Source organism: Triturus cristatus, chromosome 6 (genome assembly GCF_964204655.1).
Source record: "Triturus cristatus chromosome 6, aTriCri1.1, whole genome shotgun sequence".
Classification (NCBI taxonomy): Eukaryota; Metazoa; Chordata; class Amphibia; order Caudata; family Salamandridae; genus Triturus; species Triturus cristatus.
Window position 1 is genome coordinate 1508319163 of NC_140589.1, and position 72089 is coordinate 1508391251.

Consider the following 72089-nt stretch of genomic DNA (forward strand, 5'->3'; position numbering starts at 1 on the left):
CATCCCTTTGTCAATAGGGATGCTCGTGTAAAGTGAACACACATCAAGAGTGACAAGAATATAGTCTTCTGTCCAAACAAAATCCTCCAGTTTATTTAGCAGATCTCTAGTGTCTTCGATAAAAGACGGGAGGTTACGTACAATAGGTTGGAGTGAAATATCTATAAACTCGGAGATATGATCAGTGGGTCCTCCTATACCAGATATGATGGGTCTACCTGGGGGAGCTGTTAAGTTTTTATGAATCTTGGGCAGTACATAGATATAAGCTGCCATGGGACTGGGATTGTACAAGTATTTAACTTCCAAATCAGATAACAGGCCTGCACTGTGCCAGAACTTGAGAATGCTATCAATTTGTGAATTGACCTCAGAGGTGGGATTGTTGGTAATTCTAGTGTATGCGGTAAAATCTGCCAGTTGACGATCGATTTCAGCTACGTAGTTTACACTGTCCATAAGGACAATGTTACCTCCTTTATCTGCTTCCTTTATTGTTACATTGTCGTACTTAGAGAGTTTTAGTAATGCTTGTCTTTCTGCAAAAGTAAGGTTATCCACATATTTGAAAGAGCTGTTTTTTAGTTTATCCTCTAACTTATATAAGTCATCAGTGACAGCTTTGTAAAAACAGTCAATGAGGTTGTCAGATTGAAGAACCGGTAAAAAGGTAGACTTCATACGTAACCCACTATCTGTTGTTAAATCCATTTCCATATCCAGGTCCTGAATAATTTCAACTATACTGGGTGGATGTTCTAAACTGTTATCCAAGGATAATAACATTTGCACATCTTGCAGATCTTTGATTGTCTGGCCTGTTTTTTTTGTAGTGTATAAAGGTACAGTGCATGCTTGTTTGTTTGCATCAAAATATTTTTTTAATTTCAATCTGCGAATAAATTTGTACAAATCAATATGTATTTCAGTAAAGTCTGGTTTTGACATGGGGCAAAAACTTAGGCCTCTCTTCAGAACAGACACCTCAACATCTGTAAGTACATTATGTGACAGATTGACAATGGACACATCCATGGAACAGTTAGCTTTTTTGTACATAGCAATACTATTATCTTCTTCCAATGTATTAACTTGCACAATATTCATTTCCTTTGTTCGCGCGATGCTGATCTTGTGACCCTTTTGTTTAGATCCGAGTCTGTTCTTTCTGCCCCCCCTTCTGGTTCTTTTGCTCCCATATCTCTCCTGTTGAATCCTGATTTCGTGCCCTTTCGGTACCTTTCTAATTCTAATAAAAAAGGCGAACCAGAGACAACATTCTCATTCGTCCTTGATGTAGACTGGATTTCACTGGTTACTTCACTTATATCACTGACTCCACTTGACAAATCTGAGTCACTCACTGCTGATACTGGATCATTTTTTCTGTTCTCCTTCAGACCTACAATACCTGATCTAGGTTTAGCATCATCAAACTTCTTAGCAAAGGTGAAAACTCTGCCGTTCTTATAATCGTTTTCATCTCTTTTAAGTTTCCTAATTTTCTTATCCTTTATGTAGTTCTGGTGTGAACTTAGTACTTCTCTTAGTATTTTGAATTGTTTTTCTGTAGCATCTGCTAGGTTGAGTTGTTTGATTGCATCCTCTATTTCAGCAATTTCACTGAGTAATTTGGCCCTTTTACATTCTGCATGACGTATGAGTATGTCCATCATGCCAAAGGAGGATCCTAGTATCAGGTTCTCCCATTCTACTAAAAGATCAGGGTCAAGATCTTCAAATGTCGGGAAGATGATAACCCTAAGTCCCCTCGGAATTTGCTTGATCTCAATATATTTTTTGAGGGTGGTTAAATCCCACCATCTTGAGAGTTCTAATTTCCGCAATCTTTCTAGTTTTACAAAAAGTTGTTTAAGTCCTTTGGGTTTGTCCTCTATATTTGTAGGTTGTTTGTTATCAGTCCTTTTGTTGGAAAAGATGTCATTAAAAATCTTATCCCTGTCATCTTCAAAGTTAGCCATAATAGTCTCAAAACTGTTTAATATATTTTCTGTTAGGTCTCCCTAATCAGATCGTGCACGCAAAGGAACTGAAGTGCAAGGATTCACCTAATAGGTTAAAGAAAAACAAAGGTGGTGGTGTTCCACAAGGGAAATATCCGCACTTTCAGTTTGACATTAGATTATTATTCCTTTAAAGCGTGAAACAGTATACAACAACGGGTGCCCCACCCTAAAAGAGCCTACCACCAAACTGCTCTAATAGCACAGAAAATATAAATTTTCTGAGCAACAACTTGCAAACAAAATATTAGGGTTACTGTGGCACACCTGCATAAATTACATAAATCTCTGAAAATATAGAGATCTGGTTCCTAAGCAACATAGGGTACAGTATTCCCTTAGCTTCTTTTCTACTCAACAAGTTCAATTGACAAGGATTTCAAAAACATAAATCTGACACCATCCAGTTCAAGTATGGGACTGTAATTCTTTATTCTTTCTTTCGTTTGAGTCCACGAAAAATTATTTCATAAAATATTCTCAGCACTTTTTTGCCAACACGTGTTTCGTCTTTCCAAAGACTTTATCAAGGCTGGAATAATAAACATAAAAACAAAAATTACTCACACAAATATGAACAACATATATATGTACAAAAATACATTAAAAACATGAACAAACCCATGATACATAAAAAGTTCATGTCTGTCCCACCTGGACGCAATATTGACAGTCACACAACAGGTGCATAGGCAAAGGTAGTGGACTCAGCACTCACCTGCTCCCCTGGTCTCCCATAGAGCTTGGTGTACTGTGGGAGGAAGACGTCCAGCAAGGCCTCATTCTCCTCCTGGGTGAATGGCTGGGCCATCTCCACAGTACGTGACATGGTCTAGAGGAAGCAGAGACAGCAGCAGTGTGGTCGACTGGAAAGTTGGGCAGGCAAGTGCACTCTCATGGGTTCTGGCTGCCTTATATCTGTCTTGCTGAGGGGCATTCATTTAGAGGAGTACATAGTGATTGCTCAGACTCATTCGCATCCTACGTTTACTCCAATCCCGTTAAACATACACCAATGACTTTAAACATACACCAATGACAGCATTCACATCGTTCAAATTTTGAGCATCATGTCAAGTCAACAACCACTTTGCAACATTGTATTTTGTGGCCAACTGACTGTTCCAGGACACATGATCGACACTTTTCAACTGAAAACTCTGTCTCCATGACAACCAGCATGCATTTAGGGCCTAATACTTGTCCCTTATGTGTCCCCTATGTAATTTTGAAATCCACACACAGGTACGGTGCTTTTCACATGTACCCCTACGGCACAAGTACAATGGTGAAACGAAGCATACACATGCGATGAAAGCGGGTGTACAGTGCGTTTCACACGTACCCCTATGGCACAAGTACAATGGTGAAACGAACCGTACACACGCGATGATAGCGGGTGTATGGTGCGTTTCACACGTACCCCTACGGCACAAGTACAATGGTGAAACGAAGCATACACACGCGATGATAGCGGTGTACGGTGCGTTTCACACGTACCCCTACGGCACAAGTACAATGGTGAAATGAAGCGTACACACGCGATGATAGCAGGTGTATGGTACGTTTGACACCTACGGGTACGCTCTAGTTCACATGTACGGGTACGCACTAGTAGTACAGTGCGTTTGACACCTACGGGTACGCACTGGTTCACATGTACGGGTACGCACTAGTAGTACAGTGCGTTTGACACCTACGGGTACGCACTGGTTCACACGTATGGGTACGCACTAGTAGTACAGTGTGTTTGACACCTACGGGTACGCATTGGTTCACACGTACGGGTACGCACTAGTAGTACAGTGCGTTTGACACCTACGGTATGCACTGGTTCACACGTACGGGTATGCACTAGTAGTACAGTGCGTTTGGCACCTACGGGTACGCACTAGTTCACTCGTACGGGTACGCATTTCACATGCTTACAATGGTAATACAGGCACACACATGCCAGGAATGGAGGGCTACGAGTCGCACAAGGATGTCCATCAAGTACTTGTCATTGCATACTGTTATGTGCAGGCCCTAGGTGTGGCAGCCAGTGGTATTGCACAGGTCATCTCATCTAGTTTCACAATTGATGTGTGATGACCTGTGGACACATGTCATGTGTGATGGGGCACTATGTGGCACACATCACCTTGCCACTTGCCACGTGTGTCTGTAGTCCAACTGTGTCATGCACAGCAGCAGTGGGATGGCACAGTCATCACCACCCGCACCTGTATCCTGATGCCAGGGACAGGGACACTCTATCAACTGACATGTCACGATCTGCGTGCCCCTTTGCGACTATGTCAGGTGTGTGTCATGTGTTCCCATGAGCCTGATGTCAGTGTTCCGTCAACTGCATCTGCTGTTGGTGCATCCAACATGGGTCTGTGTGGAGATGGGCATGGGACACATCTATGCACACCATGCCACATGTGGATTCCCACTGCTGTAGGGTCTGTGTGCATCGGACATCATATTTTCCCAGTCATACATGTCTGCGTTGTGTCAATGGCTGTGTCTTTCTCTTGTCACGTGTACCCCTTCATCGCAATGTGTTTGATATGTACATTTGACATCCCTTGTGACCTGTGCGTGTGCCTTGCAGTCAGCTGTGTGGATGAGATGACATCCTTCCAATGCAGCTATGTGGTTGTATGTCACTCCGGTGATATCTGTGGCTCTTCACTCAGACTGGCCACCAACTCATTTCAGGGAATGTCATGTAGACTTGACAATCAACAGGTGTATCTGGCTTTTTGTAGGAGTGCCAGCAAGCTGGCATATGTGTCCTGTATGTATTGCACACACCCGACTCCATAGTTACCTGATGTGTATTAGCAGTGTAGCATGTGCTCTGTACATTGACATTGATATTGGCAGACTCTCAATCTTCATTCTTACAAACAATGTCTTGCAGGGCACAGCCTGTCCCAAGAACAATGCCAGACTTGAGTGCCATGAGGGAACGTGCCTGCATCCGACGTTACAGATTCACTCAACAGTTGATTGAGGACTTGACCGACAGGCTGGCACCACACCTCCAACCGCGACACAGGTATCCTACTGCGCTGACCCCAAAGATGAAGGTGATGGCAGCCCTACTTTTTTTTTGCCACAGGTACGTTTCAATTCACCATAGCTGATGTTGGTGGCATGTCACAGACAATGTTCAGCCGTGTCCTGCGTGATGTTTTAGCAGCCATGTTGGAGCACCTTGATGAATTCATCACATTTCCTACTCCTGAGGAGTTGACAGATGTCAAGGGTGATTTCGATGGCCTGGGAGGGATGCCTCATGTCATTGGGTCGATTGATGGTAAACATGTGGCTTTGGTACCACCACAGGCACAGGAGCAAGCCTATCGCAATAGAAAACATTACCACTCGATAAATGCCCTTGTGGTGTGTCTTGCTAACATGCTGATTTGCCATGTCTGTGCACGTTTTCCAGGATCAGCACACGATGCCTACATCATGAGGCATAGCAGGGTGCCACAAATGATGCTGCGGCTGCTCAACGAACAAGCATGTCTTGTTGGTGGGTATACTCTGTTTGTCCTGTGTGTTGCGGAATCTTTGGCTCTTACGGCATCTCCGGACCACTTTTTTACATGATGTTTCCATGTAGGGGACTCTGACTATCCCAACATTCCATGGCTGCTGACACTTCTCCGCAACCCAAGAACAGCTGCAGATCACCGGTACAACAATGCACATGGGGAGACCAGGCAAGTGATTGAGAGGACGTTTGGACTCCTGAAGAGACGATTCCGGTGCCTGGACAAGACAGGCGGGTCCCTCCCTTATGCCCCGGAGAAGGTCTGCCGAATCTTCCTCGTGTGCTGCATGCTGCACAACATGGCAGTTGAGAAGGCAGTGCCATTCATCCTGGATCCGGATGAGCAGGAACATCCACCCGTGGAGGATCAAGGGCTTGCTCACGAGGCTAGTGATGAGGAGGAGGAGGAGGATGATAACCGGAGTCAGCTCATACGCAACTTCTTCTCATAATGGTGAGTCACTGGGTATGAGTGTGCAAGCTTGTAGCATTGAGTGGCATGTGTTGCAATGTGTGTGTCCAGCTGACTGAATGCAAAGTGACTTTGATGTGTGTTCTGATGTGTCACTCGACACAGTTTTGCGGAGAGACTTTCTTTGAAATTTACATGTGTTCAACATTGTTCATGTTTTGTAAATGTCCATGTGTGCGGCGAGAATTGTATTAGGTGACTTCTTGTGTGTCTGTCATTCCCAGGTTTTTGCGCCTGTTGTCTGCTCGTGTCATCTTTGTCCTCCTGCTATTCCTCATGAGGATTGCAACGTGTGCTGAATCAGCTTTCCATGCACGGACATGTGGAAATGTCAGTTTGGGTAAGGATTGCAGCAAGGCTTTTTGGTGGTGGTACGGGTTGGGAATGTGTGGGCCTGCTTCTGTGCATGTTGTGGTACCATGCATACATGTCTTCTCACCATGGAGCATATAACATGTAGCATCACTCCCATGAAATGATAGTCACCCTTCTTGACTGTCATCTGTAGTGGAGTGTGGCGTCTGATGAAGGCATCAATGTGTGTAAACCTTGCCACTGAAACATTGCGGATGCTACGGGTGGACATAGTGTGGGACATCACAACAACAGGCTCTATGGGGAATTGCAGCCTCTCCGTGTGCAGCAGGATGTGTTTGGCTCATCCCCTTACCTTGTGTGCCAGGTCATTGGGATTGACATCATCTGTGTCATGAAGGGGGTCCAGCGTATGTCCCACATGTTCTGTCAACTCACCTGTGAGTCTGTTCACATGGATGCATTTCCCTTTGTGTGTGTATGTGGAATAAAGGTGTTCAGCACAATCCAAAGGGCCTCATCTCTGTCATTGCAGCTCTCTTGCCAGTTTGCATGCGTCATCTATGGCATACTTGTCAAATATTGAGCATATGTGTATGTGTACTTCGGCAACATGCATGCAGTTCTTCATGGCTAATAATATCTATTGTGCATGAAGTCCCTGGTTGTATATGTATTTGTGCAGGTTGCTCCCCACAACGGGACGTGAACACATGCTGATGGTGTTTCTCCTGTGTGCAGCTCCGCATTTTGTTGCCTGACCCTGTGACCGTCATTTTTGGTGATTGGTCATACATTTTCTCGTAGTGACCCATGAGTTACCTGACACTCCTTCCTTTACATACACCTGTTGCACTGTGCCTTTCTGACCTCCTCGTCTTTGTGTGCTACTTTTTGCCTAGTTTCTCACCCCTTCCGCCTGCTGCTGCGTCACCTGCAGCACCGCTCCGCCGAGTGCCCTGATTCTGCAACCCATACGCCTCCAAAATGCAGCCAGCAGCTTGTCTGTGCCACTGTTGCGCCAACGCCGTGCCAAAGGCAGGATTGTCCGCGCCTGCAACGTGCACAGTGCACGAGCCTCTGGTCTTTGCATGACCCATGTCACACAACAGGCTCATGCTGCAGCCAACCTCCAAGCAATGTCCTCCACACAATCATCCGCCTGCCATCAGGCAACCCCTAAGCGCACACACGACACCTTCGCATGCTGAGTGTGCAACTCAAACTGCCTACACAGCGCTGCCCTGCCTACCAGACCCTGTCAGAACAACCAGGTCATGTGCCTCCTACTCCACACCCGCTTCGTCCACCAGCACGCCATTGGACTCTGTTACCTCCTCAACACAACAGGCCCACACATCACCTTCATGACAGTAACCTGGACATAAGCATCCTCAGCACACGGCTTCTTCATTGCCATCTCAGACGGATACAAGATCACCCACAGGGACGGCACCAACAATCCCGGAGGATGAATTGCAATTTATTCACAAGTACACCCTCAGAGTCACAAATCCGGGTTTGCAGCAACTCCCTGGCAACCCTCAGAGTAACACTCATCTACAGATATCCAGGCCTACATCCGCAATTGCGCTAAGCCTTCAACACGTACATCTGCACGCACACCCTCACCTCCACAGGCTACATGTGGCTAGGGGCCAGTAACTTCTGGTTGGAGGAGAACCACACCACCATCCATCATTGGTCCATCAACATTTTAATCGACGTCTCCGACAAGCAACACACTGCCTCACACCCTGCTAACGATCCCCCAAAGATGCTTGATGTAAGTCACCACAGACAAGCTGTGTGGGACACTCAAAACAACACCAACGCAAGACCCTGAAACCTCACGCACTGGATCAGCAACTGATCCAACAATCTTGCCACATTGACGGACTTTCCTGTGAAGCACAACACCAGTTAAGGCACCTGGGACAAGGCAGACCTACTGGACTCCTACAGACCTAGCCGGACTCTTGTGCACACCTTGCAACACAAAGAGCCATCATTTACCTTACAGGCCTGGAAAAGACCACACACACACATCACCATATCATCAGCAAGTGGAGATCCTTCAGATAGTGCAGAGACACCAAAACACACGACATCAAGGAGCTCAACAGCATTGTGAGTGAACTGACAGCAGATCTCCATCCAAGACATCCCACCATTGCAAGGCAGATCACACCCCTTGTAACTTTGTACCACTACTAGCTCATGGCCATACACAACAGCCTTGGCACACAGAGGCAGACAGCACTATTATCCGCAGGACAAACCCCCCTCATATTCTGGCCTCCCGTCAGCAGCAAATACACCACCTGGCTCATGAGCACCATCCACTCTGGCTCTCCATCAGGCCCCCTCCCACACAACATCTCAACCACATCATTCCCCATCCTTGAAGCCCACGTCCAGCGCGTCCTGGATGTCTCCTTTGCGTTAGCCACATTCCATGGGTGCTGGAGGCATGCAGAGACCCAGGCCCTTCTTAAACAACGGACGGCAGTACCGCAGGATCTCCTGGTACATCACCCTGCTTCCCTACCCAGCAAATGTCATCCGGAAGACACTCAACAAGCAATTGACAAATTTCCTCCACGCAACCAGCTCCAGGCAACCGGCACAAGTCCATATTCCACAGTAATCACACCACTGCAACTGTCATCATTGCCACTACCAACGACAACTTTGCCCTGCTCAACAATGGTGAGCCCACCCCCCTTGACCTCTCAACGGCATTGTACACCATGTGCTACCACACTGTCAGCTCACACATCTCCAACACTGGTATCCAGAGGAGGGCCCAGGATTAAATCAGAAAGTAGCTCACCAGCAAGGGCCAGGGAGTCGGCCTCCACCCTGCAGCATGTAGTACACTGGGGTCATGTGGCCCATGCCCCAAGGCTCTTCTCTCAGCGTGACGGTCTTCAATGTCTCCATGACCCCCCTCTCCACCATCACATGCGCACATCTTCTCGTATGCCATTGACACCCAGCTGCTCCTCAACCTCACCAAAGAGCTAGCCATTGCCAGATGCAACCTTCAAGAAGGCATGAGATCCGTTGACGAATGGCTGAACATCAGCCACCTGAGGCTGGACTTGGACAGGACTGAGGTCATCATCTGAGGATTGTCCCCTTACGGCTGGGTCAACACCTTGTGTCCCACTGGTCTGGGCATCGCAACAGCACCCAGTGACCACGCACGCAAGCTGGTGTTCATCATGGACCCATCGCTCACAATTACCATGCAACTCACCACCATCTGTACCTCATGCTGCAACACCCTCCGCATGCTGCAAATGATCCACAGATAGATCTACTACAAGGCAAGACAGACCGTCCCCCAGGTCCACGACACCAGCCGGCTGAACTACAGCACCGGCCTCTATGTAGAACAACAGCAAAACTGCAGGAGAACTTGTCCACATCCAGGGTGCATCCGCACATCTCATCTTCAACATCCCCAGCCCCAGCCACATCACCGTCCACCTGAGATAGCTAGAATGGCTCACTGTCTGCTGCTGGATCACCTTCAGACTCCTCAACCACACTCAGAAGGCAGTCCACAACCCCAGACCCAAAACAAACCTTGGACGTCTGTCATCCAACACCCCGTTGGCCCAACTCCATGCAGCCCACCTTGCCCTGGCCACCATTCATCACATCCACATGAAAACTGCATGCAGGAGATAGTTCTCCCACCTCGCCAAACAGACATGGGACTCCCTCCCCGGGCACATCAACATGACCCATGACCTCTACACCTTCATGATACTCTTCCAAATTGGTCTGTCTGAGCAGTTTTGCAAGCCCCCCCTCGGCAGCTTGAGGCTATCATGGGTGAGTATTGGGCTCCATGTCTGTATTTGGTGATACATTGAGACACATGTGTGTCCTCGACCAGACTCAGATCCAAGTTTATGGATGGCTGGAGTTAGTTCCACACTCAGGCATACTTTGACATATCCCCACACATATGTTGTGGACTCATGCTAAATGACTGCAACATAAAATTTCACGTATTAATTATTTTATTATAGCTGTGTGGCGTGATTTGTGCACTGAAAAAGATGCAATTCAGGGACCATAGAATCCAAAGTTCACAGGGGGAGATGGGATCCTTGCCATTTGAAGTCATCAGAGTCCAGACCACAGTGTTTGGCATCATTAGTCAGACTGTGACCAGCAGGTCCATGTGGCAGATGGTGTCAGTCAATGAGGGGATGCTGTCGCACATGAAGGCCAGGTGCCAGGCTAGATGACCTGGGAGATGTGGATGTGCCGCTGCTTCTCACGGTCTTTTCCGTGGACGAACCACTTTCCTCAGGGGACCCTCAGATGCAGGCCTTGACAATGCTTGGGACGCTCTGTGGGACGAATCCTCCTCCTCCTCCCTCCCTGTGGCTGGTGGTGGTCTTCGCCTGGTGGCACAGGGAGGGTTGCCCATGTTGTCGGCGATCCGACGGAGTGAATGGCTTATGTCCCTTTCCACCGCCAGGAGCTCAGCCAGTCTTGCCTCCATCCGTCCTTGGTTTTCTTATTGACTGGCGTGTTACTCGGCCTGCTGGTTCTTGATCTCTGTGAGGGTCACCACTACCTGGCTGAACTCCCCGGTGTCACACCGGTATGCCTCCATGATGTTGCATATGTGTGACATACCGGTCCCTTCAGCTGGCTGGTCAGGTTCTCGCCTCCGCCTGCCTCCACTCCCACCACCCCTGCCCACACGAGCCTGGCCTGCCGTTGTGGGCACATCGGGTCTACGGGACCCCTGAGGGATGGCAGTAGTGGTGTTGTCTGCCTCCTCCTGGGTGCCCGGCGCTCCTTGTCCCTCCTGGTCAGACTGGCTCAGTTGTTCACTGCGGGCAGGGCTCTTCGGTGTCTCCTGGGATGTGGCAGGAATGGGGGTGGTGGTTGGCACAGATGGTCCTGAACCAGGTTCTGCAGGGGCTTGGACACCAGAGGGTCCAGGTCGGTCGGGGTCATCCGCGGAATGTTGAGAGGCGTCGCTGCCGGTGGGATCAGGTTCCTCCCGGGCCAGGGACTGTGAATCTTCATCCCCATTGTTGGGGGTAGATTCATCACGTTGCCCTGTGTGTGAGAGACAGACAATGTTAATGCTGTTTCATGCAACATGCATATATCATACACATTCAAGTTGGCACTGTTCCTCCAGGTAGTTGTATGTGCCTAGCATTCTCCTCAATGTTCACTTGTGGATGGGTATGTTGCGGGGGACTGATTGATAAGTTCTCCTGAGTCTTTGACCTGTAGATTTTGTTGTGTTACATGTCCATTGTGACAGTGGGTAAATCCATTGCCTGTCCCGGGGGTGTCTGCTTGTGTAAGGGGCGTGTGTGATAGGGCCTGCTGGTGGGTGTGGTGTGATTTGGCAGTGGGGCTCCCAGGTGATGTAGCTGTCCCCCCATGGAGCATGCTGCCATGACAGTGAGTGTGAGTTCCTGTCCTAGATATCTGACCTTGTTGTCTTGGTGTTTGTGTTTGCATTGGTCACAGGAGGGCCTTGTGCTGCCTACACCCGTGCCGAGTGTGAGCTATCTTGTCAGTACTTTCCCAATCCCTGTGCATTGCGCATGGGTATGTACCTGGGCCATATGGGATGAGGGCAATTGTATCTGATTTGGAGTTCAACAATGTGTTTTGTGCCACCCACCCTCCCAGCATACCGGACATCCATTCTTGGGTTGCTGCTTCATGTAGCATGGGACATAGCATGGCCTTGCTTTCTCAATGGAGCATACACGTTAGTGGCATTAGCGTTATTTTTTAAAAGTGGTTCTGGCCAGTGAGGGCTTGGGGGTAGTTGCGTGCATTTGGTGTAGTTGGGGTGTGGATGCCATTACCCCCATGTTACGTAAGTTGTTTGTGTACTCACCAGGTTCTGGAAGTCCTTGCAGTCCATGTACTACCACCGGCGGAAGTAGGGCCAGCACCTTCTCCTCCCAGGGATGAAAATGTACTGGTCTGCGGGGCGCACCACCTCCAGTGATGTTGCTCTGGGCGTAGTCATCATTCATTTTGCGCTTGACCGCCCTCCGCAGATCGTACCACCTGGCTTGGCATTCATTCCTGGTCCTTCTGATGGGTGCAACAGCATTCACCCTAACGACGATCCTCTGCCACAGGCGTGATTTTTCAGCTATGCTGGTCTGTCTGACCAATGTTCCAAACAGCTGTGACTCGACTCTAATGACTTCATTGACAAGGATCTCCAGCTCCTCCCTTGTGAACTTTGGATTCTTGTCTGTCGACTCTAATGACTTCATTGACAAGGATCTCCAGCTCCTCCCTTGTGAACTTTGGATTCTTGTCTGTGGGTATGGTGTGGGGTGAGGGTGTGGATGGTTGTGGGTGTGTGGGTCTGAATGTGACGCAGTGGGTGTGAATGTGAAGAGGGGGTATGTGTGAAGGAGGTTGTGTGAAGGTGTGTATGTTAAGGTGGATGGGTGCAGTTGTTGGTGTGTGCTCTCTAGCTGCAGTGAGTCTGTTGCAAAGGCTCATGGTGGGCCCTTTTTATTGGTCCATTTTTGAATTTTTGGTGGGTGTGTTATAAGGGGTGGTTGTGAGTTTGCCCCTCTGTTTGCCTGTTTGGATGTGTCCAGGTCAGTCATTTCCATTTTTAGCGCACTGTAGACGTGTTTTGTGGTGTTGTGCAAGTCGAATAGACCCTCCTTGTGCTGTTTTACAGTGTCCGTGGTTCAGTACGGTACAGGGGTACGAGTAGTACAGGCACAGGAGGTAATGACTAGTTGCAATTAGCTCTTATGGTATTACACCTAGAAATATATTTTTATAATTAACTGTAAATGACAGGGTTGTGTACAGTAAGCAGGGTTGCCTGTTGTTTCATGAACACCCTGGTGAATCTGTGAAACTGGTATGACTTTTCAAGCTGTTACCTAATTAACCTATCCGCCACTGGATTAGGTAAGCCTGGTTCCTTTTGCCAGGCTTACTGATTCCAGACAGCTGCTTGGGGAGCGGCCTGTGGAACTGGTCATTGAGGAGAAGCTGCAGCTGAGAACTTTCTGATGGTGCTGATTTATGGAATAATAAAACAAACAGCTCCCAATGATTCGAAGTCCTCTGTACTGCACGCAAGATGAATAATACTACATACAGCATAGATACTAGCCATGAAATATACAATGGATGAGCGAATGTATATAATTCTGCTGGTGTCAGTGGGTATAACGCCCGATTATGTAATTTCATGAAATTGGAAAACTTTTACATGTTTAATGAATTGTATCCTTTAGGCACGTTCTCTGATTTTTGAAGGCCAAATCTTCCACGAAATATCGTAATCATAACATCAACTCTGAAATATCGCTACAGTAAAATTTATATTAGCAAATCTGCACTTACCTTGACAATATTTTGGGAGCTGACGTAATTCTGATTTATGTAGATTGATATTGTACGGCATGCTAATGAGAAATACGTTTATAAGCAAAACCATGTTTAAAGACTGATCTATCTGAAAATTAAAGCATTGTCATTCTCTTCCAAATTAATCTCTCAGTCCTTTATCATCCACAGATTGATGCTGAATGTGACTCATTCACAGACACCAAAGGACAATGTTTATTATTGTCTGTATAAAACTATTTCTTCAATCCATGTTGTAGGTTTTGGAAGTTATTGTTGCATTTATGCAGCCCTTTGCTAACACTGGTGTGAACCTTGAGCATTACTACATAACCCTTATGGTGCATGCAAGTGAATGAGAAGAATGTTAAAATAATGTTGAATGTGCAGCTTATGTGCGAGAGAATGTGTTGTTTGGAACATTTGGAGATGTGCGTCGGTGGCAATGTTTTTTTTTAGTTTAAAAATGCTTTATTGAGAATAAAATAAACAATGTGCAATTACATTAAAAAATTAAAATGATCAATAAGACAATACCATTTAATGTAAGAGAGGTGGAAATTAGAATGCAACAACCTAATAACAAGGAAAATACATTAAACTGCTCAAAAATTAACAGTGTAACATAACTACTATTATTAGGATACTTGCTTAAAACTTGGATTGTAATGTAAAATGAATTGCTTAAAAAAAAGCATTTTAATCTTTTAAAGAAAGAAAAGAGGAAAAAAGGCAGAAAGAAAAAGAGAGGAAGGGAAAGAGAAGAAAGAGAGGGGAAAGTAATGCATTATCAGATTAAAGAAGTGAGTCTTATCAACTGTATAATAATATGAACAGTTGTAATTAAAAGCAATTATAATTTAAGGAGATTCAAAATTACAAACTTTAGAAGCTGATCTGTCCATATTCCTAGAGAAAAAAGAAGTAAGAGGTAACCATAACAAATCCTTTTTGATTTTTAACGGAAGAGATGTAGCATGAGCACGGTCTAATCGATGATCATGACATGATAGGTACCACCATGCCATATATGAGATTTTTCCTGTATCCTTCCAGTTAGAGGTAATAATTTGAAAGGTCAAGGCGATCATTAAATCAAGAAGTTTACCAGCCAAACGTTGCGTATCCCAACAAGGGAAAGCACTGCCAAAAATACATATTGAACATCAAAAGGAAGGGATATCGAAAGGATATCATTGATTTTGTGCCAGATTTGTAACCAGAACTTTTTAACAAGGGGGCAGTCAAAAAACATATGAAAAAGATCACTCTTGTCATGTGCACACGACCAACATTTAGCATTTGAGGAAACTTTAAATTTGTATAAACTTGTGGGAGTAATAAATAATCTATTATAAAAGTAATACAGTGTTTGCGTAGTGCTTGCTGATGAGGACGAAGTATGAATCTTGGCCCATATTGAGCTCCAAGTGTGGGCTGGGAATTCTTGGTGGAAGTCTGATTCCCACAAAAGTTCTATTTTATGTTTTAATGATCAATAGCTTGTATATAGTTGAAGCTTTCAGTTGGTTAGAGAAATCAATTGAGGAAGAAGAAGAGTGTGTATCTGTAGCTGGGAGAGATTGTTGAGAAATAAATGTATTGAGGAGAGGCCTAAGGAGTTCAAACTGTAAAGCATATTTGTAGGATATATGAAATGTTTCTTGTATCTCAGAAAAAGACAGTAAAGTATTATTTGAAACAAGTTGTCTGATAGTAATAATGCCATTTTGAATCCATTCTTTATATACAAGGATTCTATTTTTTAATTTAACGTTAGTATTGTACCATATTGGGGTTTGTAAAATAGTGTCAGAGATAGTGTTAGAGGAAACAAGCATAGGCTTACCAATGGCAATTGAGTGTGCAAGTATGGGGGAAATTATACCTCGCGGGGGTTGAGATATATGAATCACATCCATTAAAAGTAAAAGGAGAAAACTGTGCATGCTCTAATTGACCCCATACCATGGATGGCTCTGAATAATTGTCAGAGAGTCCAAATATGTTTCAGCGTAAAATCGGAATGATAAGTTCTGATATTAGGAAAATTGACTCCACCAAGGTCCTTGTTTTGTTGTAATCGAGCTAAAGCACTACGGGGTTTGCGTTTGTGCCATAAAAATTTAACAAAAGATCTGGTGATAACTTTAAAAAAATTAAGTGGGAGAGAAATAGGGAGCATTGACAGATAAAAATTGACAATGGGTAAGAGCATAATTTTAATTGTGGCTAATCTACCTCACCAAGAAATAAAAAGGGGGGGTCCAACCTTCTATTAATGCATTAATCTTAGACAATATGTAATTCTTATTAATTTTGATAGTTCCCTTAATATTACTTGTATAGAGAATTCCAAAACATTTTATACCTTTTGAGCACCATTTGAAACCAGAATCCTTAAACATATGGGGAAGACAGTATTTATTTAGTGGTAAAACTTTTGATTGGGCAATATTTAATTTATAGCCTGAGACAGTTGAGTAATCAGCCAGTAAGGAAAAGAATGCCGGCAGGGAAGTACTAGGTTTAGAGACATACAATAAAATATCATCTGTGAACGCAGTGTATTTTATATTTAAATTTTTAAATTGAAGAACTGTAAGGGTGGAGGACCTTTGAATTGTTTCTAAAAAGGGTTCCAGCGTAAGGATAATTATTAAAGGAGACAAGGGGCATCCTTGCCTGGTACCTCTATGTAGGGGGACGTAATTAGATCGCTTTACATTTACCCAAATAGAGGTAGAGGGATTGGAATATAACAATTTAATATATTGGATAAATTGTAGGCTGAAGCCATGCCATTTCAAAGCAGCGAACATAAAGTCCCAGTTGACTCAATCAAAGGCCTTTTCGGCGTCTAATGTTATGGCAGGTATTGGAGGACTAAGGGGTATATTAGGATGCCGGCCCGGCGGTGGCGATCCGCCCACCATCCATACTTGATTTACCCCCACCATATTAGTATGGCGGGGGTACCGCAGTGGACGGAACGACCGTCCGCCGCTTTTCCGTTGGTCGGATTGCCGATCGGGCAGAAAAGGCCCTCAATATGGTGGCGATGCCTTGCAGGCACAGCCATCCATATTACGATGCCTGCCTTTCCATGGCGGAGACTCCGCCATGGAAAGGCATGCGGAGATTGGCATTGGGGTCCTGTTGTGGGCCCCCGGGTGGTTGGGGGGGTGTGGGACTGCACTTGGGGGGTACCTATGGTACCCCCCTTCATTGGCATACACAAGGTGGCAGACACCACAAGGTGCCTGTCACGTTGTGCATCCCAACGCACAACATCCATATTTTGCATTGCGGCGGGTGCTGCTTACAGATGGGATGGGATGTGACTGCCAGGGTGGCGGTCGGTCCCGTGTACCGTTATGGTGTGCCATCGTAATAGACCCCTTCGTTTGGCCGCTAAATGTATAATATTAAGGAAGGTTTGTGAATTGTCTGAAATAGATCTACCCTTTAGAAATCCAGACTGCTGTATGTGTATTAAATCTGGGAAAATAGAGTTGACCCGGATAGCAAGTAATTTAGCAACATTTTTGCAATTGTATTTATTAATGAAATAGGCCTGTAATTGCCACAATGAGATAAATCGTTATCCTTTTTAGGAATTAAGCAAAGCATAGCCTGAGCAAAAGAACCCTGCGTACACTGAGTACTCAAAAAAATGATTAATGGGCAATAGAAGTTTGGAAATTAAAAGATGTTTAAAATGGAAATAAAAGCGCACAGTAAAGCCATCAGGCCCTGGTGCTTTGTCTTTGGGAAGCATATTGATGGCATTTAAAAATTCCTCTTCTGATAAAGGTGTATCAAGGGAAGATAGTTCAATATTTTTATTACGGTCTTTGGGAATCGACTGAAAAAAGGATTCAATTTGTTCTGCTGAGGGGGATGATTCTGGAGTATATACGTTTTTAGAATAATCAGTAAAGCATTCTAAAATTTTTGAATCACTAATATGTCGTACACCAGAAAGGGTCTGTGATGGCAATAATATTTGATTTTTGCTTTTTAATTTTCAAATAGTTTGCCAAGGATTTACCCGCTTTATTGCGCCCACCATACATCTTCGCATTAAATCCTAGTAAAGTACCCCAGGTCTCAACAAGGGATTGCTTATTATAGTGCAATTTACATTTAATGAGCTTACACAAAGTATCGTCCTTATTGGAGGACAAATATTCATGTTCCAAGGACTTGATCTGCGTTAGGAGTTGTTTGGATTCCTGAAGTGTTTTTTTTCTTTTTCTTGGCAACATAGTCGATTATAAAACTTTGAGCAGTTGCTTTGAATGCATCCTAGACAAAATTAATTTGTGTATATGTAGAAACGTTATGGATGAAATAATCTTGTGTGAGTGTCATAAATTGGTTTGTAAACTGCTGATTTAATAAAAGGGAATTATTAAATCTCCATCTACGAGTGGAAGGAATGGGATTGGGATAGTCAAAATCTGCGATAACAGGTGCCTGATCAGAAACTAGAATCAATCTTATTCCTGCATGTGTAAGAAATTGAAGTGTGTGTTGTGTGAAAAACACATAGGCAATTCTAGAAAACGACATATGAATAAGGGGAAAAAGGCATATTCCAAATCATCAGGGTGGAGTGCTCTCCATACATCAGTGAGTCCTCTATCCAAAATAGTTTTGTGAAAAGCCTTATGCATTGGAGATGGAACATATCTAGCTTGTGACTTTCGATCTAAAAAGGGGTCAAGAGGTTGGTTGCAATCCCCTCCAACTATTACATTTTCAGAAGCATGAGAGGATAACAAGGAAGAAATATCCTTCCAAAAAGTATGATCTACTCCATTTGGACCATATATATTACAAATCATAAAATTAGTATTATTGATGGCTACTTCAAGGAGAAGCCATCTACCGGCATCATCTTTGTACTCATTTATCAATTGAATATTTAACGATCTATGGAACAGTGTAAGAACACCATGCTCACTTTGTACAGCAGGAGAACGGAAGACACTGCCGACCCACTGTTTTCTAAAAGAGTTAACATCCTGTTCCTTGTGATGTATTTCCTGCAATAGTGCTACTTGGCAATTCAGTTTAGACAAGTGAGACAAAATTCTCTGTTTTTTTTTTTTTAATTTTTTTTTTTTTTTTTATAAAAACCTTTATTTTCAAAAGTCTGGACACAGCTATTCAGCCGACAACCCGGAGGTTCGGCAGCTTCGATAAAGAGGAACAGAGATGCGTCCACAGTACAGTGAAGGAGGAGTGCAAAGATTCCATTTTTTAAATAAACACAAAACACACAACAACCCCCAGCAAGGCAAGAACACTGAATGCCCATGGTGATAGCCCCCCAGGGAGGCAGGACCCCAATCATCTACCATTTACAGTACCGTGAAAAGAGGAAGAAGGGGGACAGCAGAGGCCAAAGAAGTCCATTAACCATACTGAGCTGGAAAGAAGGTTAGGAGGAAAGCTGTTCCTCGGGGGGATCCAGATCAGGGGCAAGACAAATTCCCCCCCTGTATTGGTTCCACCGCCCCCAGATGGCGTGCCACTTCCGAGGGCGGCCTCTAGCGCAGTATACCGTCTTCTCCCTTAGCATACTCCAGTCCATATTTTCTTTCCACGCGGTCAATGTGGGGGTGCCCACGGATCCCCACAATCGCGCTATATCTCTCTTAGCGACCATGTTGCCCAGAGTCACCCATTGGGTCTGCGCCGCATTGTGATCCGTGGGCCCCCAGACATTCAGGAGGCAACACCGCGCTTCCGGCTGCATAGCAATGCCCGTCACCTCCCCCATCACTGCATGGACTCTCCGCCAGAATTCCGTGATGACACCACATTCCCAAATGATATGCAGGAAAGTACCCACCATACCACATCCCCTCCTGCATAGGCCGTCCTCCGAGAATCCCATGTGAACCAGCCTTGGCCCCGTCACGTACACTCGATGCAGTATTTTAAGCTGCACCAGCCTCAGACGCGACGGGATCGCAACCTCCTTAGGAGAGGATACAGCAGACTGCCAATCCTCGTCATCCAACTCGAGGCCATCCCTAGACCACTGGTCCCTCAACCCCAGAAGCATATCCGCCCGGACGTTTATCAGTTTCTTATAGATGAGCGAGATCGTGCTCTCGGGCATATGACCATCAAGGACCCGGTCCTCCAAAGGAGAGGACTCAGGCACCTTCTCACCCTCTATGAGGACTGATCGGAGGGCGTGACGCACCTGAATATAGCGGAAAAACTCAGATGGTCCTAGATCATACTCCTTCTGCAACTCTTCAAAGGACTTCACCCTCCCCTTAATCAGGACATCTCCGACCCTGGAGATGCCGATCAAGTCCCATTTGTCAAAGCCTTTTGTGTGCCAAAGCCTACCCAATCTCTCAGATTCAAACAGCGGGGTAGCGAGGGTGAGCCTATCCTTCCAGCCCAGCGAGTCAGTTGCCATCTTCCACACACGCACCGCCACACCAGTGGGCCCCGTGAGGGACGAGTCCAGGGACCGCGAATACAACGCCCTGTAATAGTTACCACCACGCAGCAACCACCTGTCCATGGCATACCCAGGGCTGAGGGCCGGGCCATAAAACCCATGATTAATCGCACTCAGCTGGGTGGCCCAATAGTACCGTCGGATGTCTGGAAGCGCAATACCCCCGTCGTACCATGGGAGCGTCAACTTTGCAATAGCTATTCGCGGCCGCCCGTCCCACAGCAACGCTCGTTGGAGGCCTTCGACCTCCCGAAAGTAGTTGGCCGGTACCCAATCCAAAGTATTCTGCAGCGCGTAGAGGAACCGGGGAGGAGACATAATTTTGAACAGGGCCGCACGCCCAACGAGGGAGAGCGGCTGCCTCCGCCAGCCCTCCACATCCCGCCTCAGGCGCGCCAGGGGGGGGAGCAGGTTCCTCTCATTTCGCACGGCAGAATCCATGGAGATAAAGATCCCCAGATACACGAAGCCCTGCTGAGCAACCTGGATCGAACAAGTTCGAGGGATCGGTGGAACCTCGCCACTAAGAACATATAAATACGATTTACTCCAGTTGATAACGAGACCCGAGTTTCTACCGAAAGATGTGAGTACGTCACAGACCACTATAAGTGATTTCTTGGGTGAGGCAAGATACAACAGGATGTCATCAGCATAGAGCGATATACGGTCCTCGTGCTCAGGTGACCATCTAAGTCCCCGTATATCCGGGTGCCAGCGTATCCACGCAGCCAGCGGCTCAAGGGCGAGGGCGAACAGCAATGGCGACAGGGGACAACCTTGCCGAGTACCCCTCCCAAGCTGAAACGGAGTCGATGCCCGGCCATTTACCACCACACTCGCAAGAGGGCCCTCATACAGCAACCTCACCCAGCTCACAAAACCGTGGCCAAAGCCGAACTTAGTCAACACGGCCCACAAATATGCCCATTCCACCGTGTCAAAGGCCATCGTGGCATCGAGAGACGCCACAATAGCTGATTCACGCAGCGTGCCCGCCCTGGCGATTACACCATGAAGGCGCTGAAGATTTAACGCTGTGTTACGGTGCGGGATGAATCCGGATTGATCCGGATGGACCAAGTCACCGATTACCCTGATCAACCGGGCCGCAAGGATTTTAGCCAGAATTTTCGGCTCTGCGTTAAGGAGTGAGATAGGCCTATATGAAGCGCACTTATCTCGGGGTTTGCCCTCTTTGTGTATAACCACAATCGTTGCCAGTCGCTGATCCAACGGGAGGGCCCCCCTCCCCCGCGCCTCCACGAACATGGCGCGCAGGTGAGGGGCAACCCTATCCGGAAATAGCTTGTACAGGTCGACCGGCAAGCCGTTCGGACCCGAGACCTTGCCCGAGTTCAACGCGCGGATAGCCCCCGCCACCTCATCGACCGTTATGTCACCATCTAGATCGTCCCTATCTATATCAGAGAGACAGGGCAATGCAATATCACGCAGGAGGTCATGCGAGTCCTCGGGCGGCCTGTCCGACACTGAGGCATAAACCATACGGAAATAGTCCGAGAAACACTGCACAATCCTCTCAGGTTCCACAATCACCTCTCCCCCCTCTCCCGTCAACTCCGGCACTACTCTATTGACCCATTCTTTTTTGTCCAGCCAAGCCAGGAGTTTCCCGGCCTTGTCACCAACATCATACAGACGGCCCTGCTGTTCCCTACCGAGGGTCTTAGCGGCATTCGTCACCAGGTCCTTATACTCGGATTGCTTCAAGCACAGCTCATGCAGTGAGGCCTCTGTAACCTCCTCCTCCAGCGCTCCCTCCAAAGCTGCGATCTCCTCCTCAACCTGCAAAACCTCGCCATCTCTCCGCCGCTTGGCAGCCACTACAAGGGAGAGGGCTTCCCCTCGCAGCACGGTCTTAAATGCTTCCCACAGCGACACTGCCGAGTCCACGGATCCCTGATTGTCCTTGAAAAAATTATCTACTGTCTTTACCAGCGCGCTGCGCGTCTTGGGGTCTCGGAAATACCAAGGGTTGATAGGGGCCACCCTTCCCCCTCCCTCTCGACCCAGATCCAGCCTGACCCACACCGGCGAATGGTCAGATATGCCACGCGCCATGTGCCTGGCCTCAGACACCAATGAGGCATGCGCAGCCAGAGTGAGTAAGTAGTCAATCCTAGAAAGGCTACCATGCGCCCCGGAGTGGAAAGTGTATTGGCTCTGTGTGGGGTGCCGGAGCCTCCAGCAGTCTATCAGGCCAAGCGTATCTAGAAAGTCTGGAAGCCACTTCTGAGCCCCCCCGTGTCTCTGGGCGGGTATCTATCCAGCAGGCCGGAGCCAACAGCGTTGAAATCCCCTCCCACTACAAGCATACCCCCCGGGAGATCCAGCAGGGCCCTACCCAGATCTGTGAAAGTGGAGGCCTGCAGGGCCGGCGGGACATAAACCGAAACTAAAACCAAAGTTCTTCCTTCCCACCGCCCCGCCACCGCCACAAACCTCCCCCTATCATCAACAATGGTGGAGTCCACCTCAAATGGTAGCGAGGCTCTGACTAGGATGCCCACACCCCTGGACCCAGAGGAGAATCCCGAATGAGCTATGAATTTATAACCCTTCCTATTCAGGGCATAGCACGTATTACCTATAAGATGCGTCTCCTGCAGCAGGGCGACATCCGGCAATGACCGTTTCAAGAATTGCAAAACAATCCCACGCTTAATGCGATCCCCCAAACCATTCACATTCCAGCTTATAACACTTAAACCCCTACCCCCCATCCCCAAACGTAAAGAGGCCCACCCCACACCCGAAGAGCCCCCATGGAACAGTCCTGGAAATAATCACTATGCCTTGCTGAAACAAACCCCCCAACAACAACCCCAAAATCCCGAAACCCCCCCCCACCCTGCACCCCTGCTGCAGCTTACAAAGCCCCCCCAACTTGCAGTGTGCCTGTCGCCCTACCAAACCCAAAATCTACAAAAAGTACCCTAAGGGAGGAAAGAGCTCCCCTCGTCCTCCCACAACCTCCGTGTTTACTGCAAGTAATTATCTAAAGTCAGTCCGAGTCAGTCCGGTTCCGAATACATCAACCTTGTTCATCCCGGCAACTGTCCCCGTCTACGGCAGTGTCCTCTTCCGTGCGTCGTCGAGGCAGAGCGTCCAGCCATTCATCCGCCATGGCAGGTGACTCAAAGAAGAATGTTCGGTCTTCAAACACCACACGTAGTCTGGCAGGGAAGAGCATGGCGTATTTCAGGTCCCTCTCCCGAAGCCTCCTCTTCACCCCCAGGAAGCCCTGCCGCTGCCTCTGTACCTGCTGGGTGAAGTCAGGATAGAAATTCACCGACGCGTTCTGGAAGGGGACCGGGCCCGTTACCCTCGAGGCCTGCAGGATGGCGTCCCGGTCTCGAAAATGAAAGAGCCGGGCGACGATCGGCCTCGGTGTGGCTCCCACCTTGGGCCGCCCACCAGGCACTCTATGGGCCCGCTCAACTGCGAAGAACTTCCCTAGACCCTTAGGCTGCAGATGATTGAGCACCAAGTCCTCCACGAGCAGGTCCACTGAGATCTCGTCCGAGGACTCCGGGACCCCGATAATGCGCACGTTGTTGCGCCTGGCCCGGCTCTCAAAATCCTCCAGCCGACGGGCTGCGAGATCATGCTCGGTCCGCAACTTACGGACCTCGGTCTGCAGGTCCGAGACATCATCGGCGAGGCCCGTGGTCTTGATGTCCAGGGATTTGACCCGTTCATTTGTTTTGCCCAAGTCCGTGCGGATCAGATTAACATCCACCAAGATGGTATCCACTTTGTGCGCCAGGGCATCAAACTGTCTCCCAATCGAGGTCTGCAGCCCATCAAGTGCACCCATGACATCCTGCAGTGAGAGCTCCGGGGCCAAGGGTGAAGCAGTCATCTGTGTATCCGGGGACTGGCTCGGTGCACCCGGTGACCCCTTCTGCTGGGCATAGCGGTCCATGTTATTGGCTTGAGTGTAGGCTCCCCGCCTGGTGGCCTTGGGCTTCGAACGATCCACCTCTGCTTTGCCCGACATGGTGGGCTCGAGCAGGTCGGGTCAAACAGGACTGCCCTCTCTCAGCGAGAGAAAGCAAGAGTGCTCCGTCTTACGATGGGTCGCCAGTGTGGCATGCAGAGCGTCCAAATGATAATAAAGCAGACGCGAGCACTCCCTGGGCTGGGCAGACAAAGGGCGAGACAGTGAAAGTGAAAGGATAGGGACCTCCGTCCGGCAGTTCACACCTCGCCTGGCCGCTGTTGTTCAATTAGAGGTCGGGCATCCTGCCAACTCGAGCCCCTGGCATCCCTCAGAGATGGGCCTCAATCTTCCGCCATGCATAACTCCGGTTCCCGGTGGGCGATTCGACCTCGGGTGGCATCGATCGCCTCCCTGACAAGTCATCTACACAATGCCATGCATACAAACAGGATTATATACAGGATAGACGACGGAGGGCACGAGGGTCTCGGGAGCTCAAAGCTCACGCGGCCATCTTGGTCAAGCGCTAGGCTCCTCCCCAATTCTCTGTTTTTTAACTGGATTACGAAAGCCTTTAACATTCCATGACACCAGATGTAAATTACTTATAACATGCAATAAAACGATAAACAAATAAGTACTTGAGCAAATCAAGCAAACGAAACTCAATAATTGGCATACACTTTCCAATAAGAAGATGAGACTGAAATAAATAGAAGGCAAAGATAAGCCAAGGAGTTTAGAAGAAAGGATGAAAAGAGTACGAAAATAAAATGAGTTCTACAATATTTATCGATAAACAATTGGCCAAGTAGGGAAAGGTAAAAGGCATCGAGAATCGTCTTGAGGAGAAAAAAACTCGCAAAAATGAAGTGAGGTGTGAAAGGGAGAGAAAATAGAAAGACAGAAAAGAAAGAAAGAAAAAAGAGGGAAAACAGGAAATAGATTTTAAAAAAAGCAAGAGGGGAGCACAGTCGCCCTGTGAGTGTAAAAAGAAAAAAGATGACAGAAAGCCAAAAGACTTTAGTCATAATGGTCACAAACAAGAAAGACATAAGTGAATGAGGGGGGACGAAGAGAGCAGAGGCCGCTCCGAGGATGGAAACCGAGAAAACACTAGTTTACTGATAAAAGAAGAAATAATACAAAGAAAAACAATAAGGGTTAACATAAGCAACAAGATGGAAGGGAACTTACCAGACAATGGGAAAGACAATGCAACGGAGTAGTTCATACATAACAAAACACATGGACAACGAGGGTGTGGACATCAGCATCAAGAATTGCAAGGGGAAGACCTAGGAAACACTAGAGAAAAAATATTAGTAAACAATTAAGATTTGCTCAGTTCCATGGCTTCTACTTTATGAACTTGAATGAATTTCTGAAGTTCGCCAGGGTCTTCTAAGTTGAGAGTTCTTTCTTTATAAGTCACTTTGAAGAAGCACAGGAGAATAAGACCATAACGGGCATTCATGGATCTCAGCGTTGGTCGAAGATCTAAAAATTCCTTACGATGATTGGCAGTCGACTTGGAGACATCTTGACTGAAAATAATTTTGTGGCCAGACCAGAACATCTGTTTGTGTTGCTTGGCAGCGTTGAGGATTGCCATGAGATCAGAGTACAGAAGAAAATAAGCGATAATACCTCTTGGTTTAGTTAAGGAAGATGCATTCTGGGGGCCAATCCTGTGTGCCCTCTGAATATTTAAATCCATGGATTTTGATAGACCAGTAATCAGCAGAACTTGAACCTTCAAGAAGGAGATCATGTCCGAGCCTTTGGCACCTTCTGGAATTTCATAAATGCGTAGATTATTGCGCCTATTTTGATTTTCTAAATCCTAGGTAGCTTTCTTCATTTGCGCAACTTCTCTAGTGAGGATATCGACTTTGCCGGCAACATCTTGGGCATCACAGATTTTTTGTTCCACATTAGAAAGTTTTGAATCTAGGCCGGACCCTTTCTCCTCAATTCTCAGAAGTGTTGTATTAGTGTCTGTCATGAAGGGTCTAATATGGCGCAATTCATCCATCATGTCCTCCAACGTTAAAGGCAACGGTGATTTTGTTGGGGAAGACTGGTCTTTTTTGGCGCGTTTTTAGTGTTACCAGCTGAGTCTTTACATCCTCCAGAATTGGAACTAGCCACCATATGGGATTTGTTGGAGTGTGAAGAATCCATGACGGCAGCACAATCCACAATGTAGCTGAAAAAAGAAAAAGGAAAGAGAAAAATTCTCTAAGGCAACACCAGAAGCTAGTAAATAAACCAACAAGTTTAGAAAGAGCCTGACTGCAGAGTGTTGCGTAGCTTCGGTGCCTCAATATAAGAGAAAAATTAGTAAATGAATGTCCATCAGGGAATAAGATATTCTCACCAAAAATTTGAAAAAAACATATTGGAAAGGCCCAAAATTAATGGAAAAGAGAAGGAAAAGTCAGTCAGAGAAACCAAGCAGCATTGTTGTCCACTGTGGGAAATGCTGGTGTTGAGTGAAGATAATGGCGGTCGCAGCGCGAGGATAAATGAGGCAAAAGACCAAAGGAAAAAAAAGTAGTCAAAAAGACCTTTCAAGGCCAGACAAACTTGCCCCAGCCCTCAGCATGACTTCCGACGCAAGAATCCATCATCTATTCCCAGCGCCGTGCAGAAAGGAAAGTTTTCTGTGAAGAAACGTTTCTCCGTGTCGCAGAGCCAATTCAAGGAGCGGCCATTTTGTTTGTCGCCGCCGCACGCTCTTCCCGTCGATGGCAATGCTAAGGGGCTTAGAAGGGAAACACATTACTGCAGGGGTGTGTGGGAAGATGTTATTGAACGGTTTTCCATGTTGAGCAAAATGATGGTGTGAAGGGTTGTGATGAGTTAGGATGGCTTGGTTTCCAAGTGGGGGGAGAGTGCGTGGGAGTGTGTGTGTGTGTGCACGTGTGTGTGTGTGTGTGTGTGTGCCCATGTGTCTGTGTGTGTGAGTGTGTGAGAATAGGCTCTGTTTACCAGCTCCCTACTAGTGCCATTTTGTGCCATCCAGCTCTGCAGCTTTTGCCTGTGTGCAGGTCTACTCCTGAGCATATTCTCAGTTTCCTGAAACCCGCAGGGCATACACGCTGGGGATTACAGGGCAAGTTTGGATTCCTAACGTCATCGTCTTTGTAACATCTCATTCCAGTTTGGTTTTCAGCCTGCAATGTCTCGGTAACGCTTGTTATTGAGACATATTTTTTTATATGCCCATGAATTCCAGTGCAGGTCTTTTCAGTTGAAATAGACTGTTCCTCTAGTTCTTTACCCATTTTCTCCCTTGGCAAAACGGCGGAATATTGCTTCACGTTTCCTTTTCAGGTTTAATTCCTAAATCCTACTATTTAAGGAGACCAAACTGGGTTTAATTTGCATCGCTTATATGCTTGTTGGTCACTCTTTGGACTCGTTGTCTTCTCCGTGCTTCCTGCTTTCTTGCTTCCATATCCAGTTCTTGCTAGGGCACTTCTGCTCATCTTGTTAACTGGCCTGGTGTGGTGGAAAGTTTTTTCCTGTATTCTACATTTTTTCCTTCTATCATACAGATACTTCTTGCTTTACTTTTTGGTTCCCTGTTGCAATTTAGAACCAGAGGTTGTTGCTGGAGGTAGCTGGCCGTTTTTGCACTATAAGAAGAGACCTCAGCCATCGCCCAAAAGACCAGTTCTTGACAGTAGGAGACATGCAACAGGACTATAGAAGCAATCCAAACATGGCCTATCATGGATTAGATGCATCTAATTTAGTGACCACTATAGAGTGCATGCCATTGTTTTTACCAAGAGTCCTATTCTTTTTCCAGAGTTATTTCCAATGAACCGTTGTGAGAGTAGATCTTCTGTTTCAGCTGGTGTTTTCTAATGCACATGGTCATGCTTGCTGTAGTCACATGAAGCGGCTCAGGAGTGGAACAGCCATATCTTCGGTGTTCTGTAAAAGGATAGGTGGTTGTGAATATGTTCTATCTGTGTGCTTCATGTTCCTTTAAGTGTTCTTGACACAAGGTACCGCATATCAAATTTGCAGTGGAGATACGAGAGGGTGAGAAATATGTTTCTCAGTCGGTATCTCTGCTGCAAACTCTGGCCTTGACGTGTTTATCCAGAAATGGGTAATACCTGCTTGCACCCAGATCGACTTGGTACTTTTCCACGCACGTGTTCCCCATTTCAGGCGGGGGGCTAAGTAAGTAAGGTGCTGGATTTTCTGTTGCTACGAGTCTGCACAGTTCCTAAGTCCATGCTTCCTAAGATTATCATTTTACTTGGTTCAAGTGAATTAAAACAGCCATTTATGTAAGCCCTTAAAAGGCTAGGTAATGACGATTTCTGATGTAAAGAGACAATGAGTTTCAAAGTTTTGCAGTGTGGACTGAATATAATGTTTACCACAAGAGAGAGTTCTTGTCTGTTGGGATCTCAATTCTGAGGTGCATTTGTGCATAGGAGGCTTTCCCTGAGGTCTTATGGAAAGTCTCCTCAGCAATAATGAGGATAAGATTCCATTCAGGGCACAAAGGCAGTGGTCATTTCTTTGTACAACTGGGAACCAATGTAGGGCAAGTAGCATTGGGATGTTTCATAGACACTAATGGCGGAGAAAGTTTCTGCTTCAAAGCTGCTTTCGACAATAAAGTTGACATTTATGCCATGAAGATACAGGACACTAGTGTTCTCAAGACACAAGAGTGCATGACATGGGAAGATGCCCACCTAGTCATTAACCAAATAATTATGTTTACTGAAGAAGTTTTTTTCAATTAGGTTATCCATAAATTGCGCAATGATGCTTACTTTGTAGTTATCTAGGTTATCAGTCTTGCAGTCTTCAGTAGTACCTTGATGTAAGATGCATTCACGTCCACTGGGTACGTTTCCTTGAGGAGCTAGAGGTTTAGAGGTATTATGTCATTTAGTAAACTGCAGGGAACAATATGTGTTTTTTGAAAATGCTTGGCAGACAGCATGATTTGAGGAACCTGATTAGCGGATGTGGATGAGAGGTTCTACAAAGTCATTGTCAATGAGCTGGGTGAAGTGGCTCAACGCGACGGCAGGGATGAGAGGGAGTAACACAGGAGAGGGCTGGTTTCTGCCTGAGTTGGTTTGTGCTTCAAAAATGTCGAAGACCAGCCGATTTCTTGTCAAACTGGTCAGCCAACTCTTGAACAGCCACTTAATCAGGTACCTGTAGTTCCCAAGATGGATGGCTTAGTACTTCTTTTTTGTATTCTTGACACGGTCCTATATTGTCTTATTTATCAGTCACATGAAGAATTGTCTGCTAGTTTTATATTGTTCTTCCATTTTCATTCCAGGATAACTTTTTAAAACTTGAGTGTCGAGCTATTTAGTAAAAAATAAATAAAGGTTTGCATAGGTGCTCGTGTGACACATTGTGACACAAAAGATAGTGTCTATTTACTTACCATTATAAAGATCCTCATGGGCAAGTAAGCACCAGTACAAACTTTAGTAAATGTACACATCTGTGTTTTATTGGTTGCGACAATTTCATCTGAGGCAGAATGCTATCAAGGAGTGGACCCCCTCAGTAATCAAGTGGTTGAAGTATGGGACTATGGGCCTGATTTAGATCTTGGCGGTCAGGTTACTCCGTTCTGATGGTGATGGATATCCTGTCCACCAGAATATAAATCCCATGGGATAAAATGGGATTTATATTTCGGTGGATGGGATATCCGTCACCGTTCTGACGGAGTAACTCTTCCGCCAAGATCTAAATCAGGCCATATTTCATCTTCTGATGCCATGACTTGCGACTCGTTGCTGCACTCATGAGGTCTCCAAGTTTTGTGTAGTCATGAGTAATCGAATTGTAGGACGTTACAACGCATACATTCACAACGCAGTATTTTACATCGCGTTCGTTACAACGCAAGCAGTTACAACGACTTGCGCTGGAGGGCGCTGGACTTAGGAATAGTATAATTTACTATTCCAACTCCAGCCTACATAACAGTGGGGAAGGTGTTGGAATTGTAAATCATACTATTCCTTAGTTTACGACTTGGGCTGTAATGCCCGCGATGGAAACATACTGCAGTGTAATGACGGCGTGGTAAAGGTCATTCTCCGAGTAATCCTATGTGAGGTCGGGCTATCTTGACAGAGAAAAGTGACGGGTATCGTTGTTCAGCTTTCAGGACTTCCTTCTTAGAAAAAGTGGAATCTAAGGAATGGTCAGCTGTGTTTCTAAGATTGGTGATATGTTTTTGGAGATCAACAGCTATCAGCATTAAGGGTGGGTGGAATTTGCGAAATTGACTTTCGCAAATTATCGCGAAATTGCACAAAATCTCCGCGAGCATGCGAAACTTTCGCGAAGATGCGGTGATTGCTTTTCCCGCCCGTTCGCGAAGTGTTTTTGCGTGCTCGCGGGGAAATATATCTCCAACTTGCCCATGCGGTCGCTAATGGGCGCGCCCATCTTGTTCGCGATGCTTATTTCCTGTTCGCGATCACAATGACGTGTTCGCGATCGCAAACTCTCGGAGGAAAGTGCGACCGGCTACCAACAATCTAACATCTTGTGGCGCGCGCGAACGGATAGGAAAACTCGTCGGTGAACGCAGGGACCCGGTAAGTCGCGTCCGCGCGCGCTCGAGAATGAATTTTTATAGCGCAAACAAGAAAAATACTTCCGTTTCACGGCAGGTTGCGAAAGTTTTGACATTTTCGTGCTCTCCGCGGAACGCGACAATGTCAACATATCGCAAATTCCACGAACGTAACGAAATTTACCGCCCAGGCCTAATCAGCAGGGAAAAAAGAGATCAGTGAGGTCGAACCACATGTTGGATTCCTTAAACAGAACCATTGACGAGTACTTGATGTTGATGAAATATTGTCACAGGAGCCAGAAATGGCAGAGCTGGAGGAATTCAGCAGAGTATTGCAAAGGGGTATGCAAATTAAGTTGAAAGGAAGCACCTTTCTACTTGAAACAGAACTAAGGAAGACTACCATTACATTTTACACCTTCCGCAAACCCATTAGGAAAATGGGAATGCTTTTTGAATGCTCATTGACATGTGTTGCCTGAACAAAACATAAGTCATCTGTACACACCTGTGCTCAGATGTAGTCAGGCAAAGAAATCAGCATCTGATAAGATCAAGAATGAATAAACATTCTTCAATAAAAACAAAACTTTTCTTGTTTATCAAGGGTAACCACTCTAAATTCCCATTGTAACTCCATCGATCAACTAATTTTATCTGCCAAATGAGAACACCGTAGATAATTGTGACTATTCGTAATAATCCACGCTCGCCGTATCGAAAACTGACGATAAAGATTTTAAAAAAGTGCAACAAGAGGAAAATACTGAATATCCATGAACCCACCAAGAAGCAGGATGGACACCACTGCACTCAGCAATCAAAACAAGTAATTTTAAACTATTTTGGTCATTAATTAGCCACCTGACATGATCCCATAGAGTTGCAAATGTCCATTTCATACTGTACGACAAGTGTAAAACGAATATTGATGATCTACATTCTAAGAACTCACCGATCATACGTAGAGGAAATCTTTTTTAAAAGTCACACAACGCAGTGCCGCACCCATAGAAGGCTGCGCTCTATTGCACGACAGGGAGGGAGCAGGGTAGCACCATATGTTCAGAAATCTCCTCCCCTCTCCCTACTGTTGGCGCTGATTTCAGCTGCCGAGTGCCATACACACGAAATAGCGCCATAGTGCTAGGGTGTGTGAATGAATCTAGCATAGGTTCTGTACAGGAAGAGCCCCCTTCCTGTATAAAATACTATGCCCAGGCAAGTTTTTATTTTTTTAATTTTTTTAATTAATTTATTTTTGGGGAACAATCATGCATGCAAACATTGTTACTCGCCTACAACCCAGAGGCCGGCTGTTTTGTCTCTGATAAGCACTACATAACGCAGCTTATCCCACATCCCGGAGGCTGGGCATCACTGTCCTCTTATGCAGTAAGTTGACATCTCTATCAAGAAGTGCAGCCCATCGTACCATTCCGTATAGTCTGTTCCTTATTAGGGACCACAGAGTTTTCTTCTTGTATCATCACAAAAAACGAAACATCAACCCCCCTCCCTCCCCGCCCACCACTGTCGATAAATCCTGTCAGCTGCTCCCAAGGCCCCCCTCACATATTCAGTGCCTGTCCATGTCATTTTCTCTCACTGGCCAGCCATACCTAACCAGTGCATACACAGTTGAACAGTACCAGATAACCTTTTGTGTCCTCTTGTTCTCAAGCTGTACCCTAGGACGTGTGCCCCCCTCTGTACAACGATATTCAGAGCACAGCCAACTGTCGTATAACTCGCTTCAGTTCACAATAGCGTCCGTCGCTTCCAGGGCCAACTCTTCTGCCTCCCCAGCACTAGGCCTCTCACCAGCCCCATTAACGCTTTTCCCACTTTGTATGTGGGCTGCACAGTGCAGCACACATGCAATGTCTGGAAAAAAAGGAGAAATTAAAACATTTCTCCTGTTAGCACCTCCTTTGAAGTGGCATTAAATTTGGCGCTAAACCCTTTCTGCAGTTGTTTGTAGATAAGGTTTTGCATCAAAAGGCATGGGTGGTTGCATGAGAACGCCCTTATACCACCCATGTAATGCCCCCTTGGCACTAAGTAACGCAAAGCAGTGCTTTGAGCTGCTTTGCACTACTTTAAGGGTACTTTCCAGAGCAAAGCAAGTTTTGCGCTGGAAAGCAAACTCCCTCAAAAACATTTTGTGATGGTTAGCGTTACTTTTATGACGGTAGCCCAGCGCAAAATGTATGAAAATCTACCCCATAATCTTCAATTTTAAACAAATTCATATCTCCAGATATGTAATAACAACACTGATTAAGAGGAACCACCCATTAAGAGCTGCCGGTCTGAATGGGATCCCTATAGATGTATTAGCAGCAGACGCAAGTCTTTGGAAAATAATACTTTACAACCTATTTTTACAAATCCTTCAAAAGAATTCCAAAATCATGGAAGTGAGGTGTAATTTTTATTTATTTATTTATAAAGTTTTAAATACGTGACCCAAGCGGGTATCAGAGCGCTTCACATAATGACGGGAACAGCAATCCGACAGGACAGGATAATTGGGTAAACAAGAGTACTGCAGTAACAGACCAACACAAGAATACAGTAAATACAGTAAAGGAGCAGACATGTGAGGAGGGGGTCTCAGCGTATTGGTTCCGGGAGGAGTAGTTACAATACAGGTTCAGAACGCATGCATAAGAAGTGCTTTGACTTCTTTTTTGAAAGAGGACGTTGAGGGATTCTGTCTGATTTCCGGAGGCAGGGCATTCCATATTCTCGGGGCGATACCGGAGAAGGCTCGGTTATAGGTATTCTTTCTTTGACATTTTTGTGGTTTCAGCAGTAAAGTGTTTGAGCTCCTCAAAGATTTGCAACCAACCGAGAGTTCCAGTTTCGGGGCGAGGTACAAAGGAGTGTTAAGGTAAAGGGCTTTGTGCGCCATCCAAGCAATTTTAAGATGAATCCTAGTCTCAATAGGAAGCCAGTTTAGCGATTTCAAATCTGGTGTGATGTGGTTATTTCTTTTGGATTCTGTGACGAGCCTAGCCGCCTAGTTCAGAAAGGCCCTCAGCAGGACCAACTTGTAGCTCGGAAGCCCACAGAAAGTTGAGCTCCCATACTCCAATCTGAAGATGACTAGTGCTTGAACAGCAGAATTCAGGGTTTTAGCTTTTTTAGTATGCTCATTTGGAAGTTCGCTCCTTTGGTGGCGGCACTGATGTTTTCCTGCATGCTCAGGGCCTTATCAAGTATTATTCCGAGAGATTTGGTCGAGTCAATAATGTGCGGAACATAGTTGAGAGCCGTAAGCTGCTTCATGTATTCAGTGATAGTAGAGGTCTGTTTGGGAGGGGAGATAAGGAGGAATTCAGTTTTGATGGAGTTTAATTTTAGATGATTGGAAGTCAACCAGTGTGGGTTTTGAGTAGGGTCGAATTGAGTGAATTGATGTCTTCGGGGGAGGAGATTTTGAGGTACAATTGGGTATTTTTCCATATACATGTGATACAGTATATTGGATGATTTGAGCATTTGTGTTAAGGGCTCCATGAACAAGTTGAAGAGTGTTGGTGAGAGCGAGAACCCTTGAGGGAGCCCCACAGTGATCAGAGAAGAGTTGAAGAGGGAGTGATTGACTTTAATTCATTGCGATCTGTTATGAAGAAATGAGGCAAACCAGTTCAGAACGGATCCTGAGCGACCCATCCTCCATTCCAGTATATTCAAGAGGTTGTCATGTTTGACCATATCAAAAGCTAACGAGAGGTCAAGGAGGATTTGAAGGCAAGTTTCGTTCCGATCCAGCATTTTTAGAGCGTCATCTATGATGTGGGTAATGGCCGTTTCGGTGCTATGACCCTGGCGAAAGCCCGATTGGAATTGATCAAGAAGCTGGAATTGATTAATGTGGCTACAAAGTTGGACATGGACACATTTCTCTAGCAGCTTCGATAGCGTAGAAATTGTAGTGATTGAGCAGAAGTTATTAAGGTTGTCTTGCTCAGCAAAGGGTTTTTTAAGAATGGGCGTAACCTGGCCAGCCTTTAGACAGTCAGGAATCACACCTTGCTGTAAGGAGGCATTTATAATCTTGGTCCAGATTGGAACTAGGAATCTCTTCATTTCATTGGAGAAACTGGGTGGTAACGGGTCATTGAAGTGGTTGATGGGTTTAAGTGTAGTAAGTATGTTAAGTATAGAGATTTCGTCAAAGGGTGTGAAAAGGCTCCAGTAGGCGCTATTTTTGGGAGTGTACCCTAGAACAGGGGGTGACTGGGGGTAGGGAGGGGAAGGGTCTGTCAGCTGGTTCATCGATGTTTGGAGATCAAGTTTTAATCTTATCCATCTTTCCAAGGAAGAAGTCAGAAAAATCATATCAGTTTAGCTGTGTAACGGAGGCCGTTGGTGAAAGAATGGGAAGATTGTTGGATTGTAGTTTATTTAATTCAAAAAGCTTTTTTGCCTGTTTCTGGCTTTATCAAGTTGATTTCTGAAGAAGAACGCTTTAGCGCTCTTAATGTGTTTATTGTACGTGCTCCTCCTAGCTCTCAGGAGCACAAGGTGTTCAAGAGACTGCGAGCCTCTCCAGGATCGTTCGGCTAGTCTTAGATTGCATCTGTCTGTATTTTACCCCTCGTTGAACCAAGGTTTGGAGTCTTTGGTAGACCTTCTTTTTAGTTGCAAGGGGGTGATAGCGTCCAGAATGCTCGTTATGGAGTTGTTGTAGTGCTCAGTGAGGTCATGAACCCCAGACATTTGAGTAGGAGGAGGTAAGGTCATGTTGCTAAGGGATATCATTTCATCCAGTTTTGCATTTCAGATGGATCATTTCCAGTGCCTAGGTTTCTTAGGCTGAGATTTTAACTTAGTCCATGGTTCCATGATTCGAAAGATGTAGTGGTGATCAGTCCAGTCACACGGGACAATGGAGTCAAGTTGAATGAAGTTGGGTTTAGCAATAATAAGGTCCAGTATTGCGCCCAGATTGCGAGTGGGGGTGTCACATATTTGAATCATGTTAAGGTCAACTAGGAAGGGTTTGAGGCTCTTCACTGCGAAGTCATTAGGGTCATTAACGTCATTCCAGTAAAGATTGAAGGCACCGAGGAAAATTTGTCGAAAGTGCTGATCCACATTTGAGGAGATGGTTTCCATAATTTGTTCAACAAATGGGAAGTTATCACCCGGTGGATGGTAGAATGTGTGCAAGGTGCATAGAGGCCTGATGTTGCTTGAGATGTCTATGCACATGTATTCGCGAGATGGAAGAGTAGCAGTGAGTGACTGTTTCACAGTAAGACTGTTCAAAAATATACAGGTGATCCCTCCACCAGGTTTGATCGATCTGTCAAGTCTGATGATGTTATGGCTAGGAGGGACTAGGATGTCCAGGACTGGGCCTGAAGACTCCTTAAGCCAGGTTTCCATAAGTATTAGAACATCAAGGTCCTGCGCCAGGATAAGATCAGTGATATCCGTGGCTTGTTTCACAGTAGATCTACAATTGATAAGTATGCATTTCAAGTGGCTAGTTGAGTCAGATTAGGTAGATTGTGTGATGAGAACTTGTTTGAGGTTGGGGGTGTTTATAGTATTAGGGTTGTGTCCGGGCATGCCAGGGAGCGATGGGAGAATCCTGAGCTGATTGTTAAGGGATACTAGGGTCGTATCGCAGGATGTGAGTGTAAGTGTAGTGGTAGTGGGAAAGCAATTGCAATGGCTGTCCAGATTGGGGGGTGGGTTGTGGGTTGGGTAGGATCACTGCTGATCATGTGAGGGTTAGGTCCATTTGGCAGGGAATGGGAGATGCTATGGCTGCCCAGATTGGTGGGGGGGCATGGGCTGGGGAGACTCACTGCTAATTATGTGAGAGTCAGGTCCAATTGGCTGAGGAGGGGGGATGGGAAGGTGGGAACTGCTCGGGGCACGGATGCTGAGGACAGCACGGGTAGGGGAGGAAAGGTGGGAGGTACTATGCAACGGTATCACTTGGGGGTCTGTGAAGGGGATGAGGGGCTAGGCCACCTATTTGCCGTATCGAGATCGCTGTTTGTAATAGACCTCCTAATGTTGTGAAGCGTTTCTTCAAAAGTACCTAGATGACGGTCAGCAGCTTGGATGAGGATTATCCCATTTTTGTATATAGTCGTGGTAGCGTCAGCTTTGAAGGTGAGGGGGATTACCACAAGTCTTAGGCTGTGTGCAAATAAGTCACAAAAAAGGAGAAAAGGAGGACCCAAAAAACTTTTGTCTTAACGCCCTCTTTGACTCCGAAGGAAAACTTTTAGTTAAATTAATATTAAATCATCTCTACACCTGGATGTAAGGCTTTTTTTTTAAATATCTACCATTATATGTATATTATATCGCCTACTCCCAAGTTTCAACAAAAACAATTGGAAACAATCTGGGACAACCTAGCAAAATGGGGTGTCAGTCACTCTTTACTGAACCTTTTGATATCTATACATGAATCGAATATTCTTATTAGGCTTTTAAATTATTCAGTACAGTAATTCAATACAACAAGCTTTTTCTACACTACATAAATTGAGATATTAATTTGTCTTCTTAAAAACATTTAGTATTAAGTAGTTGGGTTTGTCAGCTGTGGCACTATGACTGTGACAGGGGGCGTGGCCTAGCAAGATGGCCACGTAGACATAATTGTCTGAGCTCCCTTCGGTGGCCTAATAATCTGCCCACATCCTACACTATTCTGCCAACAAACTCACCCAACTAAAGAAGGCAATTCCACAAAATATCGGAAAAGTGTCGAAAACGCAGAGTGCGGCAGACTGTGGGGGGATGCCTCGCAAAGCTCAAGGAAGGCGCTATCTTTAAGACTCTGGAGCTATGAGGAAACTGGTAAGAAAAGAGAAGACCCGGGGGGCCCTGAAATCACCTACTGCATTAAAAGCTGCTATGGGGCCGTGGGTCCCTGGGGAGGACCCGCTCTAACCTAGTTCTGACGCCCAGGGTTCCCGCTCATATCCAGACTTTCAGCCGGGATCCGTGGCGAGATGACTGCATGGCCTGGGCACCTCCGCAGAGGCACGGCAGGACCCTGGGGTGCACCTCTGTGTCCGAAAGGTGGCCTCCAAAGACGAGGGGTCCCTACCAAGACCTAGAGCTGCCGGACGGTGGAGATTCCGTGGTGAGATGACTGCATGGCCTGGGCACCTCCGCAGAGGCGCGGCAGGACCCTGGGGTGCACCTCTGTGTCCGAAAGGTGGCCTCCAAAGACGAGGGGTCCCTACCAAGACCTAGAGCTGCCGGACGGTGGAGGAAAGCTAAAACCAGCAGGGCTGGGAGCCGAATGTATTGAAGAATGAGGAGCCAGCAAGAGCAATAAGAGGGGCAGGCCAGAGGCACACAGGAATCTACTGGTTGGCCATGGACTCAGAGGAAGACCGGCACACAAGGAGGGGGTTCCAGGAGAGGGCCCTGCCAGGGAAAATGTTAAAAAAGAAAGACTTGCACAATATAAGGATCCGGGTGGTTCATGGAGGAAACTTGACCCAGCCCCCTTGAGCTCAGTGCTGGAAAACAGAAACTAGGAACTCAGGAGAGGCCCAGAAAATACCGGGAAACCCCTCCAAATTGATAAAGGGAAACAACAAAAGGATTGACATAATTGCACATAGAATAGAGATACTGGGGAGCGGAGGGTCATCACATTGCAACCTGCAGGCATGGTGAGTGACTCCTTGCAGCAAAATGATGAAAGACAAAACACCCAAACCGCAAACAAATAATATTTCCAACTATGCGCAACTACTACTCTATGGACCTGAGACCAGTGAAGAGGACACACATGGAGGTGAGGGCCCAATAGTACATGGACAAACAGACTCGCCCTCCTTGACTGATGTAGTGCAAGCAATCCAATCAACAAGGGATGATAAAGTCCACAGAATCGATGCATTTGCCATCAATCGGAATTTATTGTGGTGTGACCTACGGAAGGTGGCAGACAGAGTGACCACCACAGAGCACAGCGTGGATGCATTACAAATGGAAATACGTAACCTCAGTGCCATTGTAGTTGATCTATAAAACAAAGTCCTTCAGCTGGAAGAGAAGGAGGAGGAGGACTTCAAAGGGCACTTGCGACAGAATAATCTGCGATTTATAAGTTTCCCAGAGGTCAGTTGTGGACGAGGGCCATCCTATTTCAACATACCAGGATTACACCCAACGGGTCCAGGATCAAAGGAAAACGTTTATAGCAGTCAAGCGGAGGCTCCGAGATTTAAACCTAAAATACAGTATCTTGTTTCCAGCAAAGCTACAAGTGGAGAGGGCAGGGTGCACCCTGTTCTTCTACTCTGCAAATGAGGCAAGTGAATGGCTGGACACAAGGGGCGAGGCGAGGGCCTGCCTGGTCCCATCCACAAGATCAACGAGAATGTCGGTGACCGGGGAACAAACCCAGGAACGGCAGAGGACAAAGCAACAACAAAGGAGAGCTGGCAGCCCGGGATGGATCCTGGTCTCCCCTAACAGGACATTGCAGGCTTCAGACCGTGAGACATTGCTGAAGTCCAAAGACATCACAGGAAACACACACCAGAACCTGGCAGATCCGGAAACAGTCATGAATTAACTGAGAGAGAAGGGACACAGAGAAAAGCACAGATAAGTGACTAAACACTATGTCTTCACAGAGGAGGGGAAAGTAAGGGAAATAAGGAGTGGATGAGAAAGTAGAGCTTTTCATAAGCCTGAGGTAACATTCTTGAAACTGAGTCGGGCTGCCGGGGGGAGGTGCTGCCAATCAGAGGCTGGGCATCATAAGGGGGGGAGCTTGAGGCATCACCTCGCACCTTGTTGGACACCAGACCACTGGCACACCATAAACGTACAGAGACACATATAGGTTCACCCAAGGTCATGGATGGGGATGGGGATGAGCATAGAACTCAACAACTAGAGACAATGATTAAAGTCAACGTTGATTGTTGGGGGTATTGGGGCGGCACGTGCCAGTTATTGTGTCAATTACAAAAACAGGAATGGGATTCAAGCGACTGCACGGGGGAGAGGGTTGAAGGGGGGTGGTTGGTTGATTATGTTCTAAATTGTTGGGAGAAGTTAACATTATCATGTCTATGACCCAGGTCTCGAAATCAAGAAGGATGGGGTGAGGCAAAGAATATTCAACAAATGGCTGCACAGACAATGAAGATTATAACCTGGAATGTATGGGTTATAGCAGGCTTGGAAAAAAGACATTGGATACATGCTTTCCTGAAACGCTATAAAACAGCGATTTCCTGCTTACAAGAGACACATATATGGGGAGATTCGGTCCCTAGTGTGCGTGAAAGATGGAGGGGACAGCTCTTTGCCACTTGGTACTCTGGGTTCACACAGGGGGTGCTTATATGGGTGGCACCTGGGACCCCCTTTCAACATCTGCATTATGTGCCAGACCCAGAAGATATGTCATCCTACAAGGAAAATGGGAGGGATGGGAATTATGCATTATAAATATATATGCCCCTAACTCGGATTGCCTCGATTTCTTCCCGGCACCTATAAAGGCAGCGACACAATACTTGGGTGTGGAGGTTATCCTCACTGGGGATTTTAACTGTGTTTTTTATGCAACACCGGACAGGGAACCCACGAGGAATAATACAAAACCGAGAATGCTGGCATCGCTGATGACCATAATGCAGGGCATACATCTGCGAGATGAATGGAGGGCACGTAACCCATTAATGCGAGTATATTTCTGTCACACCCCAGAGTTTAATACATTCGGACACATAGATCATTGTTGTCTCACCCCGATCTGTCAGCAATGGTAGATGGACTGTCCTATCTGCCTCGGTATCTGTCAGATTATTCGCCAATGCTGCAGACCTTGAAGAGTGGTGAGGGCCGCCCAGAGATACCACTATGGCGCCTTCGTGCTGATGCACTGACAGACCCACCCTGTTCTGCAGTAAACACTATTTTGAGCAAAACTGGGAAATGGCATCCAACAGATCCACGAAGTGGGAGGCTATGAAGGTGGTCATATGGGGGTTGTGCATGAGAACAACATATGGGGTACGAGAGCAACTAGAAAGTGATCTACAAACACAAGAAAGACAGCTGATGAAGGTGGAAGAGACCTTACACAGTGCACCTCAACATTGGGTTAAATGGAATACTGCCCGAGAGGAGCTATTAGAAACATGGCGAAGGTTGGAAAATTTTACATATACAGCATAAAGGTAATTACTCCATATGGAAGGGGATAGGATGGGTGCACTCCTTGCGAGATTAAATAAAATGGAGAACAAAGCAACACCGATACTCCAATTAAGAAATAAAGACGGAGACACGATATGAACTCAGAGGGCAGTTTTAGGTGAACTAGCTAGACACCAAGCGGCGGTATGCAAAAAAAAAATCTCCCAACCCGAACAAACAGTACAGGATTTCTTGGATAATCTAATACTGCCCAGATTAAAGAGGAAGATGCAGACACCCTCGGGTGCTAATTGCCAAAGAAGAAATATTAGCAGCTATGAGCGAACTTAAACCGGAGAAATGCCCTGGAAGCGATGGACTTCTGGCGGAATTTTACCAGAGGTTTGCTCCGTTGTTGGCTGACCAACTGCTGGGAGTATACAACAAGGCGCTGGAAAATAGGTCCCTGCCTGCGACTATGCAGGAGGTGGTGGTGGCTGTGATTTTAAAACCAGATAAGAACCCCCAACTGCCGGAATCCTATAGGCCGATATCCCTCCTAAATTTAGATGCAAAAATACTGATCGGAATATTGGCAGCCCGGTTATTGCCATACATGTCCCAGTTTATACACCCTGACCAAGCCAGGTTTATACCAAGACGGAACACTATGTATAACTTATGGAGATTGGCATATGTGTGGCACACCCCATTCCTGAAGACCAAACAATGCTAGACATTGAGCAAGCGTTTGACTCAGTAGAATGGGAATATCTATTGGCAACTTTAAGAAAGATGGGACTGGGTTAGGGGTTCATCCAATGGATGCAATTAATCTACACCAATCCAACAGCTCGGGTGAGGCTCCGTGGTATGGTATCGGAACAATTTGCACTAACAAGAGGCACTCGCCAAGGCAGCCCCCTATCCCCACTTATATCTGCTATAGCACTGGAGCCCTTGGCTGCAACTTTAAGGGGAAAATGAGAGAAATGGGGAATTCAACTGGGGGACACCACCCATGTGGTCTCATTATATGCAGATGATACACTAGTGTATATGCAAAGTCCAGACAGAGCGGTCCCAGCCCTTATGAGAGAACTAAGGAAATTTGGAGCATTATCCGGCATTTACCTTAATCCCTGGAAATCAAAATTGTTCCCTATGGGGAGCCTGGCAGGGAAACCAGAGAGTGACTTGCCCAATGTGGGCCTGCTATGAGTTGCCTGATGGGGGCAGATACCTAGGAATCCAACTGATACACACAGCTTTCGCATATCTCTACAATAATTTTAGGGAGGGTGGTGGAGGGGTGCCTGGGGCTTATCCATATATCATCCAACATCTAGCAGCGGTATGGAAGACAGCCATCAAGAAGGTTATCTGGCATGCGTCCTATGCCCCAGATATGCCATTGTGGGTGGTAAAACCCTTTAAAAAGATAGCAGACTCAATGTCCATTAAAAAATGGGTGGAGGGGTGTTGTCTCACAATGTGGGAGCTATACAACAATGAACAATTTATAACCAGCGAGGAGGCTGAACACACCTTTGAGCTAGGAAGAGGGCAGTTCTTAAACTATGGGATGATTGCAGCAGTGGCTCGTGACCTGTGGCCCCCCCTTTCCATAGGAGCCTCTTAACATCTCAGTGTTGAGGGTAATGCTTTACATGACGGAAGGTCGCAGGTTGGTCGAACATATGTACAGGGCACTGAGAGACGACCTCTCAGGGAGGCCCCTCCCAGTACAGGCAAGTGGGACAAGGCAATAGACAAACCCCTGACAAACTGGGAATGGATAAAAATCTATGAGGAAGTTCAACGGGTGAGTTCCAACACAAGATTTAAACTAATACAATATAACATTATACATTAAATTTATTTAACCCCACGGACTATAAGTAAAATTTATCCAGAACTCATGAACTCATGCCCTAGATGTGGTCAAGCAGATGCAGATTTCATTCTCAAGATATGGGAATGTCCACCACTTGTGCAGTACTGGGGAAATATAGTAGACCGAATGCACATTGCCACAGAGTGGAGGATCCCCAAAACAATTCGGGCTGCTTCCTATGCCCAAATCTAACCAGAAGGTTTGTGCTGCAGGGATTAGTGCTGGCAGAAAGGCGAATAATGATCAGATGGCTAAGCCCTGATTCACCAACAATGGAGGCATGGTTGAAAGACCTAAGCGAATGGGCAACCTCAGAATGAATTAGATTTACATAGGTCAGGAAAGATGAGAGGATAAATGAGGATGCCCGAGCCTGGTCACTCATGATGACGGACAAAAGGGACCCCACTGCGAAGATGGATAGAGGAGGTGAAGATGAGGCAGACGAAGAAGGGGGAGTCAGGTGAAGAGACAAGACAGGGAATGCAGAGTGTAAATAACTGTCTGGCCTCTCTAGGGGCCAATATGATTCTTGAGACCAAGGCATGACTTGTGGGGAGAGAGGGAGTTACTACGACTAAGTTGGTACAATCTGTATGACAAGGATAAGGAAACTGCCAAGTTAAAACATCTAAATGAGACAGGGTAATGGACTATGATGATAAAAAACATGGAAGGGGGCGGTAGGGGAAGAAACAAGACGATGATGTATTAATACTATAACTCTGCCTTGCTTTCATACTGAGAAAACCAATTTTTATTTTTTTAAACGACTTTAACAGTGAATATTTGGCCCTCCATCATGGAGCAAGAGGAAAGTTATATAGATAAGAAGAAATGTAAGTTTGGGAAGTCCAACTTGGAAACGATAGAGCAGAGAGGAATATTCAAGCAGAAAGAACGATTAGGCCAATGAGGGGACAGATGGAATACTGGTTAGGGGACTGTAAGTAAATAGTGCAAGGCCAGATCCACTGCAATATTAGTTAGGTGGCCTTAAATAAGTAGTGTGGGGCCAGATCCACAGTATGCCCCTTTTATTACCCATCAGAAAAGAGCACAGGATGGCTTCAGGTAAAACTAAGTAGAAGGGTTCTATCACCAAATTAGGCTCTTATCCCTAAGCCTCAAATAAACTTCAGGAGATGTTTGTCTTTAAAACACAATGTGGCGTTTCTGGTGTTAATGGCTAAAAGGGCTGGAGGCATGGTGTAATTGTACACTTTAGAAGAACATTTGACATGGTTGACCACTCAATTTTGTGGCCAAAATTAGTAGCCCAAGGGATCCGATTAGTGAATTTACTACCTGTAAACACTGAGTATCTTTCCCCATCCTTTAACCACTGTTGTCTCTCAAACTTTTCTTTCTGATGAAATTTTCAACTTGTGAGACAGTAATGAAAAATAAATTGCACATAGTGTAAGCATGCATGAGTGTGGCTATTTATATGTCTCTGAGAAGGGCAGGTGTGGGTATTATTATCAGGTCTGAGTTGTTGTGAACTTAAGAGTGGCAAAAGAAGTGCCACCATTTTTCAGATGCAGTGAACTCATGAGAACATCAGGAAAGTCTCTCTTATTTTTATTTGTCAGTGTGATTGGATTTACAGTGCAACCTTCTCTGCAGGGATCAGGTGGCTATGTGATGTAACTGTCTGATTCTATGTATGAGGGGTTATCTACTTTGCTCCAGGAGTATACTTGAACTCCAGGTGCCTGAGCTCTGTGACTGGTGGAGAAGAAACTCCATCATCAGGTCATTTCTGTCAGCTTCCTCTTCTCCATTCCCCTGGCTCCGTCCATTTTGATGGTGCCATTGGTACTTGCGGCTCCATTTAGAGTTTATTTCTACCTCACGCTTTTAAAATATATGAACAAAAACATCCTGACTCCCTGCTTCCATTGCCAGTTGCTCCGTTCTGCCCACACCTCAATAGTTGCTGGAAGGGACTGCATATTTTTTCGACAGTCACAGTGGAGATGCTATTGATGGAGCGGGTAGAACAAAAAATTTGTATACCCCCCCATTCTGCATGTTTATACTAATTAGAATAATCTATTAATTATAATAATATTAATGTGTTTGTGTGAAGTTTAACCAACATTACTAATGTACGAAATATACGTGGGATTTGCATTTTGCATGGCTAAAATAATTTGTAATTAACATATGTACACATACTAATACTAGGAAAATAGAATATTGCATGATATATGTTGCTTTTGTGACGTTATCGTATGTTGCACCAGATGACATCAATGGGTGAGTATGAACGCTTTAAATGTCGCCATATGCTAGATAATTACAAGCATATAGGGGAATTAGTGAGGGTTTTACATTTTATTTGTTATTTCTATGTTTTATTTACTTTTTGTGTTTGTTTCGCTTAAGTTGTCCTTCGGGCCTAAAATCAAGATGGCCGCCTGACATACTTGATGCGATGGCCACCATTCCACAAGGTTTCAGACAAAGTGCGCCTGCGCCAACCCCATGTACCAGTGGCCTCGACATGACCCTAGACTTGCTGTGCCTTAGCAAGGTCACGATGGGAGGCTTGCCAAATATTCAAACAAAGGACTTATGCAAGGAACCGGATGGATCATGCCTGACGATATGACATCATGAACTGTGTGAAACTTCACCGGACGATCTTAACGGACCAATGGATGATGCCCAAATCTTTAAAAATGTATCTTTTAGGCCTTACTTTTATTATAAAAGACGGTAGAATAGAGAGGGATTATTAGGCTGTTGTTGGATTGCGTAGTTCCTTTGCTGACAGAGAAGACGGTGACGCTACGCGACGGCTGCTTTCCTGAATCTTTGACATACTGAATTGCTGCCCAATTTCTTGATGAACTAAAGACTTCCAAAATTTATGGGCACTAATCGATACTTGCACGTCTCTGGTCCTTGACCCAATCCTTGGGACTGTAGCATGCTGACGACTAAATTTGATGACTTAGAGGACGACCGATAGCCAGAATAGGTAAATATGGTGTTCTGTGATTTGCGTAATGATTAATAAATTTACTAGATGGAACTAAAATTCTTGCATTATTTAGATAAACAAAAATATTGATTAACATGAAAATGTGTTTGGTTGTTTATTGAAAAGGGGGTAGATCAGGATCTTTGAGTATACTTTAGCTGGACTAAATCATCAATACCAAATCAACTAAATGATCCATTGATCACGTGGGAGGAGTATCTTAATGTTTTAGGTTTATGATGTGTACTGATAAGGATATTAGTGCATAGAAGTGTAAATAATTTTCTCTCTATAGGTTATAAGGTATTCCTTTCATGTCAGCGCTTGGAACATTTATCTCTCCTGTAAGTGCAGACCAGTGAGAAGTGAAGTGTGAATGTTGGTGTTATGGGCCCCACCAATGATTGTAGGAGTGAATGTGTTAATGTGATATTTGGTCTGTGACGAAGGGAGGATATTAGGTCCGGGGTTTTGTCCTGATTCCCGTTACCCAGGTTTCCGCGCTCCATCACTATCTCCAACTCTTTCAGTGCTCCTGCTTGCTATCAAAATGTGTATTCATTTCAGATGGGCTTCTCCTCTGTATACAACCATAACCAGACTACCCTCTGTAAGCTCTCAGGCTTGGTATAACAGAAAACAGAGATTGCACCTGCAGGTTTTAGAGGAAAACATTTTTAGTAAAAGTCTTTGTAAATTAATAAATGCCTTACTGCTACCTCTTGGAAGACATACAGTCCCGTCTACAGAAGCAACTCAACCATGTTTTCCCAAAGCAGATGTTCAACATATATTTAGGGCAATGTTTTTAAAATGGTAGGACCTTTGAGTAAAAAACAGCTTATTCTTTGGACTGATCTATGTTTGACCCCGTAGTCAAAGATACAGAGGGGCATATTATGAGGGCTTTACATCATGCTTGCACCACGCAACGTGGTACACGCACAACGCAAACCTCTCAGTCATATTTATGAAGCCATGCAAAACCACTTTGCGTGGCTTCACAAATACGAAGTATTGCAACGTAGCGCAAATCGCTGCGTTGGCTTAATCTGTGCAAGGGAGGTGTTCCATGGGCGTTGCAGTGGGTGTTCCTACACAACTCCTATGGTTTTTGACACATTCCAAGATTTACAAGGACTTGTAAACCTTCGAATGCATACAAAGCTTACACCTCCCCAGGTGGGGCATAACGTGGGGAAATATCTTTATTACTGCTCATTCTGCAGCCCACAGAGAAATTCGAAATGGAATGTTTTTGTGCAGGGTGCTTCCCCTTCCTGCACAAAACAATCCTTCTGGTGACGCAGGCACCCTTGCACCATGATGCAAGGGGGCCTGCGATGGCACTAGGCTGCCGAAGCAGCACCAGCGCAGGGGGAAAGGATAGGAATGCACCATAATGGATAACTACGGTGCATTCTCGCCCTATCACCGTGACAGGAATCTTGCTGCCAGGCCGTGGGCTACAATTCCACTGAATATGCCCCAGAGTCCTTTGGGTCCATTGCTTCATTTTTAAATCCTTTCACTCATAATAAAATGAGTACCATGGAGTTTGGTCACAATGCACATTAATGGCCTCATTTATGAGATTGTAACATAGGGCAGTGCAGCAGGCCTTCCTGCTGTGCTGCCCTATGGCAAAACAAAAGGGCTGGAATGCATCATATCTATCTGATACGGCGCATTCCTGTCCTTTTCCCTTGTGCTGGCGCACAATGGGCTGCTGTGCGCCAACGCAGGCACCTTTGCACCATGGTGCAAGGGGGCCTACGTTGCAGGGATGATTATTTTGGTAAAGGAAGGGAATCCTTGCTGTACAAAAATAATCACAAGAGGCTTTTTCCTCTTCCTATGTGTGCTGCAGAATGCAACACACATAGAAAATGGAAAAGCGAGGAGAAATAAAGATATTTCTCCTTGTGCCTCCCTTACGCCTCCCCGGAGTCGTAAGATTTTGGCGCTGCCTCAGATTTACGATTTCTCATAAATCTGGGGCAGTGTCAAAAAGCCATGGATGTTGCTGGGAATGCCCCCAACAACACCAATTGCATGCCCTTTTAACACAGAAAACTGTGTTAAAGGGAACGATATTTCTCAGGGAGCAATAAACCCCAAAATGTGGCTCAGTGCTGCCTGATAAATATCAAGCAGGCTTCTGTGCCAGGGAACGTCACAAAAAGTGCTGTTCCGGCAGGGCAAGGGGCCTCATAAAAATAATTATTTGTCAAAGGTAGCAACAGAGGACACCCCCCCTGGGATGAATAGCACTCTACAAATAGACTAGAACTTTTTCAGTTGTTATCATGTGATGCAGCACTACTGGAGTGTAGTCATATGTAAGAGGTTACTTAGGATGTCATTGTCAGAGCCCGATTCAGCCCCAACTGTGCCGTCCTTTTGTATGCAAGACGATATTATATGATTGATTCTGCCAGATTGATAAAGTCAACAGCTTACTTAATAAAACTAGACCTCAATGAGAAGTGACACCTTTGAGCACCATGCTAAGAATTCATGTAGCAATTTTAATTTATTCCTACTCAGTCTGTAAAAAATAAACACCTAGACATCAATCTCTGATAACTGACTGATAAAGTCAAATAAAATGTGAACATTGTGACTGTCATTTAATGAACTCACTACTTCCAGCATCCAATGTAGAAGACTAAAGAAAGACCAAGCGCTTGATTTAGATCTTGTCAGATATCCCGTCCGCCAAAATATGAATCCCATTATATCCTAAGGGATTTAAATTTTGGCGGATGGGATATCCATCTCCGTTGTGACAGAGTAACCCGTCCGATAGGATCTAAATCAGGCCCTAAGTCAAAGAAAGCCCTACGTACTCAACCTCATTACATCCTTCTCAGCTCAATTGTCACAATTCCAAGTGGGCAAGGACAAGGCCCACTGCATTGGGGTAACATTTATTGGGAATAGAATTTAGGACAGTTTGCTGAGGGAGTTATTTCCAGAGTTCTGAACCAGCACATCTGTGTAAAATGTGTCTGGTGCTTTCAGTGGTGGTTATTCATCAGTGCTGAAGTTCAGGAGTGGGTTGGCCTTACTTTTCTTGGAAGAGGAGATGGTAAAAATACTGCATGTGACAATTGAACAGGTAAAACATTCTTCAGTGCAACAGCAACAACATCTAGCTTTGCAGTCAGCTCAAAAGTGTGCCTGTTCCTAACTCAGGAGAATCAGGAAAGGCAGACCCATGTTCCATTTCTGTTTGCTCAAAAGACTCTGTTTGATACGGCGATCACAATTTTGATTCAGAACATTCAGTCGTGACTGCAATCACAGATTCCCTGAGAGACATTGGCTTTGGACTTGGTGCTCGTAACATGGGTCAAGCAGTGATCCCAATATCTTCCTGTCAATGAAGTGTGCAGCTGGTAGTCATTGTTGAGCAACGTGTAGTAAAAGGAAGACGGTTTAGATCCAGTGCTCTTGCCGGTGATGCGGAGTTCGCCTGACTGTTCGCTTTCTTGGCTGGAGCCAGCCTTTACGGGTGCCATCCTCCTGACTTTGTGTGGCCAGCAATCAACAAAGAGCTCTTTGGACTTCCATGGGAGTAATTTATCAGACTTGGCTCTGCCGTGGTGCCCTCCATCTCCAAGCAGTAGATGATTAGAAGAACAAAGACCACCCGACTTTGACATTCTAGTACAAGTAACAATAATACACTGGACTGGGTCCTAAGACAGACAAACAACCTTTGTGAAAAACTAGCATTATAGCAATATTAAAAATGGGTTTTAATGCTAAAAACTGCCTTCATACTCATAGTTGACACAATATCCACAGAGTCCGGGGGATAAAAGAAATATAATTTTTTTTAAAAAAGGTATAGCCATGTCAACAAGACTCAATAATAATTTACACAGACATCAGCCATTTCAGACACCCTGCTCTACAGCGACAAAGTAAATGAAATAAATCCAAACAGAGGAAACATTTTGGTGGTGTCTGCACTACCTCATACATCATCAGTCTGTTCCAAAATATATGTGGTGAATAACTGAATTTATTTGATTTTTTGTATCATCCAAGTGTGGACAGCGCACTAGGGATTCCAGGCAAAGGATCAGCAACTCTTTCTCTCCGGTATCAAAATCCCAAATGGCCAAGGAGTCACCGAAGAACAAAAAACTATCTTCTGGACATGGTTACTCCACGTACAGCAGCTTCACTTTCTATGGTCCTTCCTCTGTAAAAGTAAGAAAGAAAAGAAAAAATGGATTTCGCATTAAAATGGTGTTTGGACAATGTTTTTGAGCACACAAAAAAAGAATTAAAAATTATTGTTTCTCAATAATTGCAGCCTCTGACGCTGTTCCGGTTATACATTATTCATCACCAGTAAACTGCCGCTTTTCGTTTTGTAATGGCATAGTACTAGGCATGAAAGATTGTACCGGCCGATTAAAGATTTTGCATAGATTTGCTCCTTTTAGTCACGAAAAGCAGCATACCTGGGAAATAATATGTCATGTTTCTGTAATCAAGTCTATATGTATAATTAAAGTACTAATCATCCTTGATATAATACTATAATAACTTTATATTATTATTATCCCTTTCAGTGCCATTCCTGTGAGGAACATTCGAAAAATGAAGAACTGCAAGGGTTCATACTTGTGACCAGCAGGTGGTATGCAGATGTGTTCAGCAGATGCAGAATTCAGTGATCTATTTCCCAATAACAGAACTTGTGAACTTACTTTTCTAATGATTTATGCAGCCCTTCCATGAACTCACGTGAGTTATCTTACTAGGATTCGAACTTTTGATTTCTAGATTACATGCAGTACTGTGCAATAAGTACATTTATTTTGGCAATAAAATTCAAGATACTGATAATAAGTTTCAGGTAAAAAGGTTCCTGCAGAGGGCAAAGTCATTTTTCTCATACGCAGGGCTTAAAGTCTGAATATAGTTTGAATTAAAATATATGCTTAGATGTACAGTGAGTGCAGTTTCCTGGAGACTCAGTGGGTTTAGGGTCTGAATTCATGCAAATGGAAGTCACATGGTCTCACAGGGTTAGCAAGAGATCCCTTATGTTGGCTGTGGACTAGTTTACGGTTGACTGAGATCTGTCTTGGGACTCCTAAGTGTTGACTGAGGGTTTATGAGGGCCAGACGAATGTCTATGGTTGCTGACTGGTTTAATGTGAGGCATCTACGGCCATTTAAAGGCCAGCAGATCATATGTACTGGCAAGCTGAGAGCTGTGTTGAAGTCTGGCTGATGGTGACTATGTGAAGGCTGCTGAGACTACCATGTCCCGTAAAATCCTATGTGGGTGGCAGACCTTTTCCCAACACTCCAATGGGTTTTCAGAACCCAATATCACTTCTGATGCAAAAAAGATGTACCTCTTCGGTGTTTGAGAGAAAGTTTGCACTGCAGTTGCATTGTTCAGTGGTTGTTACAGAAGATTATACGCCCCCTGACCTTTATATGCCTAGCCAGCGTGTGTGAGAAAACTTACACTGCAGTTATTGCCTGTGTTGAATTCACTGTTGAGCACGTTGTGAGAAGTTGGCCTGGTGTATGCTCTCCACTAGTTCTAGTGGGCACCTTGCACCAGTCCAAACAACCCTTATTGATGAATAGGTTTAAGACAAACTTTATTGAAAGCTATCCTAGTGGTAGCTATGGAGAGCAGCCTTCAGGCTAAGTCTCGAAGAAATGTAAAGCTGCTTGGTTTACCAGATTATAACCTCCTGAATGACTAAATGAAAGGAGAACCACACAAGGTATTTATATAAAATATATGTATTTATTTCTAAACACTCTCTACTAACCTCTTTATAAGATTAGGGAGCAAGGCACACAATAATACAGTTATAAAACGTCAGTAAATAGCACAATATACAATGGGCCCCAGGGGGAGACCAAACCATATATTAAGAAAGTGGCATAAGAATCACAACTTGACTAGACACAGTGCCTAGAGGATGTAAAATCGCTGGGACCCCAAGGAACCACCCAAGGCAGTGACACGGGGGACCCATGAGGGACGTGTGAATTGTGAGAACACAGCGGCGAGCTCCGTATATTTCTATGGGAAAGTCGCAGCTGGAATTTTAAAGTTTAAGGACACTTAGGAGAGGACTTTGAGCAAACCCTTTCAGACTTAGAGGGTTCTAGGGCCAACACCCACGGGAGCACTGGAGTACTCATGTTACCTCACCCAGGGAAGCCGGGTGCATAGGTGTCAAATGGTGTCGGAATCGTTGACGTTTTCAATGACGATGTGGTGCAAAGTGCTGCTGCAGTGGAAAGGAGAAGTGTCTGGTGTGATCCTAGCCTGGATCGAAGATGTGAAGAACCTGAAAACAGAGGGGACAGAGTCTGGGTCACTTGCCAGTGACCAGGGGCACGATAGACGAATGCCCACCGATGTTGGGTGTTTCAGGTGTGAAGAGGTGAAACTTGACTCCACTGCCATGGGGACCAGGAGGCGTCGACGACAACCACAGTCCACAGGTGAGCTGTCCCACGAAGGATGTCGAGTGTTGGGGGGTCGGTGTCCAGACCAACAAGCCATGGCAACGGCAACCCTCGTGGTGAGAGTAAAAAGGCTTCGGTGTGGACCAGCAAGGTCATGTGGACTCCTCAAGCAAAGGAGAGTCAGGGCACATCTGGAGCAACCAGGAAAGCCCACTGAAAGTGAAAGTACCCTTCTCAGGGACCCACAAGTCGATGGACAAGGGATCGCGAAGGGACCCCGAGTGGAATCACTCAATACCAGCCCAAGGGTCACCAGAGGAGTGTAGGCCAGTAATCTTCGGTGGAATCACTGCTCAAGGTCTGCACTCCAAGTAGCTCAAAGCACAGCCTCAGTGATTGCCAAAAAGCATAAGCTGCTGCAAATGGTCTCGGAGTCCAGGGGTTCGGGTTACACGGTTCCCACGAGGGCTTTGGATCTCAGGTTTGCTAAGAAAACGGATTGGCCTCTGGGAAGCTTGGAAACCCACCTCCTGTGTTGCAAAATCTTCGGAATCCTTCAGGAGCTGCGTAGTTGCAAACCGGACAATTGCGTCTTTGGTGCCGGCTTTGCAGGAGAGTAACTCCTTTACTCCAAGGGAGATTCTTCGGTCATCCAACGTCGTGTAGAATTTCTGGGATTCTGTAGCAGAGTTTCATCCAGGTAAATCTAAAGTCCTGTAGTCAGGAATTCCTACTTTATACCCAAGGAAGGGGTGGGCCAAACTCTGGGAACCCACCTATGGGAGGGTCAGGACAGAGGGGGACTACACCCATATCCTTTGTCCAGTTTCGCACCAGAGCAGGGGCTGGTAGCCCCTGCAACCGGTTTGAGCTGGACTATGCACAGGGACACCCAAATGTGCCCCCAGTTTAGAATTCAAAGCACTCTTGGAGTGCACCCACCCATACACTACAGCCTGTCTGGGAGGTGGTCACACCTCCCTATGACAGAAAACCTATTGTCCAGGCCTCCCCTGCCGGAGTTTCGTCCAGCAGCAGGAGGGCAGACTCGTGTCTGTGGCTGGCCGCATCCATTTTGTGATGCCAGGGCTTGCAAAGCTGGTTCCGGGTAAACCGGTGCTGTCATATTTCTCCCTCTAGTAGGGTGGAATCATACATCTCACACCAGTTACTGGAGTGGAGGTATGATTCCAAGGTGTTTGACACCAAACACGACATGTTTCCATGCAGCCATTCCAAATTTAGCATTTACAGCGAGGTTATAATGCACTTAAGAGTATATGGTTTGGCTGCATCACAAACAACCCCAGAATAAAGGTTTAGAAGGTTGCAGAGGGGCTCTGCTCATGCATGGGCACCCTCTCACATAAAACCTAGCACCCTGCCTTCAGGATGGATAAGGCCTGCCATAGGGGTGACTGATAGGTTTATATATGCAGTGATATGGAGAGATGTAGGGAACCTATATCTCAGTAAGGGGTGCATACACCACCCTACACAGGCTGTTGTAGCATACCTGTTGTGTCATTTTAAATGGCTTCCCTGGGGTGGCACAATACATGCTGCAGCCCCTGGTAGGCCTCTGGGGTACCTATGCCCTAGGTATATAGTATACCATATACTAGGGACTCATAAGGTTACCCCAGAATCCAATCTGGAGTGTACCTTAAGTACATGTAATCAATTTAAAGGGGAAAGCAGATAGGATGGGGTACTGAATAGCAGGATCCCAGCCCAACTAAGTCGAAAACCAGCAAAACACAGATTCCACCTTCCTACACACATCATAGCTAATGTTTGTTGTGCAGGGGTGGTGTCATGTACCACTGAATAGCTTATTTGCTCTGCTGTTTTTATGTTTAGTCTCAAATGAGCTACCTTTTTTCTTTCAAACTGCATTGGATTATTCAATGTTAAATCTTACATTTTTTAACAGCTTCAATTATTTAGGTGGACAGCCATTTTATTCAGGATGGTCTCAGTATAAAATGATTGGACACCAATCGTATAGAGGGATGTGTCTGGCAGGAGATATGGTCTTGCTGCCTCTCTCGATGGTTGCTAGAAGTGGTCTTTAATAGCATCTGAGCTTGATGTACTGTTTTGTCAACTTTACTCCTAGAAAACATTCATGGCACATCTTCCATTTGTAGCGTTAAGGTCAGGTGCACCATAATCCACCGACTACATTTCTTTTATTACGGTGTATATAAAAATGACAACATTTCTCTAAAATATAACTGCCAACATTTTACTCTAATACACTGAATTAACAGCTTGGGCATGAACTTGACACTGCACAACTTTGCTCAATTGGTTTTCCTCAATTTCAATTTGGTTTTCCGAATATTAACTAATTATTTCATGCCTGAAATTCACGTTTTCTCTGGTTTCCACATGGCCGAACTGTGTCTTTTGCTCACATTGGAATTTAGAAGTAGGGTTCTTGATGTGTTTTCTTGAAGGTCTTTTTGGGGTGTCATCATGTTGTGTAACCCATATAATTACATCATTTGAATTCAAGGAACAGGCTGAACTTTGTGGCTGATTTCGACTTTGGCACAGTGCCATCCTGCAGCGGTCAGGAGAACGCCACCAAGCCAGTGGAACCTAGTCCGCCACATTATGACATTATAGTGGAGCTGATGGTGTGTTGCGGTGGCATGCTGCGACTCTAAGAAAGAGCATGCAGACAATGCCGGCCAGACTGCGTTGCCTCCAGTCAGTCAGGCGCACTGTTTCCTTTCACCATGTCATGTAAGGAAAACATTGCGCACAACATGATGACGTCAGAGACCACCAGCTTAGAACCAGCCGCATCACATAAGGGCATTTTTGCCCTAGAGCCATGTGTCATTGGCCCATTACCTGCCTTTCTCATGGCAGTGTCCCTGCAATGAAAAGGTCAGTGGAAAGGCAGGTCATAATGAGGACAGCGGTGCAGGAGTGGGGACCGCCTCCATTGGCCTCCCCTGCCTCCCCGCCGCCACTGTGGGAGCAAGAATGTTGGCGGATGCAGCAGTGTGGAGGCGTCTCCCCACCGACATCGTAATCTGGCGGTGGGACCGCCAGGTATGCGGGAGGTTGGACCCTCAAAAGGCAACAGCTGTTCCCAGTCCGCCAGGGTTGTAACCAGGCCCACTGGTTTCTTTCACACAATGTGAGTTCTTTATCGTTGTTAATTTTGACTTCCTGTCCTTTCCTCATGCAGGGCTCTTCGCACATTCACAAAGCATGCACATTATATTTTCTAAAGCATTTGTTTTGCTGCATAAATTCCAGTATACATTGCTGTCAGTCATGGGAGTTCAAAAGGTGTTGAATGCTTAATGGCGGATTGCACCAGCATCGCATGCTTGGAAGCCCGTTCATCATCGATGCTTCTCCCGTGCCTAGTCAAGCAGGAACCTGATTCAGCTAATCATAATATCATGGCTGAAATCTGACACTAAAACTGCATGAACTTCCAGCACGGGGTGAACACCAGGCACACTAATCTTTTACAGTGTCCTTGCCACCATTCACCTCAGCTGTGTGCACATATTGCTTACGGTCATGTTTGTTTTACGATTCTTAGCAGGCTTGAACCTTGGCATTCAGTTTTGGAGGCCGCTGGGAAGGGATGCATGCCATTGTCTGTTGCAAAGGAAGAACACCTGATCGAGAGCCCCCTCTCTGTCTTGGCCTCTTGGCCACTCTCAGACTCCCCCATGTTCCAGTGATTACACGTTCCTCGTCTTGAAGCCTCTACAGCTGGAATAACAAATATCTTTTCACCTCCTGGCTTCCTACATCACTCTTAGCCGGGCTGATAACAACCATCTGTGGCCCAGGCAGCCTCGCTCCTCGTACTTTCATTTATGATGATTGTGAACCCCTGCAGGCCGCGTTTTTGACAGTATCCGCTCCAGTTGTCACTATTGTTTTTTAGGGCCATGCTTTATTTCATCATTTTCGCACTTCCGAACAGTTTCTCTTTATTTATGTTTCTCTCTCTCTCTCTCTTGCTCATCTTTATTTATGTTCCCTCTCTTGTTTATTATCTCTCTCAGGCTTCTCCTCTTCTTTCATGTATCCCTCCCCTTAACTTCCCCTTCCACCCACCATCTGTATATCTGCGTCTCTCTGTTTCTCTCACTCTCGCTACGATTCTATGTTTTATCTCCCTACTTCCTCGCGGACTTGTAGTCTGGTTTGTTTTTTTCAGATTTTAAAAATTTGGGGGCAGATTTATGAGCCCCTTGCGCCACTTTTTCGTCACTTTTAACATGGGAAAAGTGACGCAAAAGTGGCGCAAGGGGCTCATAAATCTGCCCCTTAGTTGGAAGGACCTGGCCCAACTCGCACTGAAGTGTTTTACATGTAGTAAAATATTATGAGGCAGCAAAAGAAGTTGGAGAAAACAGGTCGAGTTTTGTTCAGATCAAGCAGTGCATGTGATGGTGTTTTATGTTATGTTACAGGGTCTTTGCTTATCCCAGCATTCATCAATTATTTCGCCTCTTTGAACTGTGTGCAGAAATTGGCATGTGGTTGTTATACACCCAGGAGATTTTGTCCGTTAGAAAATTTGATTCCTGAACGACACAGTTGTGAGTAGGTCTTTAAGGTGGTGGAGTTCTCCTCTTGAGGGTGTTCCATGAACCGAAGTGGCGTGTCTCGCGTGCGTCCAACCTAATCCATGTGAATGTTGTGTGTGTTGTGGGTTGTAGATGTTTAGTGAATCTCAGTGGGGGGTTGAGTCTTGAGGCCAACTGCCTATCCTGTGTCACACAACATAGGGGCATATTATCAAGAAACGGCGTTAAAATTATCGCCGCTTTAGCGGCAGAAAAGTGCTGCTAAAGCGGCGATAATGGGCTTGATAATATGCCCTTAAGAATTCCCATAGAAGCTCATGTTCTGGTATCAACATGGGTTTCTATTGGAATTCTCCGCGGCATATTATCAAGCCCATTATCGCCGCTTTGGCGGCAGTTTCCTGCCGCTAAATCGTCGATAATGTTATCGCCGTTCCTTGATAATATGGCCCATAGTTCTGTTGTGTAGGTGGATCGTGTGTTCTTCCAAAATACTTGGGTGATTGTGTGTCAGAGTCTTTCTAGTGCAGCGTTTGTGGACTTTTTTCATCTACGATGTATTCTTCGTAATCGGAAACATGACACCCCGGGATCTTGTTTTCCTGTTTCCTTGTAATTGAACAATATATCTATCTCTGTCTTGCACTGCTTTAGTTGTTCTTGAATGCAGTGCTTTTGTGATATGTCCGATATTTCCAAACCCACTGTTGCTCAGTTGTGAGAGTTTCTCTCTCCCTGTATGCCCTGTACACAAGTCTCCCTGTTCCCTTATTTTCCCTGCATCAAAATAGTCATCTCTGTGGTTCTTTTTCTTCAGCTGTCTCTGAACGGTACTTTTTTTTTTTCTAAAACCCCTAATGTCCCTGGGATCTGTGTCCTTCGCCAGTTCTTCTCCTTTCTATTCAATGTTCCATTATCCCTGGTAGTGATGGCTAGATGTGGATAGTCAGACAATCAATCAATCAGGAGTTTGTCAAAGCGCGACTACTCACCCGTTAGAGTCTCAAGGCGCTAGGGGTGGGGGGGTGCAGGTTCCATTCCATCAAGGAGGGGGTCTGTCGAAGAGCCAGGTTTTGAGGTTTCTTACGAAGATGGGGAGAAATGTTGTCTGTCTGAATTGGAGAGGAAGGGCGTTCCATGCTTTGGCCACGAGGAAGCAGAAGGAGCAGCCTCCCGATCTGGTCTTTCTGGTGCGGGGCACCACGGCGTAGGAGAGCTGGGCTGATCGTAGGGTCCTTTGGGGTGCGTGGAATTTGAATCAGTTGTTCAGGTATCCTGGTCTGGTGCCGTGGAGGGCTTTGTGTGCGTGGGTGAGACAGACAGACAGAACCAACATGCAGACAATAATCACAGAGCTACTCTACTGTCTGTGGCCAAAACACAATTGATCTGGTGCTTGCAACAGGTGAGATATTTGGTGGGGTTGGGGTTGGGGCAAGATCCCATATTTGGACAGGTGAGTTCTCATGTTTGTTACATCTAGCCTCGATAAACACGGAGCAGTGTCGTAGGCCTGGAGTGTCATTCAGCTGATTCTCTGTGAGGCGGAGCTGCACACACCTCTTCCTGTCTGGTTAAGGGAAAGACAGTGGAACAAAGATTGCTGGCCTGGAGGTTGGGTCTGAGAGCGCGCTGGCGTGTGAGAGAGAGAGGCACACTGAAGATGATTGGTCAGGCCCAATGTAGTCCTCAGCCAGTCCCCAGTTTCAAGTGAAACAGGACTATACGTTCTTGGCGACACTGGAGAGTGGGTCCTAGGTCCAGTGAGCAGAAACCCGGCTGCGGCAGCTGGAGGTGTCCAGAAACAGTTGATGGAGGCGGTCTGGCGATGGGCGATAGGGTCACCCCTGAACAATGCTTAAATAGCCACGGGGAGGCCTCCTTGGTGGGGCGGAAGATATGGTCCATAGGGGCTGATTGGAATGCCAGACTGTGAGTCTCAGGGGCCCTCATTTTCTTGAGGGTGCTCTGCCCCAACTGTGGGAGACACTGGGGCTTACTGGGTGGAACCGAGTTATACATCCAACCTGCTTCTGCTGCCACAGAGGATGGATAATTTCACCTCCTCTTTTCCTGTGGCTCAGCTCCCCTATTGGGTGCTTCACTCGGCCCTCTGGAGACCCATACTCAACCTCATGGCTGGTTATACCTTTCTCAGTAAGCTGTGGTCAGGCGGGCTGACTGGAAACAATGCACAGTCCAGACTGACACTGCAGATCCATGCAGAAGAGCAGGGGCTCAAAGTGCAGCACCATTTTGATCCAAGGTCTGATTGGTGAGAGGGAAAAGGGGCAAGTGGAGAGCTACAAAGCACTGCTTTTGGAGCTCCTCTTTTGGGTGGGTCTCCACTGTGCCGTGACTTTTGGTGAGATGTGCTGGACCTAGAGTCGTCCCACCCTTGCTCCATATGAGCCTTAGTTCTAGATTGCATGAAGTCTGCCTGGGGACCAGGGGCTAAAAACTACTTGCAATTGGCAACAAAACAGGAGTCAATGGACAGATTACCAGAACATTGCCCATGGGACAGACAGGGAAAGATCTGGGAGCTGCATCCCGCAATGGGAGTTTATGTGGCCCAGTGTCAATGTTTCTTCACCTGATCTAATCCTGAAAGCAATCCAATGCTCCAAATTGGCACTCAAGAGCAAGATCGATGTTATGGGCATGGATGTTTCTCTCTTGCACCAAAATCTGTGCCAGGTGGTTGAGCGAGTCACGGACACTGAGACTCATAACTTGGCACAAGACAACACTGTTGAGGATCTTCATTCCACGGTGCTGTAATTAAAAAAGACCACTGTGGAGCTGGGCTGGCGACGGGAAGCTTCTGAGTGCTGCTCATGCAGAAATAATCTGTGAATGGAAGAGCACCAGAAGACCTCCTAAAATTCAAAGGTTTCAAAAAGAACTGGTTGCTGTCCATAATTCCGCTGTCTGCCCTTTCTCCCTGTTTTATCATTGAACGAGCCCATTGAGCCACCCCGGTGTGCTCAACACAGCCCATTATAGCCTGTTTCCTCAGCTATCAAGATCAGGACTTGATCCTAGAGAAGGCCAATCATTGGGACAAACTATTTATGAATCTAGAAGGGCAATGGTTTTTCCAGACTATACAGTATTGGTCCAAAAACATCACAAATCTTTTAGAATACTTCAATGCTCTGTTGGGAGCTATGAGACTCACATGTATGCTTTTATATCTTGCAAAGTGGAAGGTGATCTTTCAGTTGAAATCCTTCTTTTTTGATACACCAGGGAAAGCTTGGAGTCAGATATAATAATGCCCTATTCTGCCTAGGAGAGGCAGATTGCCTAGATCCCCAGTGAGGACCTCCCCATGGGAACAACAAAAGTCTTGTTATCTCTGCAGCTGAACTGGAAAAGGTGGCCACCACCAGTTTGGCATCTAGGGCCCTGATGACAGAAAGCCATGCAGGCCTATGGAGACTTTGGTCTCAGAGATATTCAAAGGTAAAGGGTCCCCCTGGTCTCCTCAGATTTAGGTGACTCTGACCACAGGAATGCTGGATCCAACCCAATTGGGTTGTAAGAAATCACAACAGATGGACTTGTAATACATCATTGATTTATTTTGTCAGGTTATGGCTCTGATGGGTTTGGGGGCCTCGGTCTGCGTTCCAGTCCATCCTTTATTCATCCACTCACCTGCTATTCCACTGAAAACAGAGACATTCCATATGTAAATCAGTCATGGCCCTACCCCATAGTAACAGTCCAGCCTGAACTGTCAGGCCAGGACCTACCCAGATGGGAACGCAAGTTACTCCAGGCTAGTTTATGCCATGTCCAGATGTGGCTCCCATAGGATTATACATTTCCAGTCAGTTTGGCAGGCCTCCTGAAAGCTATAGCATGAAGTCTGATTCAAGCTTCCTCATGCAATGGTCTAAACCATTGCCAAAAGACCTGAAAACAGGCCCATAGTGAGCCTTTTTAGCTCAGTTGAATCAATTACCTCAAAACATTGAGGGAGAGAACATTACACCTTCTATTATGAGTAGTGATAGTTGATAGATTGAGACAATGTTGTGTTATATTGTTTCTTGATTGTGTTCATCAGTACCAAAGTTAGAAAATCTTCAGAAATTCTCTGGAGTTTCGCAGCTGTTCCAATCATTCTCGACACAGTATACTCTGCACTTTCTAGCCTAGCCCAGCAACTTTGCTTTAGATTCTTCTGAGTCTGCATTTTTTGTCATATCTCTCCAAGATATCTCTCTATTAACATTTGCAAGGCTATAAACCAAAATGTTTTTATTTTAGCCAATACAGTCCAATGAAGGTGGAGGTGGAAGGGACCAACGAGGCAGATGTAGCTTTGTTCTATCATGGTCTTAGGGCCCTGCATGCCGTGTTTTAAGAGCACTTATCTTATTTTCATCATGTCAGTTCCTACCAAAAGAAAGGCATTCTATCTTTGAGAGTGTTACTGTGTGTTTAACTTTTTCTCTCCTACTATATTGCCACTTCCTCCTTGGAAGTTGTGCATTAATCTATAGTTATCACATCAGAACACAGTGTAAAAATTGAGATTGGGTCAAGTTATTCTATGAAGTCTGCGCCAGTTTACATATTTCCTGTCACTGCCTTTCATGTGGTAAAGCATGCAAAACTCCAGAATGCACCATTGATGTGGTGGTGGTAATAGCAATAGTGTAATAATAAAGATTATAGTAGTAAGAATGTTGGTGAAAATGCCTATAGATGTGGTAATAATGGCAGTAATGGTGGTGATAGTATTGGCACGGTGGTAGTAAAGGCTTGTATTATGTCCAGCTGATTGCAGAGATCTCCCTGTAATAAAGTTTAGGGAAAGTAACAAAAAATGTGTTAAACTTGAAAAAAAAGAGTAAATTATATTTGTGTTGTAATGTAATAATATGTTGTAGAACGCTGCTTGTCACGCGTGAGGTTATCCAGGCACTAAGGAGGTGAGAGTAGGGGTGTGGTGAGGCTGGGCCTGAGTACAGGCAGTCTCAATGGTCCCACAAGAAGACTAATTGAAAAGCCAGATCTCCAGCTTCTTCAGGAATTCTAAAAAAAGGGAGTGTGGAAATTTAGCTCGCAAACTGAACATTATCTGCGCCATCTTGCCCCTCCCCAGCACCACGCACAAACGAACGCACGGCTGCCATTTTAGGCACCCCACTCTCTCCCCGCTCACTCTCGACCGCCAGCGCTTTCCCCTGGCGCTGCGAGCATTCCCCCGCGCGCCGGCCACCCCCGCTCTCTCATACAGGCCATAAACCCTCTCCTTCTGCGCGACCCTGCCATGGAACCACTTCCGACCGACAACCCATACATGGTCATGCCTCTCCTTTGATAACCCCCTTCCTCTGCGCCCCATTGTCTGAACTGGTCCCAGGCCATCACCTAGCCCTGCGGATGCAGTTTATTGCCCCTACTGTAAGGGAAACACCCCACATCAAAGGGATTACAGTAGATCAAAGCCCCTACCCTCTGAGACCCGGCCGGCTGCACACACCCCCGGGAATTAGCGGAATTCCCTGCTGCGCGATAGCCATCTCCCACTGCGGGTAGGGTGGGAACTTCTACTGTATCTATGTGTGGGATCGGATCTGAGCCGGGGCTTCAGGGGATGTTCTTTCAGGCATCAAGGGAATCTCAAGAATATACTATGTGTAATAAAGCAATAAACCAGTGTATAAGAGACCAGGTCTCAGAGATGCAGTTAGAGCACCTTGTGACGATACCTTGCTGTCTGATCTGATGTGTTCTGCTCCGACGGAATAAAACTTTGTTTCCTGCCTTCCAGTCTCCGGCGCCTGCCTCTTTTATTGGTAAATTATCGAGTGGTATGAGAGGCGATTACCGCCGGGCAAATACTTGAAAGATTATCGACTGAAACTGCCGCTACCATTTAACAATTGGCGTCCCAAACGTGGGGCCCATCAGCGACACGTGGATCCAGTGGGAGAGGTCCCGACGACAGAGTGAACGACTGCAACGATCGGGAGAGCTCCTGCCCAATAGACCCTCGTCTGGCAGCCGATCATCCGAACTTCACTGGTTCCGAGCAGACCTCTCTCGAGTGATCTACGGTCCTGACTGGGAACCATCAGGAGTGCCGCGGCAAATACGGAGAATAGAGGACGATCGGGCGCTGGAGGCGGAAGACGAGAAACTGTCCACGCGGTCCGGGTAAGGTCGTGAAATACGACAAAAGTGCGAAATAATTGATTGATTGTTTGAATACTAGTATTGCTCATTGATTGTTCTCTTTGAGATATTCGTTGTCTACAAACGGGGAGGAGTAGAAATACTCTCTCTCTCTCCCTTTGCAGATAGTGAAGGGTAGGTAACGCAGACTTTTGTCCCCGTTGAAACCCGTCGTGCCTATCTTTATCTCCCCATTGATTGATTGTCCGAACATTGATTGTTTTGAAGAATAGTGCTTTTTGAGATATTCTCTGTTTGCAAATAACGTAGAATAGGAATATTCTGTCTAGTCTTTGCAAATAGTGAAGGGTAGGTAACGCAGACTTTTGTCCCCGTTGAAACCCGTCGTGCCTATCTTTATCTCCCCATTGATTGATTGATTGATTGTCCGAACACTAGTTGTTCGATATTGGTTCTTTGGAGGTATTCTCTGCTTACAAATAACGAGGAATAGAGATATTCTGTCTAGTCTTTGCAAGCAGTGAAAAGATAGGTAGTGCTGACTTTTGTCCCCGTTGAAACCCGTCATGCCTATCTTCTCCCCACTGATTGGTAGTTGGTTCTGCCCGGACCGCTTATTAGAGGTGAACCACCCGGCTCCACTGGAAGGCACCCCTAATAAGGACATGTTCACTAAATATGGACTAGTCGCCGTAGCTTATAGCAAGCTGTGGCATAAATATACCAAGAAGGACCCCGAAAGTCAGTGGCCACTGATGGGATCCTTCGACGACCGCAAGATAGAAGCGCTAGAAGTAGCCCTGCGTAACAATAAGACGACGCCTACTATGCTTGACAGTATTGGCATGTGGCGCAAAGAAGCGACACAACGGAAAAAGAGGGAAGAAGTAAAAGCAGAAAAGGAATTACGAAAGGCAGCTCACCTTGCCGCTAAAAAGTTAGAAGAAGACATAAAGGAGAGAAGGGAAACTAAACTAAGACAGGAGCCCGAAACCTCAGGCCAGTACGCTGTTAGGACCCCTTCTTTGCTCTACCCTGAGTTGTCCTCCAAGCAGCGAACGAATGACGAATTACTGTTAGGTCCCCCGATCATTTACATGCCCCCTCCGTATGCACCCTCCCAATCAGTAGTGCAACACCCGCAACCCCCGAACACGAGCGAAAGCAGTACAAGGGCCTCGGCCCTCACGGCCTCCGCGCCGGCTGAGCCTCTTGTGCCGAACCCAACGTCGACTACAACGCTAGACGACCATGAGATAGGAAAGAAAGAGTCCACCAGAATGAATCGATTAACTAAGGATGAACGAACAGGAATCGACAAGATAGTAAAGGCACTGGTAGGATCCTTTTTGACCTTACAAAAACTAAAATAACGCTAGGAGTTAGCCCTTTATGGGACATATGAAACCAAGGGAACGAGTCAAGCTCACGGTCGAGACGACCGCGAGGTAGCCCGACTCCATTACTCTCGCTACCTAAACATGTCTGCCCTACTGCCCACCCCGCCCAATAAGCATGACAAAATCCCGCACAAACGGAAGCCTGCTGACACCCACCATCGACGTCACCAAACTAGGGCTAGATCGCGCACAATTGGGCTATGTTAATTTTCCGATTGCACAGTAACCTCCTTGTGCTCGTCATCAAACTACAAATATGTACAAACACTCCAACGAAGTAATGTAGTTATAACATTTTAATAACTTATAGGATATAACAAACACACCAACAGGGTAAACAGGTTAAAACACGTTTTAAAACAACTATTTACATGACAGTCTGCTGCAACCTCCATCCCAAAGCCTTAACGTCCACGTGACACCGTCCTCGCCTCTCCTTCCTCGAAATTGCAACATTGGCCTGTTTTGGGCGGTCCCTCTTAGTTGACTTTGGGCTATAAAAGCCATGCAAAAATCCATTGACGTCAGTGGCGAGCGATTGTGCGAATAGGCCGGAGGCTATACGAAGCGCCGAAGTTCTGGCAACACCAAGGAGGAGCCCGCCATGCTGTGCGGCCCTTTCCGCTTTCTCTTCTTCTTTCTTTAATGAGGGCTGGTGCCCTGGCGGGGGGAAGCGACGCGGACGGGCCTCCCCCACCTCCCCAGGTGGAGGCTCGCCGGGCACCCCAACCGTCTTTAACTCTCCGGCCAGCTAAGCTGCACCCAACCGTCTTTCACTCACCGGCCAGCTAAGCTGCACCCAACCGTCTTTAATTCGCCGACCAGCTAAGCTGCACCCAACCGTCTTTCACTCACCGGCCAGCTAAGCTGCACCCAGCCATCTTTTTCATCGGCCTGCTGAATTTCACCCTGGCACGCTGTGCGGATCTTCCCAGTCACTTCTTCCTTCAATAACGGAGGGTGCCCTGGCGGGGGGAGGCGACGCGGACGGACCTCCCCCACCTCCCCAGGTGGAGGCTCGCCAGCAGATGAGGGCACCCCAAACCACACCTTTCACACGTCGGCCAGCTGAGTTGCGCCCTGCCACTTCATTCGCCGTTCGGCTGAGCCGGCACCCCTGCACGCGGCCGCCAGGCAACCACCCAAGCACCGGGTTCACCAGGACTGCCGCTAGCGCCCGACGTGAGGAGTGGGCCCCCGCAGCAAGGTAATCGGGGACCCACCCCGGTGGTGATACCATCCAAACTGCTGTCGTCACTGCTACTGGAATCACCCCGGTGGCAGCACCACCCGAACTGCTGCTGTTACTGCTGCTGGCTCCTCTCCGGTGACTGTACTGAAGAGCTGCTGCTACTGCTGCCCTTGAACTCCGGCGGTTGACCCCTCCGGTTCCAGGCCTGTCCCACCGTGAGACAATTCTGGACTCGAAAGCTTGTTTGCTAGGGCATGGGCCCCACCCTTGACAGAACGCTCCCCTCAGCCTTGCAGAATTGGTTGGAGTCATTTGACGTTCGACTCCTGCGGACTTCCGGTAAGGACAAAACCACCACCATTGCTCTTTTTGCCCCCGGGCGGCAGCCACCTTGCCTCCGCTTGATACAGTGAGACAGTAAAGCGTCGGCGGAAGAACCCGCCTGCTGCCCCGCCCTAAGAACAGACCGTGGCATTGCTACAAGGTTGCAGTGACGCCATGCTAACGCAAAATTGACGCTAACGAAAGTTCTCGAACTGCCGAAAGGAATTCTGGTTCAACTGCTAATTCATGGAAAGACTTAGACTGTGCACTGACCCGACCCCGCCCTAAGATGGCGCTGATGTAGGAGTGGCCTACAACTCCTTGTGGCGTTCCAGTCACGTGACATTTGTGTTAAAAAAGAGAGATATATATACATATATATGCGATGCTTACACACATGATGGTGAAAAAAAAAAAAAAAAAAAAGGGGGGGGGGGGGACCGATTTTTATGTTAATCCAGTGTTGCTCATGTTGCTCGACGCCTCTCACACCGTGGCCGGTCTATGGCGGCTGTAGGCCGGTACTTCCATACTGACATTGTTTTAAATAAAGGGCTTCTTAAAAGGGAATTACGAAATCAGTGTCATGACTAATCATCTGGGTTGTTGAAAGTTTTTTTCTTTTAAATAAATTATTGTTACTCCTAAGCGAAAGCATACAGATAACACAGACACAATTTGCCTAAAAATCTTTTTGTTTAACGGAATTTGTACCCATCACGCCTGCCCTTTTTCCAAGAATTGTCAAATCAATAATGAACTATAACTTAAGGTATATGTCGCATGCAAGGTATGGTATCCTGCACCATAATACACGACCAATTGAGAAATACATGCACGACCAGGGAACGCGAATTTAGGAGATGAATGAACTAGAGCATCTTTGCCTCAAACTAAAGAATAATGGGTCCGTGGTATTACCCGACCCTGCGGCTAGCCTGGTACATGGTAGGTAGAACCTTTTCGTGTCTGCGCGCGCTGGGGTATTTTGAATACTGCACCTCCCCTCCCCTCTTATTTTCCCCTCTATAGGTCACAACGAAGTTCCGACTGAAGAGTGGAGTGGACATGGACCGAACCAAGTTCAAGATCAGGGAAAACATAGACAAACGTTGTGAGATAGTGCGTAAAATTACAGACCACCATTGGGAACATGAAAAACTGTATGATATGATTGTGCGTGTGTACTACGATTATACGATATGAATGTGTATGCATTTCATGTTCGGGTCACTTGAAGAGAGCGTCATCGTATGATTGAGGTGCTCGTCCACCGATCAAAGGGAGGAAGAATAAAGGGTCAGACAACCCATAAGATAAACTACAAAATGCTAAAGGTACGCAGCATACATAGGAATAGAGGACAGGAAAGGAGAAGTCCCCGTGCTCGACGCAGCCCTGAGTCTCCGTCTTGATGCATGTACTGTCACACCCTATCTGGCATTTGTGTGTACGTGGTCACCGAATTTATGTCTTTTCCCCGCTTGTGTTTTCTTATATGGAACAGACCCATGCTACTCCATGTTGTGTGTGCACCAAGTGGCCTATTATCTTACCCATCTCTCTCTTGTTTTGTGTCGTATGTACGCCAAAGTAGCCTACTTGATGCACACGTCTCTCTCTCTCTCTCTCTCTCTCTCTCTCTCTCTCTCTCTCTCTCCCCCTCCCTCGCAAAAGGCTCTTTCTTGTCCTCCTTCTTCTTGAATAAATTAACGACATACACCTCTTTGATAAGTGTATAATTGGCCCGAACACGGTGTTGTTCGAACAAAATTGACAGAAACAAAAACGACCATACTTTACCACGATTACTACCTCTCCTTTCTGCAAACGTTAAGCCTAATCGGCTGAGAAAGAAAGGACAGGTAAGACGACTGATGTCTCCCAATTTGACCCTCGACACGGGGACTATATGTCAGTGGTTTTTGTTCTTAAAGGACACCATCTCCACCACCCAGAATCACTCCTGACCAATTAGCCCGAAATAGAATGTCTAAAGCACCCTGTTCTCCCAGAAATAACTCCAGCCCTATACTAAGCCGTCTCAGAGTATCCCGAACGAAACAACTGATGGCCCTGTTTTAAGCTAATAAAGGGTCACCTACTGTATGAAAAGGATACTCATGAACGCATGACAGTAGCACCTCGCACTTACGGGTACTACCAAACCTTGTATTATAAGGCGCAGAAACCGACACCTAGAAGGCCAGACGATGGACAGGGACACCCACAGAACCCTGCACCACAGCAGTAATTAATACATTAGTAACACGCACATTAACATCAGAGTTAATAGGCACCAATCATGTAGTAACAGATAAGAGCATTTCCGCAACTACTCAGTGGTTGGGAGAGAGAATGAAGTATGTAAATGTCTTCCCTGCCAAGATCTCTAAGACTTTCGTTTCTTATAACCTATTCAAGGATAACCTGCAGCCATCGGAAGAGAGGGGTCGGATGTGACGCACAGTCTGGCTGCGGATCATAAAACATCTATGACATCGACCAAGGGGGAAGCGACGAAGCAACAAGAGTGTGAGACGAGGCACCATTATCAGAACGATGAGCGCGAAGGGCTACATCGAGGCCCCTGCTCACTGACCAGCGTGCCTGAAGTCTTAACCCGTCGGGCCCGATTGATGGGCCCAGTGCTGAAAAGATTCTGCTCTCCTTGGTCCGCATTTTTGATCCGATCCCATGCCACCCCATTCTCTCTTCCTCTTTCATTTGGACTATGACTTTGACCTACTACCGAGGAACAAAAGGCCGGCACCCTGTCTCAAAAGTACCTGTGGTGAACTGTGTTAAGGAACAGGACTGTGATCAAAGAACAGTGAGTGGTCACACCCTGCCACGTGAAGAAATCGGATTTGAGCTGGACCTTAGTTCCACCGCCGGTGCTCAACAGTGCCAACGAAAGAAGAACAACAATGAGAGCTTACCAGTGATAGCTCTTTATAAACAAGGACACTGGAAAGAAGAACCCATGTCAAAGTTGAAAATCCTCTCCCAACCACCTTATTTTATTAACTATCTTCTTATCAAGTTTTTCATGATGTTGCATCAATCACTTCCGACTGTACACTGAGAAGTTAAGAAAATGTAACTTTGTATAGTAACATTCATACAACACCAGCCATGTACACAACTATACTGCAACTTTGAATGTACTTCCTCCTCGCCTACTTTATCAAACTGTATGAGACAATGTACAAATGTGTCAGATTACTCCTGCCTACCCTAAAAAACGACTCTGTATCTTTAAAATGTGTGACGAACATTGACGATACTGTAACTGAAAGGCTAACAAAGGCGAATATTGGCCGGACAAGCTGGCGAGATATGTTAAAAGGGAGGACTGTGGAAATTTAGCTCGCAAACTGAACATTATCTGCGCCATCTTGCCCCTCCCCAGCACCACGCACAAACGAACGCACGGCTGCCATTTTAGGCACCCCACTCTCTCCCCGCTCACTCTCGACCGCCAGCGCTTTCCCCTGGCGCTGCGAGCATTCCCCCGCGCGCCGGCCACCCCCGCTCTCTCATACAGGCCATAAACCCTCTCCTTCTGCGCGACCCTGCCATGGAACCACTTCCGACCGACAACCCATACATGGTCATGCCTCTCCTTTGATAACCCCCTTCCTCTGCGCCCCATTGTCTGAACTGGTCCCAGGCCATCACCTAGCCCTGCGGATGCAGTTTATTGCCCCTACTGTAAGGGAAACACCCCACATCAAAGGGATTACAGTAGATCAAAGCCCCTACCCTCTGAGACCCGGCCGGCTGCACACACCCCCGGGAATTAGCGGAATTCCCTGCTGCGCGATAGCCATCTCCCACTGCGGGTAGGGTGGGAACTTCTACTGTATCTATGTGTGGGATCGGATCTGAGCCGGGGCTTCAGGGGATGTTCTTTCAGGCATCAAGGGAATCTCAAGAATATACTATGTGTAATAAAGCAATAAACCAGTGTATAAGAGACCAGGTCTCAGAGATGCAGTTAGAGCACCTCGTGACGATACCTTGCTGTCTGATCTGATGTGTTCTGCTCCGACGGAATAAAACTTTGTTTCCTGCCTTCCAGTCTCCGGCGCCTGCCTCTTTTATTGGTAAATTATCGAGTGGTATGAGAGGCGATTACCGCCGGGCAAATACTTGAAAGATTATCGACTGAAACTGCCGCTACCATTTAACAGGAGGAGGCCCTTTGTTGGGGGAGGTCATTCCAGGATTTGGCGGATTGGTAGAAGAATGATCAACCTCCTGTTCTGTGGATGTCAAGTGTGTGTGCGAGTGATGCTGAGCGAAGATGTGGGTTGGTGGAAGTGAAGCTGGTGACTGAGGTATGCGGGTACCATGTTATGTAGTGACTTGAATGTGTGTGAGAAGTTTGAACTGGCAGCACTTTTGAATGGGGAGCCAGTGGAGCTGTCTGAGGAGTGGTGTGGGATTGGCACCGGAAGTTTTGAAGAGCCTGGCGGCAGCATTTTGGATGCTTTGAAGTCTGTGAAGAAGATGGGTTGGGATGCCGACATAGAGTGTGTTGCCTTAGTTCATTCTTCTTGTGATTAGAGCTTGCATGATGGTACGTCTGGTGTCAAGTGAGTGCCACTTGAAGATTTTATGTAATATACAGAGAATGTGGAAGCATGAGGAGGTGATGGCATTGACCTGAAACTTCATGGTGAGGTTGGTGTCTAGGATGAGACCTAAATTCCTAGCATTGTCGGTTCAGTGGGTGTATGCCCGACTTTGGTAGGCCACCAGGTGGTGTCCAAAGGTGAGCTTTTATTCCCAAAGATCAGCACTTCAGTTTGGTTGTGTTGAGCTTGAGACAGTTTTCTTTCATCCAACTGGCCACGTCGAACATGCATTTTTAAAAATTTGTCTTGGTGGTGAGGGTGTTGTCTGAGAGAGAAAAAGGAGCTTGGTGTCATCAGCATAGGAGATGATGTTGATTCCATGGGATCTGATGATGTTAGCCAGAGGAGTCATGTACATGTTGAAAAGTAGGGGTCTGACTGATGACCCCTATGGGACTCTGCTGATGAGGTCCTTGGGTTCTGATTTGAACAGCTTGAGCCTGACTGGGTGTGTTCTTCCGGAGAAGAAGGAAGCTATCCATTTGAGTGGTGCTTCTTGTATTCCCACTGTGTGTAGCCTGGTAATGAGTGTATGGTGGGAGACGCTGTCAAAGTGGCAGACAGGTCGAGGAAGATGAGGACAGCAGTCTGTCCACGGTCGAGGATGGTGCATATATCATCTGTGGCAGTGATAAAGGCTGCTTCGCTGCTGTGGTTGTTTCAGAATCTGGGTTGTGAGTCGTCCAGGCATTTGTGGTGTTCTAGGTGGTCAGGGAGTTGTCTGTTGATGGTCTTCTCGAAGACATTGGCTGGGAAGGGAAGCAACAAGATGGGACGGTGGTTGATGGGTACTTCAAGTTGGCTGGGGCATATTTTCAGCTCTCTTGGAAGGTGGCTATTTGAGAGAGGTATTGATGATAAAAGTGAGTGCAATGCTGATCGGGGCTCTTCCCAGGTTGTACATATGTTGGGGGCAGGGGTCTGTTGATGCTCCTGAGTGCACTGTGTTTATTATTGATGCAGTGTTCTCCATGGATAGAGTGTTCCATGATGTTAGTTGGTAGTCTTTGGTTGATAAGGTTACCAGGCTAGAAAGGCTGATGGGGGTGGCTGGGGTTTGAAGTTGCTGTAGATCTTGCTGATTTTTTTCATTGAAGTAGTAGAAGAGGTTGTTGCAGAGTAGGAGTGATAGTGTTTGTTGTGGCTGATGGGTTAGCAAATTCCGTAACACTGGTGAAAAGTTCCTTGCAGTTGATGGATCTAGATCCGATTCTCAGAGCCAGGGCCTTTTACTTGGTACCTTTCACCTGATGGTGATATTTTCTAAGTGTGGCTTTGTAGGTGTTGCTTGTGGTGGTTGCTCAGGTGGTTCTTTATTTCATTCAGGTGGTTCTTTATTCTCTTTCATGTTGAGTGCTAACTCTCTTGGACTCTCTGAAGTCAGTGTTGTACCAGCTAGCTTGTTTGTTGGGTCTTA